This window comes from Corvus moneduloides, chromosome 7 (genome assembly GCF_009650955.1).
Source record: "Corvus moneduloides isolate bCorMon1 chromosome 7, bCorMon1.pri, whole genome shotgun sequence".
NCBI classification, from domain to species: domain Eukaryota; kingdom Metazoa; phylum Chordata; class Aves; order Passeriformes; family Corvidae; genus Corvus; species Corvus moneduloides.
Window position 1 is genome coordinate 24,562,391 of NC_045482.1, and position 72,089 is coordinate 24,634,479.

Below are 72,089 nucleotides of genomic sequence, written 5' to 3' on the forward strand. Positions count from 1 at the left end.
ATAACTTTGCTCACAATGTGGTTTCCTCTAAGATTTTCAAGTCAGAAGTTCTGTGAGTCATCTTGGATTTTCCTGCCCTGACTAAAGCTAACTGTAACCAATGAAAATATAGTCAAATAATACATTTGCATAAAGGTAAGAAGTCTTCTCCTAGTGAGCAAATATGAAGGCACCAGTAAATTCCATTCCATGACTATGCTAATCAGAACAGCTTTTTCCAAATTACTTTATGGCTTGAAAGTCCACGGAAAACACGGCCCTGAGCCATTGGTAAGAGAAGGTAAGCAATAAACTTAGTAGTAGTGGGATGTGTATCAGTTTCTATGTGATTTTATTTATTTCTTAGAAAAATAATGAGACTAAAGGCAAGACTCCCAATAAGAGTTCCACCAGAGAGATACCTTTCTAGCTTATTCCAGCTGAGAAGTGATGCTCTCTTTGAGTATTGACATATATTCGCTTCTCTGCTTTGATTTGCCTCCAAAAATAGTCCTGAGTTAATCCTTTCTGTATTTGTGGATTTGAAATAATCTTTCTATTTGTGCCAAGAATTTACAAGAAACATAAACTTCTCCATAGATTGTACAGTGCTTAAGGTCAGTGAAACAGTTGTCAGGATGCTGGCTTGATTTTACTGAATGGAGAACTAGTGCTCCAGCAGTTGGTGCTTGAGGACCTGAATTGCCACTGCCAGAGAGAGGTGGGGAAGGAGGATGTTTGCCTCTTCTGTGTGATTCACCATATGATGCTCTCAGGTACTAAAGTGAAATCCTGACAATAACACATCTGTCCAGGAAATGGATCAGAAAAGGCCCATTTTACTGCTGTCAGTGAAATTTGTTAAATCCCCATTTGCCTACACTCTGACCTTGTAAATATGCTTAGGAAGTTGGGGAATTATATTCTTGAAGGGATTACAGTGTTTTAACAATATTGAAGTAAGCACCTCTGTCTATAACCTCCTAAGGAGTTTGAAAGGTTTCATTCAGTGGTACTTATTGAGTGCTACACAGACAATTGAACTGGCCTCAGAGAGGCAAAACATCTTAATTTGTTCCATTGATACCCACATGGGATAGGGAGAAACACAAGGAAAACCTGGATGCTCCAACTGTTTTTGGGGAGGAGAAGTGAGGTTTCCAGAAGTTCTCCTTGAGAAGTGACAATGATTAAATTTGCTGCCCCTAAGAACTGCACTAATGGAGGGCCTAAAGCTGGTATCAGATCTAATAATTTCTGGTTTAAGTAGTCAGATTAGTCAGCATGGATTTACCATGCACAAACCAGGTTCAACCAACCTAATTGCCCTTTGTGATGAAATGACTGTGTGGACAAGGGGAGAGTAGTGGATGTAATATTAATTTATTAAGGCTTTGGAGACAGTCTGACACAGAATTCATGTTATGAAGCTCATGAAATATGGGCTAGTTGTTCAAGGATAAAAAAAAACTATCTGGAGTGCTGAATTCAAAGAATAACATTCAATAACTTGGTGTCCACCACTTTTGGCTGGTAAATAAAGGAGCATCCCTGGAATCTGTACTGTGGTCAATCTTTTCATCTGCATGATAATACAGAGTGTATCCCCACCATATTTGCTGATGGTACTGAATTAGGGGGAAGGGTTAAAGTTTCATATCAGAGAACTTTCAGGTAAGAGGGAGAAATCTGAGGGCTGAACTGACAGAAACCTTACAAGACTCAGGAAGGAGAAGTACCTATAAAGGAGAGTAACCCCACACATTGACACTATCTGGGAAGCAACCGGCTGAGCTGCAGCCTTCCCAAAAAGGGCTTTGGGGGTTAGGGTGTGTACTAGGTTGAAGATGTGCCAGCAGTGCACTGTCACTGCAAATAAGGCAAATTGCCTGCTAAGCTGCATTAGAAGGAAAGTGGCCAGAAGCTTGAAGGAGTCCAGGGATATCTGTGCATTGCTACAAGGCTGTAGTAAGGCTACAGCTGTTTGCTCTTCACCATTCTCTGCCTCAGGCCACCTTATATGCTCAGTCATCTATCACCTGATACCAATACCCCTTTGTCCATCTAGGGACTTAAGGCAGAAAGATCAAAGCTCCCTTGGGAACCACTCTGTAGGTTCCAGTTACACCAATGGTTGAAGTGGAGACATATTTACACCTTAATTTGCTTCTGGGAGTTCCCTCCTCTTCCTCTCTCACTCCCCCCACCACGCCTCAAAGCTTGCAGTCAACCTCAGTTGAATATCAAAAGACATCAGAAATGTGAGACAGCTGTCCAGATGCTCAGAGAAATGACCTGAAAAGAAGGAGTCGGGTGATGCATCCCAGGAAATGGATCCTGTCCTAAGAGGAAAATTCATTCATCATTCAGATAACTTCTGCCACAGAAAAGCCATCTGGATAAACAAGGACAGGGTTACATAACCATTGTGCAGAACCCCATTCCTTCCTGGCCAGTTGTAAAAAGGCAGATGTGTAACACAGGGTTTCGTCTGTAGGCAGAGAGAGAAGAACAGGAGACCATGAGGGAAGGCTGGGATTTCTGAGGCCAGCAGCAAAGAGAGAGTTTTTTGCTTCCTTCATCAGATCCTTTGAATCCTTCACAAGACTTGTAACTGGAAGTCGATCAGTGGAGGACTCAGACCAGCACAGTAATGTTACCAGGAGACAGAAAACAAAGAGAAAAGGGGAAATGGGATTCTCAGAAGTCCATTTGTACACTTCCACTTCCTCCAGCTTCTTCACTGCTAAACAAGCCAACATGAGGTACCACTGCAGGACCCACCTCCTAACTACAGCTCAACCTTGCTGCTGCCCAGCTAAGAGCTGCTTTTGACCTGCTGGAATTATTGGCTGACCACCTAGCATTACCTCTCCTCACACAGCAGCCCTGTGTCCCAACATCTTTCCTGGCTACCCCCTACCCTGCACCCCAGCCCTCCAGCAGGAGCTTCTTCATGTCCTGTCTCTACCATCGGGAAGGAATTGGTCTGAGGTGTTTGTTGGCTCAAGGAAGCAAAGGAAGAATTTGATGGAAGAGTGAGAAACTGAAGTTCTGTAGACATAATTGGAGCATTGTGATGATTTTCTACAAAGCCAGCATAGAGGAGGAATAAATTCTCACTAAAGATTCACAGGCTGATCACAGTCTTCATTTTCTGCAGCATTCCCATTTACAACGCCAAGTAATAGTAGAAACATTAACCAAAGAAAGCCAAATGTTACCTGTCTCCAGCGGAGGAGCAGACCTCTGGAGAAAAGTCATGTTCAGTGCTGATTTCTCAGTTTGGAAAGGGTCAACACTGACATCTGACTGACAGCCTCAAAAAGTGTATGAAACGTATACACCCCGAAAGTCAAGTAAGGCCCAAATACTGTACAAATATCACTCCCCGTCACTCAAGAGGGAAGGTTGTAGGACAGGCTGAGAAGTCATAGCAAGCCATAAGAATTCACAGATTGGCCCTCATAAATAGTGGAATACTGTCTGGGAGAGAGGCTGTTATGAGAACAGGCTTGGAAGCTGGCTAGAATATGGCAAATCTATCGAGCAGCTGAGATAACAAGAACACACGCAGGAGAGTTAAGGGCAGAAGGAAATGGGTGTACAGTGTGTGTCATAAATTACAAAAAGAGAGTAAGCAGGGTGTGCATGGGAGACTGAATGCCATGAGCAAAGGTCAAAACCAGACACTAAAATGAAGAGGTACATGTGTGATGCAGCAGAAGCTGTAACTTAACCGGCTTATGGGAAAACCCACAAAGAGATGGGAAAGGAAATATTTTTTTATTTACTTTTTTTCCCCCCTTGCCAAATACTGCGGGTCATTAGCTGGGACAAGCTCTGTGGATAACAGAAAGGACTCTCCTGAGACCGAGTTCTTACATCCCTGCTCTGAGTCTGCCAGATAAAGCTGAGGCATCTCTGACAGCCACAGCATCTACAGAAATCAGCATTCCCTGTAGGACAGGCCTGGGCTGCCTGACTACAGTGCCTGCTTCTGTGAGGGTAGGTGGTTATAAAAATGAAGGCAGCAGGGTGCAAGTGAGATGAGATACTGGGGCTGGCCTAAGTGATCCATATATTCCCCTCCAGCATAAAGGGAGATGCTCTAAGTTATCCCACACTCTTCATTTCCTCCCACTTTCCTCTGGAGAGCTGAGCATTTCTGGAAAGAGATTTGAAGTCCTGCTCTTGGCTCCTCTATGTTCACACTGCAAAAGCTGGGGGTCTTGACTCAGGGATGTCATTCCTGTGTCAGCACCATCCCTGTGGGTTCCTCATGCTCTGCCAAGTGGAAGAGCTGTGCTGTATTTAGAGCAGTATCTTACACCACAGAAGATGTAGGCTACGGTCTTTATTTTTACTATTCAAATCCTCTGTGTCCTGTGACATGGTTCCTCATCAATAAACAGTGAAAAATATCACTTGTTCTGGAGAAGATGTACAGCAAGTACTATGGATGCTCCAATTGAACTGTGGAAACCACGGAGTCCTTCAGCTGTGAAATGTTGCCATGTTAATACACAAAATGTATTCACACAGTGTTACTTGCACAAGGCATGTGAGAATCAGCCTTTCTATAGTTGGGTAAACCTCAGGATTCTGGTGTTCCCTGACTGAAGGGATTTAAAAGTGTATGTCCACATTTCAAAAAGAAAACCCAGAGTTATGTTCCCAGCCTTCCTGGCAGAAGAAAGAAAGTTGTGGACAATGACTGTATATGACCACTCCTCAGACTGGAAAGCAAATAAAAAGGAGCTTCAAATCTCTTTTTTTTTTTTTCCCCCTTAAACACTTTGTTCTGCAATTTTATGTTTTGATGGCTTTTGTGCTCTATGGGTTTTGTGCTTTTCCAAAGCTTTTCCCTGAAGCATGATCTCTGTTTCAGAACTGCAAACAAGGGAAAAAACCCAGCATGTTTTCAGCAGGCAATGTGATGAATGTAGCTGCTGGATGAATCTAGCCCACTCCCCTCCTTACTGCCACCCTGCTCGATGTATTTAAAATCTCCAAAGATCTTCCTTTAAGATACCAGGGCTTCCCATTGTGCTGGCTTTTACTGGATTTCAGGTGCCATTCAGTCAGCCCCCTCAGCTGCTTAAATTCTTGAAATGCTAGGATCATATTTCACCTGATCTGGCACTGAACCATGTTCGCTATCTCACCCCAAAATTAATTAAACCATAAATTTTCGGAATAAACATGCAGCATCCACTATCACTGAAACAGTCTGGGCTTTGTTGAGCAAACTGCTGCAAGAACAAAGCCTCCTCTTTCTCTTTCTTCCCACCCTGCACTTCTCTTCTCTTGATGTGTATCAGCAAATACAGTAAATACAGCACTCTCCCTCCCTCTTACAGAGAGATAATTCTTGTTCTGCCGTTGTCACCATTTCATAGACTCAGGAGAAACTGCAACAGCTCACAGGGTGAGATCTTACAGGAGAGCAATAACTCTACTAAGAAGAGGAGCTGTTCTCCAAAATTAATCCATGTATTCTCTTCAGGCAGCCCTTGAAAATGCTACTTTAACTTGCCCCTTACCTCAGTTTCCCATTGTCCAGTGAGTTTCTCTGTCTGACACTGGTGCTGGGCAGTTAAAATTCATTAATGAAGCAGAGATTATTAACTAATTCACCCAAGGAGATTATTTAGGTATGCACAAAATTGTTAGTGGTAATCTTGTAGCTGTCTCAGAACAAATAGTCTCTACCTCTGAATCCTCTCTAGCCTGTAACTGTGAAGCTTAACTACTATAATAATTTTTGAAGCTAACACTTGCCATTACAAAACACATACTATTCAAAACTACTGATCAGAAAGTAACTAAAACAGGGATTTCCATTTCCTATTCTGAACTTTTAACTAATCTGGAGGCTGCAGAATCTCTCTCAGATCTGAAGAAAGCCTTATCCCTGAAACTTGTTTATTTTCTGGATAGCCTGATCATTTCACATACAGTTTAGGACTAAGAACTCTGCCACTTCACCAGCATGACTCAGAGAAGACCTTTACCCTTATCCTCAGATCTAATCCTGTCAGAGCCCATGAAGAATGCTGGATGGCTGCTTGGGTGGGAGACTTAGGGAGCATTGCTTGGTTGCTACAGGGAATGTAACCAAAGGTGGCATTTTTATTCCTTGAATCAACTGTCAGCCAACACCCTTGCCTGGTATTCAAGGCTGTTGTGGGTTGCTAGATATAAATCTGAGCTCCTGACCAGCTCTGGTCTTTAGAAATTCTCTGGTAATTTGATTGCAGCTCTGGTGCAAATGCCAGTGTCCTGGCTCTATTCCAGCTCTGCTGATTTACACTCTTCTGACAAACTCTCGGTTCTGTTCCAGTAGGATGCTGTGCTCTTCTTCAGTTCTTCAGCTTCTGTCTAGAGCAGATAAACATTGTTTCTCCCTAGCCAAAATAAAATGAGTCTTACATTCATTCTAGGGTGTTTTTGATGAATGGTGCCACAGAAAGGTGAATGTGGTGTTTCTTCCTGCTGGGTCTTCACTTCTTTCATGCCAGGCAAAATCTGATCTCCTGTGCTACAGAATCTTGACTGTGGACTGAGATCTCCAGGGTATGGAGCCTCAGGTGTACACTTGCTGCTGCCAGGATTCTCCAGTCAGCCAAAGGGCTCAAGTGCAGAGCCAGGTGTCAAGATCAAAGTGGCATCTGATGCACTGCGATACCATTATCATCTGCAGGCTTGGTTTTGCTCAGTTCTGAGGTTTGCACACAGAGTTTCCCAGCCCTCGTAGCAAATGAGGAATGTGATGTCTCTTTGAAAAACACAGGATAAACCTCATCTCTAAAGAAGCTTTCTTTCTGTTTCTGTTGTTAAGCTGGGACCCAAAAAATAAGACCAGAGGGAAGGGAACACAGAAGAGTTTTCACACATTATTTCTTGAAATTTTGGAATTAGTGATTAATGCAAAGTCTGGGTTTTCCTTGAAGGATCCTACAGTCTGTTGTCTACTGCCTTTTTTTCACCTGTTGCCATGGACAGACTGGTGAATAACTGAGCACTGTGAAACAAGAGAGCAGACCCTTGGTTCCTAAGGCATCAATCAGCCCTAGTTCAGACAAGAGCATTTCCCTTCACTTCAGTTTTTCCTCCCTGCAGCATCTCCTGCCAGGATGTCCCGCTGCCTGCTGGAATTAATGTGGCTTAAATATCCCTCAGGATTCTCCTTGAGGTCAGGAACTCAGCCTCTGGATCCTCTTCAGTTCTCTTTTCTAGCCCCTGAAACTGGATGTTGCCAAGTGAATTTTGCTTGCCCATCCCATTCTTCATATTTTCCAAAGTCACCTCTCACTGGCGAGGAAAGACTTGGAGAGGAGAGACAGAGGGGAAGAGTCCAGGCCTGGATTGCCTCTTTCCCTCTGTAATTTCAGGCTCCCCCTCTCACCCCCGGGAAAATTTTCTCAGTGCACTGTGCTGTGCTACATCCCAAGCTGTTGGCACTTCCCAGGCCAGTGTGTTGAGCTGTCCTCAAGTTTTTCTTGCCCTTCATAAACAATGATTTTTTATTTATTTATTTCAAGATTTTTATTTTTTTTTTTTTTTAGGGAGGAGCACTGAAAACCAAGGAACTGTTCCTCTGAATTTTTTTTTTGTCCTTTTAAAATTTTTTTTCTCAACCGAACCTACTTTGCCCTTACTGCTTTCTGTCCTAGTCTCATCCCAAACTCAGAACTATTTCCCAAGGAGACACACCCCAGACTAAACTGTATTGCATTTCCCTGCTTTCCACTGCCCATCAATTTGTCTATATATCTCACAAACTTTCTCAGGAAAATGGCCCTCAAGAGAATAACTTTTGACTTACGTTTTTCCTCACTGAAATCCACTCCAGCTCTTGCAGATCTGGCACTGTCTGGGGGTTCTTTTCCATCCTCATTCACGAGGCTTTTTATTGCTTCCTTCCTTTCCTCATCATATTGTGCCCAGTGAGTTTTAAAGGCAGATCAACATCTCATTGTTTGTCAGAAAAACACTTGGCTTGTACTTGACATATTCCATATTTGTGCTGTTAACCAGGTTATTCCTGGTCTGACTGAAGCCTTCTTTGGGGTCCTCCAACTCATGTTTGCTTTGCCTTGTGCATTGTTTTACCAGGCTGAAAATATGAGACATTCAGGACATCTCGTCCTTACGTATCCACTCTACCACCCACTGTGGCCCTTTCCATATGAGCACCTTAACCTTCTCCAGTGGTGTCCAGCAAACCTGAAAGTCTCAGATTTCAGCAAAAACCTATATAGGAAAAAGTTCAGCATTAGATGAACCCTCCAGGCTAATTAGTCTCCTGTTGAGATACGTGCAGGACAACTGGATGGGGTAGGTAATGAGTGTATCCTGCAAGAGCCTGTGGCTTGGACCAGTTCTCTTCATGGGGCTGTCTTGTGTGCCTGAACACTCCTTTTGGAGGCTTCTGTCCAGCTACTGGCCAGGCTTCCTCCCAGGAAGTGTTGCTCTTTCTTCTCTCACTCATGGAGAACTCTGTAATCATGCATCACCCCTTTCCCAAACTTATACCACAGAACTGTGTATCATTGACCAGATGTGGTCTTAATATGACTCCTCTACCCTCAAACTGCTGAAATACTTAGGCTGGCACTGAGAAATTTGACAGGTTGTTCCTAACATTGTAGGATGAACAGCTGATCTTAAGACAGCCAGTTTCTTCAAGCAAGAAATTAAAGTGTTACTACATTTTGCATTTCCCTAGAGACACAGGAGAAATGATAGAGTTTCGCTGCTGATTCATAAGCAGATGAATACAGTTTTGGGTGTTATGTTTATTTTCCCAAAGTGTTTTTTTTCTTTCCCAGACTCTCCCAGGTCCCAAGGTCGGAGCTGATGTGTGCACTCTGAGTGCATCCTGTTTGTCATAGAATCATTTAATTGCTATTTAAGAGAACTTATGCAACTGACCTTTAACATAACAGAATCTCCCTGTTGCACTTAATTCCTTATGCTGACATAAGAAAAGAAAGGAAAAAACCTTCTTTTGGCTAATGTGAAAGTCTTTCCATGGGGAAGATTAAAAAGGCAGGTGGGGTGAAGGAGCTGATGAAGTTCAGAGTGGTTGGTAGGTACCCAAAGACTTGGTTTGCATGTTGCTTGTTTCCAGGGAAAACTATAGTACTAATTGTTCTGCAGTGAGGGGGAGGAATTTTTATGAAATGGAGGAAATAAATGAAGTTATGAGCAAATGTATTTTATTTCTAGATCACTGCAGAACAGTTCCGTAAATGCCCTTCTGCAGTCTCAGAACTCAGACTGTTTTCTGTCTGTATTCCTTTTAACCCAATTTTAATGAATAACGACGTGGCGATGTCTGACTGACAGCCTGGCAGGGGATTGGCTACAGTGCCAACCTGGACCCAGAGTTATAGGATGTTGCAACCCCTTCCTGCCTGGTCAGCCACAGTTTTCAAAAGTAAAGAATAGTCGAAAAGGAATAACAAATACAATATAATAAACAATGGATTAGATGACGAGGAGAGTTCTAAATACCTGACACTCATGCTCTTCTTAGTGAATTGACTCTGAAATTCATCACATTTTTCTGTGAGGCAAATGGCAATATACAAAATCTTATATGGAATCAAATCATAGCTCAACATTTTCAGCAGTGATCTGGTAAGATTCCAATTTACTGCACCTTTTCTGTGTCGCAGGCACAGGAGCTGCTGAAGTCCCTTTGCTGAGGACTTTGTGTTTTCATGTCTATCCTCTGAAGTATTAAGATATCAGCTGCAAACAGAAGCCAGAGCTAATGGGTGGGGTGAAGAGCAAAAAGGGGTAGATGGAGTTCAGCTATTCTTCATACGTGTCCAAGGCAGGGAGATAACTCACTGGGCAGAGAAAAAAAACAAACCAGCAAACAAACCTGAAAACAACCCCAGCTTTCCTTCCTTCCGTGCATCTACTGAATAATATGAAGTACAACACACTGATAGCAGTGTCCCTTGCCATGACCTGGATCCCCTAGAAGTATTTAGGCTACTTTTCCCTAAAACTGGCCTCCCCTCAGACATTTTTGTTTTCCAGCACAGAGGCGTTACCTCTGTATAGGTAAGTGCATATAGGGGAAAGAAGCATGCCTCTTATTAATTAAAAATCCAGCAGACTTTCTGCTGAGAGTGTTGAAGACAGGAATTTATGCAGAGATATTTAGTTCATTTGTGATGTGGCTTCTCACCCCCTAAGAGCAGGAGCCATGGTCCATTTATCATCAGTCCCAAACAAACAATGTGTATTTTTAGCTTCTTCTTTCAGGGAAGATAAAAAATAGTTTGAGCTAGCATGACATGACTTAGGTGGGGACACTTTTATGTTTTTTAATTTGTTTAGATAATTGGGTCACAGGAAAGCACTCCTGTGAGAACCATTCTCATTCCCAGAGATCCAGGGAGGTGAAGGGGTGGGAGAGAGTTGAGATTATTGCTAAAATAAAACATCCTGTGCAAAAGAGCCATTGTCTACGAAGCACTAACCTTAAGGTAGTTTAGAAAGATGACAAAAAAGTTCAGCTTTAACTCTGCCCTTTTCATCATGTGTTTGTATCTTAAAATAAATATCTATAGAGTCTGGCTTCGTCCTAATATATATACATCAGTATAGTGTACCCCAGACTTGCTACATCTAGAGTTCACATAGCAATTCCCCACTGTGCATTTGTGCACTGTCCAAATGGTCAACATTTTACCACTACTATTTAGATTTCATTTTTATTGTATTTATTTTTACTTTTTCCAAATTTCAACTTTTTATTTGGTTCTCATGGACAGTTTGATATAATCCCTTTTAATCTGTAATCTAATTACATGTACTGTATTTCCATGCACAGTTTGTGCTTTTTGAGCTAGGAGCTTTAGACTCTTGCAGCCAAGGAGAAATTAATAAAAAAAGCTCACCAAATGTTTTGCAATTACACATGATTTAATTAGGAATCGATTCACTTATTGAGAAAAAACCCCTCTCCTAGTGTTTTTTGAACCTGGTGGTGGGAGCTCTCTGCGTGTGACAGCAACCTCAAATAATTAGCCTGGTGCCAAGTGAAGGCTGTTAAACCTCCATCACCCCAAACATCTGACTGGGTGTACAGAGAGGATGCTTTAGCAGTGATTTCTGCCCTGACACATTGCAAAAACAGCTTCTGAAAATCAGTGTGGGGGCAAATGTGTTTGAGTTTGAGCAACATTCCCCAACAGCCTGTCCAGAACAGGCACTTCTGCAGTGTGGTCCCTCTGCCCTGCTCCACACACTGCAGTGTTACAGGATCAGGGACACGATCTGGTTACCAACTCTGTTTGTGGCAGCACATGCGAATGTTTATGGATTTGTATTGTTCTCCTGCTTTGGAAAAATGCCATTTAAGAAATGCCACCTCCCACTTCCCCCTCCTTTTATGCATATAATATGAGAGGTTTTAGTGAAATGCCCATCCAGATCCTGGAGAGCCATCACATCTAACCAGGCAGCACATGGAGGCTCTGGTGTCAGAGCTCAGCTTCAGAGGGTTCCTCTCCTTCCACTGCTTGTGTCATGGGCATGAGACAAACAGCTCCATTTGCTGTTTCTCTCACTTCTGTTCAAGGTTATCCTTCCCAGCTTCTTTCCTCTTCGCCTCCTCATCCACATTCTGTAGCCACACATCTGGCTTTGAGCATGGACCCACTTCTTGGATCTGATCCCTAGCAGCTGTCTGCTGCCAGCGCTTTCCCACAGAGGGAATAGGGATGGGATCCAAAAGGCAAGGGGAAATGGAGGACAAGCTGGGAACATCCACAGCAGGTGGAGGTTAAGACAACTGAATCTCTACAGGAGCAATGTCCTTTTTCTTTCTTTCCATTCAGCTCCATGAGCGTCTGACTCTTCAGTATGTCTTTCCTATCCACTTCTTTATTATTTCTGAAAATGTAGACTGCCTCCTCTGCCTCCTTTACTTCTGAATAAGCTCTTTCTGGATATAGACTTATGTAGCAGGTTGTGTTACCAACATGGATCACTGGGGGCACATCCCAATAGACACAGCAAAAAAAGTGCATAAGGGGAAAATGACACATCCTGCTCAAACCATTAGGATTGAGACATTTTTTTCATTTGTGTGGTAGCTGATGCCAACAAGATGCAGCTTGAGAATTCAGTCCATGCAGCTGCTCCTCCATGCCTAAGCAGGATTTTTTCAGGGGTTATGATGTGCAAACAGCAGTGAATGAAGGACGAAAAAGAGGGAACACAGAAACTGGAAATGTGCTTTCTGTGTTATGTAGTAACAACATAGTCACCTTTAGTCTCCAGGGCTGTTGGAAGAAACTTCCCAATGTCATTAAGGAACTTGGATTGCCTTCAAAAGCATCCTATGCCAACAGCTTCCTTTGGAGCTGGAGTAAGAGGGAAAGGCAAGAGAAAACGAGATTTGACCAAAACCCACCCGAAAACTTGGGAGCCGTTCTGATGCCTTCCACAGCTTTGGATCTGGTCTTCTTTTTTGTCTTTTTGTGGGCTTGGTCTCATGATAAATCCCAGAGCCAGAGAGTTCTAACAGAGACAGATTACCATCTTCTTTTCAGAAGCCTAAGACTGGGATATACGGATATGCTTATTTTGCAGATGCCAACAGCTAACATATTCATTGTGTTCAACACACACAGTGCTCTGAAGCTGCTGCTAAAAGAGGACAGACATTTTATCTGGCTTATTATCAGCCTACATGCACTGGACAAGGATCCTAGGCTTTTAGTTCACCCTTGCTCTTGGTTTTATTTCAGCACATTGTCCTATTAATGATCGAGCACTATTTGAGCTACATTTTATTAAGTTGCCTGAAGGCCCTCTGGCATCAGCAAAGTAAATATACTTGTGGTGATATTATTATTATTAGATTCATGCTAATAAAAGGTTAACAACCCAGCAGCAGGTCTTTAATCAGTCTATGCTGTGTAGCCAAACCCAAAGCTTTTTATTGGGATTTTTTTTCCTCTAGCCACATAGGGTCCTGTCCATGTGAGAGGAGGAAAAAAAATCATCAGTTGAGTGATTAATTTACATGGCTTTCTTTCCTTGATGAATTTTACTCCTTTTCTCTGCTACATAATTGGTCTGGAATTTCCTTCCCCTTACTCAGAATTTCACAGAATGAACCGCTAACATCCAGTAATAAACCCTTCACTGCATCAGTAACTTGCAGCAACCCATTGAAGTAAGATCCCAGTTCTTGGTTAGTGCAAGCTGAAGGAGATGGTCTGATGGATCAAAGTAAAACCAGGGCCAGCCAGAAACCAACATCATGTTGAAAACACGTGTGGGTAGCGACAAAGGAAATTCCCCAGGGTAATTAATGAATCTACTCAACGCTTTGTTTGTCTGTAAAAACACAACAAATGCTTCCCTACTTCATCAGGGCATTGTGAGGATAACTTCCAGTAAAATATAGGCAGCCAAGCACTCCTAGGAGGGTGGTGACACATGAACTCCTTTGTAGAACAGCTCCATCCACTCCCTATTTCTCACCACCTCCTCTGTGCCTCGATGGATTCAAATGTAACCATTTCCTTTGCAAATGAACCTCAAAAGTGTAACTCTGAAATGGAGCCATAAAGAGAAACTTCAGCACCTACAGCATTCATACAGTCATGTTCCCCCTTTCAGTCTTGTCCAGCTGGGTCTGCAGCTCTTGTTCTGGTACAGTCACAACACCTCCAGGGCATGTTTGCCTCCTTTTGGGATCCATCACACCTCACCTTTGCTGTGGTTTTGCTCAGGACCCTCTATAGCAATAGTAAAGACATCCACTTTTCCTAGCTATTCTTTTGCTCCGGGAAACACATTCTTGGCTGATCCTGCATTTCAGACACCCTTGCAGACACACACAACCTACCTTTTATAAATCCAATCCCCTGGGTTTGTTTTCCTCTCACACTGTCTCAATTTTCTTCTTTCTTCTGTCTTTTCTTTTTTTTTTTAATTTTCTTTTTCAATTATTATTATTACTTTGTTTGCATGGCTATTTGCTGGGGAAATGCTGCTCACTTAAGGAGAATTAATTTTAATTCACACTGATTTTCAGTCTCACACCTTGATTTTGTAACTTCTATTAAAAAATTTTCATTCTGTGCTTTTGAGCAGCTCAGTGCTCCCTACAACTGTCCTGAGCTTGAAACTAAGCTTGAATATCTCTCTGCAACTTATTGCTGTCTTAAACCTGAGGGTTGTGCTGACATTGTTGTCAACTCCACAGGTTGTCTTTTTTTCCTAGCAGTCCCAAGGTACAGTGGTGGCACAGCTTTGGGCAGGTATCTCCTCTGGCTCCCTATGGACTCTCTTCACCCTCCTATCTCTGCCCTGAAATAATTCCTCAGTGACATCTCGGTAAATTCAAGCCAGGAGTGGTGTGTTGAGGATTCGCACTCCTGTCTTCTATCTGGGTTCAGTGGATGCTCTCCGAAGAGGCCTGAAACCTCCACAGTGTGGATCTGACTGGTTCAAGACTTCAACTCAGACGTTAAAGCACTTTTTTTGTGCAGGGTTTTGCTACAAAACACAGTGTACTGTAGAGGATGGTGTGCTTGCAGTGGTGTGAATGCAGCACAGAGTAGAACTTCAGGTGAACCATATCCCTGAGATCTGAGGAGCCTGTGTAACAGGCCTCTTGAAGGACACTTTCAAGGGCACAGTGATTGTGTTTATACTCAGGTGTAGGAGAGATCCTGAGGTCAAATATGCAGTCTGTCCACATTACTTGTCTGTGGGAAGACCTTGGATCTAATCTCGGTGCAATCTAGCAGATACTCCTGGTACAGCAGTGTGAACACCCTCAGCTTATCCCCTAAAGAAATCTGGAGGTGCAGCCAAATTATCTGGCAAGAAACTAGGTAGTAATAACAGTCACTCCTAAAGACAGCCAGTCACTGCTGCTGCAGAACCCAGGGGGAATTGCATTCTTACTGTGCAGCTGATCTAATTCCTGCCCCAGAACTGAACAACATAAAGTCCTTCCTCTCCCTAGGTCAGACCATGCTGACTTCCATGCACCCTGACAGGCCATGAGCCCTGGAAAGCTGCATTAGCACCCACAAGTACAAACCCACAAAATTACAGCAGGCATGCAGGAGCTGGAATAGATGAATGGATCTTAAGTTTGGTCTCTTCAGAAAGAACCCCAGAAAGTATGGCTCCTGGGAAAGGGCATAAGGAATATAATCGGAGTGCTGAAGGGAATAACTGGATTATTACTCAATTTCCAGTCAATTTGCTGTCTGTGATCCTTTCCTTTCCTTTCCTTTCCTTTCCTTTCCTTTCCTTTCCTTTCCTTTCCTTTCCTTTCCTTTCCTTTCCTTTCCTTTCCTTTCCTTTCCTTTCCTTTCCTTTCCTTTCCTTTCCTTTCCTTTCCTTTCCTTTCCTTTCCTTTCCTTTCCTTTCCTTTCCTTTCCTTTCCTTTCCTTTCCTTTCCTTTCCTTTCCTTTCCTTTCCTTTCCTTTCCTCTTTCCTTTCCTCTTTCCTTTCCTCTTTCCTTTCCTCTTTCCTTTCCTCTTTCCTTTCCTCTTTCCTTTCCTCTTTCCTTTCCTCTTTCCTTTCCTCTTTCCTTTCCTCTTTCCTTTCCTCTTTCCTTTCCTCTTTCCTTTCCTCTTTCCTTTCCTCTTTCCTTTCCTCTTTCCTTTCCTCTTTCCTTTCCTCTTTCCTTTCCTCTTTCCTTTCCTCTTTCCTTTCCTCTTTCCTTTCCTCTTTCCTTTCCTCTTTCCTTTCCTCTTTCCTTTCCTCTTTCCTTTCCTCTTTCCTTTCCTCTTTCCTTTCCTCTTTCCTTTCCTCTTTCCTTTCTTTCCTCTTTCCTTTCCTTTCCTCTTTCCTTTCCTTCTCATTATCCTTAAAGGAGTAGAAAAGAAGCTCACCTTATTTTTTTAAAATGTGTATTAGTGAATAGGTGAGTCTGGGTGAACAATTAATATGATGTTGAAGAAGAAAGGTCTCCCATTTACTCTCCCTGCCTCAGCCCCCATCTTCCCATCTTCTTATTTTTTGACCTAGGACTTTCCTGAGATGTCTTTTCACAGCCTCTCCCCTATTCTGTCAGAAACCCAGAGATATTCTAGAATTGCAGCTTTTAATTGATTTTTTTTTTAAGATTACATTTTAAAAGTATTTTATTTCTATTTCTTAAGAATATTTAGGCATTCGAAAGCCAGGAAAAAAAAATTCTCTAATTGCTCTGTTCCCTCTCATAGGCTAGAAAAACTCACTCAGTAATCCCCACTTTTATACATGTAATTTTGTGGTTGAACCAGCATGCAAATTTTAAGACAACTCCCTGCCTTGACTTCACCAAGTGTTTAGTGAATCTCTTGCAGTGGTTAATTATCTTCATGCTAAAATTCAGACTTGCTGCTCATTTTCAAGTTTACCTTCTGACTTCACCTTGCAACCACTGGATCTCCTGCCTTTGCTGACTAGCTTAGAAAAGTCTCCCCCCACAAACACATTCTCCCACTGTGTGTTTTAAGGTTGCTGTAGGATCTGGAGTGCATTAGGCATGTTCCAAAGATACCAGACAGGGCTGTGCCTCACATAATGTTCTTGCAACCCAGAGGAGAAGGGAAGGAAAATGAATAAAAATGGAAATGTATAAAAAAAGTGATGTATAATAAGTCTTTCCTGCAGATCTTCTCCTAGCTGTGTTCTGCCTTGCCAGGTAGGGCTTAGGACGAAGGAGAGAACATCTCAGAATCAAAATCTGAGGCCAGACCTCATTAGCACTTTGCCTCACCTCCAGTAAGTGAAGGGTTAAGCTCAGTTCTATGTCTCTGCTACACATTAAAATCAATCTGTCTACCCAATTTAGAAACTGAATTTATTCCCTGGAGCTGAGGTAACTTGGAAGACTGAATCAGGTCTCAAGGTAAGCCTGGAGTGCCTAAATGCTTTGTAAAATAGGAGTAGAACTTTGAATAAGGCATTGGTAAAATACTGCCTCTTGGCCACTGCTGCCTCCCTCTGCAGCTCTGGGTTGATGTAACAAAGGGAAGTAGGAGTATTCAAGTGAGGGTGGAAGACAGAGGGAAATTTTATGACCTTGTCTGCTTCTTCTGCACCAGAAAGTTATCACAGACTGAGCAGCACCTTTCTTTCCACATGTGAGTTCCTTGTTACACTTTGGCTTGGCTGCCATTGCTCCATCCCAACTAAAAATTAGCAACATGCTCCTTTTTGGGGTGGTAGGCCAGAACAAGTCCCTTGGAGAAAATATATATATATGTACTGTTAAGTGTCTGAAAAAGACCCAGGACAATCAGTTCACCTAAAATGTGTATGTACATATAGGTCCTTTCTTCCCAAACAACTCATCTTTTAGCTGGCATTAGTAAATCAGCAGATGGGCTGTCAGACATGGAAGGAAATGGCAGCTGAATGCAGGCTGCGCTGTACACGGATGACATTGGGTCCAGTTAGCTGGGAACAACTGGCAACTCAGGTCACAGGAGAAGATGAACAAAGAAGGGATATTACAGATGAGGCAAGACATGCATTGGCAAAGCTGCTTGGTTTCCTGCAGTGGGACTGAACAGCGGTGAAACTGTCCATGGATGTGACAGGCAGCTTCAGGCAGGGAGACAAGAACGTGGTCATTGCACACTGGAAGGAGTCTGCTTTCATCACTTCCCAGTGCCAGGTGCTGTCCTTGCTGTACGGAGGCACAGCTCCACATCCAACAGTGCGGCTCAGAGAAAGCTCAGAGAAGTGACTTTCCCCAGCCGCCCCAGTCTCTCCTGGATCAGGGGCACCACCTTGTTGTGGTGGTGGGCCTGAGTTTGTTTTGACTCCAGCCTGCTGTTGCTAGCATGACCTGGAGCCTTACTGACCATTTCCTATTGAACTCAAAGTTTCCCAGCTAAGCCGGACAGCAGGTAAACAGGGGGAAGAAATTTTTAACAGAGAGCCTTGTCAAGGCTGTGCTGGATCATCCAGTGAGCACTGGAGAACTTGGCAGGAGAAGAGTCACAGAGTTGGATCAGGGCTATTAGTTTTTTGCTAACTGCTCCTGACATTTCTCTTCTCACACAGATGCACAGCATTTAGAGGTTTTTCCAGAGGTTCCTCTACGCAGGTTCATGTCTCACTCTTTTACTCTTCATTGACACAAGCCTTGAAAGGGAAAAAAAATTAACTTAGTTGCACTAGGGTGGAGGGGGAGAGAAAAGAAAATAATATTAAAAACATAACTGCAACTGACAGGATCTAGAGGACATGTGGAATAGGGAAGGGTGTGCTCGAGCAAATGCTAGGATGTCATTTGGCCAGACATTTATACCTCCAAGGTCACCCAAGAGTTTTGACTGAATAATAAATTTTTTTGTATCTTATCCTGAAACCTGGGAGAAATTGCAGGGGTGGAGGAGTAATAGAGAGGGAGGGAAAAGGGGGGTTGTGGGAAAGCAACTCAGTCCTTACTCCTCTAAACCCTGTGGAGCCTGATAACACAAATATTTGCAGATCCTGGCAGTAGTCTATGTAACACAGAGTTTGCGACCATCTTAAGACTGATCCCACATTTATTTTTCTTTAATTGCTGGATGTTGCAGCCTGTTGTCCCAGGTCCTGCAGTGGCAAGAAATAAGAAGCTGGAATCATGAGTGTTGAACTCTATATTTCCAAAAGTTTTGCTGCTGACTTCTCAGCTTGAAAGAGAAGATGGTCTAGGGAAGAAGAAGGAACTGTAAGGGGAAAACTTCCCACTAAGGACATTGTTCTTTACCAGTGGGATTATGAGAAACTGTTCAGTAGGGGACTGGAATTCTGATACTGGTATCTTAAAGGGAAAGTATTAAGTCTACATTCTTCCAAAATATTCTTTCCCCTAAAAATTAAAACACCACCCCCTCCAAAAAATACCTTCTAACACTGTATGTGAGGAGAAAGTGGTATCAGGGCACACTTGTGTGCTGCCACCACCTCTCTGCCTCATAAAGACAGGCAGAGATAATTCCTAAGATATATATTAGAGTAATTCATCTTCCCTTTGACAGGATAAATACCCCAGATTCAGAAGCTTTTTTAAACTCTCTGGTCCTACAGTATCTCCTGCAAAGTGTCGTACACACTTCGCTTCTCTAATCAAGGAGGAAAAAGCTGTTTGATTAAACTTGGTTTGCTGAATCCAAGTTGAAAACCCAAAACGAATCATGCTAACTGATAGCAACCAAACAAAAGCCTACATGGAGCTCAGAGGTTAAACCCAGGCTGCAGCATTGAGTAGTACTGCAGTGGCTTTATCGTTTCTGCAGATCTGTCCCGTGTCAGCTGCCTCCTGTAACACTCCAGGTCACACTTCCCACAAAAAAAAAAAGTGGATCTACTATTCAGTGGTCCTGTAGTACAAACTGCAATAAGGACATGTGGTGCCACAGAAAGCTTGGGTAAAAAACTTGCTAACTCTACTCTGTGCCTTTAGTGTTGTACAATGGCTTTTAATGCAGAAAATAGTATTTGTGTTTGTAAGGAAAAAGAGGAAGAGATAGATAAGGGGCTTTGGATGTCAAATATCCTTACTGTAAATGAAAGCAATTCAGTAAATGAAAGCAAACAGTAAACAGTTTACTTTTGTGGAAAAGAGGGCAGAAATGAGTGAGGGCTTTTTCCTCTCTTAATGGAATGGGTGCTTTCTCTATAAATACATTACAAAAATGCATTATACATTAATGTATAATGTATTTAGTCTCTAAAATATATTATTATTTACAAATTTATCTTTCGATAGACTTAATTTACATTTCTTTCTGAGATCACATGAATCATGCAATCAAGACCAGGAACTATCATCGAGAAGTTCCCCAAAAGACAATACCTTTGTTTTTATCACCACCACATTATAAACAGATAGATCACATCAGCAAAGGGAGTTACACTGAGGTCTGTGTCAGTAGATTCTGATGATTAGCACAGGCCAGTTGCTAACTGCAAGATCTGCTGCTGTCCACGTGTAAGACACTGACTGAGGTGTAATATCTCACCTGAGACTGAAATCTGAACCAAAGGACTTAAATCAAACTCCAGTGGAAGGCTTTGTAGGTGTGATCCAAATCTCTTCAAGTCTGTAGAGAGTTTCCAAAGCTGAATGGAGTCATACAGCAGAATTGTTTGTGTAGGTTCAGGGTATAATGACAGCGAAGAGTTTTGCTCAATTGAAAAACCTTAATGTTGCCTCTGCTAATAAGAAGAGCTAGTGCAGGCTCCCAGATGAGGCCTAATGACCTTGAGAGAGACCCTAATGCCTTCAGATTGTCCCATTTTTCCTGGGAAATGGATACAGAGCTGGGCAGTGTCTTAAATTCTTTGTGGCTCCTTGGAAAATGGCCATAATGCCACCTTGACTCCAAAGAGAAGACTTCTGAACTGAAAAGAAATTGTACATTACTCTAGTGGTCACTCCTTGAGTTAGAGAAATGGAGGCACTGACCAGCTTTCTGTTACATTTGTGTAAACTCTAGATGCTCAGCTGTTGTCTGAGTAAAAATCAGGTTGCTACTCACCACAGCCAGGTGTTAGTACAAAACTTGAGGTGCCTGAGCCCTCAATGAGTTCCAGAGGCTGTAGACCCAGCTGTAGTAGTGATCAACAGCTATACAGGACCAGGTAGTAGAGGGATTGAATAAGAGTAAGAATAAATATTGCCTGCTGCTCCTACTCAAACTGGTCATCAGAAACAACAATTACTCAGAGGAACATGAGAATCACCCCACAGATTTCAAACAAGCTTGTGGTTTGATCTTTTTACATGCAAACACTACCAACTATGGCAAACCTTCTGGAAATAATAACAGCTTCAAGAGAAATTCTGTTCTCTGTGGTGTGTAGGACCAGCTTTTCTCCTGGTCTTCCACAGCAAACAGGGACATAAAATGGCATATTCAAATCAGAAGGCAGTGGGGAATTTTAAAAAGCAGGATAGTAACATGAGTAATACAGCTCCAAGTCTGAGTTAGCATCAGTGACCACTTCCTTAGAAGGTGGTTGCCCTCCCCAGAGAGTCTAAAGAAGCCTGAATCTTCAGAAGTAATCATACCTTTAATACATATATTACAAATGCTTTGCAAGAGACCACCTTCCTTGGGTGCTGCTGGGTAATTATTTGCTCTTAATGATGGTTCTTGTGAAAGAGAATAGAAGAAGTGAGAAATTCCTTTCTTTTGTGCTCTTGGTCAGCCCATCAACTTTGGACTTCTACTGACTCCTTGTCCTGCTGGAAAAACTGAGACTCATTTAAACCATGTCCAGTTCAATAGCATCAGAATTAGATGGTGGGTTTGGAAGAGGAGTTGTCATTTCCCGCACCCATACAAAGACAGGCACCATCTGAAGGTGTCCTTTAAAGGCTCCTACAAAATAGTATTGCTGTTAGTTTGAACTCCAGGCCACTACAGAGTACTCCCCTAGCTTTCTCTCTCCGCTTCATTCTGGAGTCTGGTTCATCTACCACATGCAGTTTCTGCACAGCTTGAACTCGCTCGCTAGAGGTCAAACACTGATGCTTTTATTTCTGCCTCACCCCTCCTGACTGAAGAAAGAATAAATATTTGCTTAAAATTAAGCCCATTTTGGTCTGGAACTTCAGCAACAAAACAGTTTGGACGCTCTGCAAAAGAGGAAAGCATCCAGCATGCTTTGCCTTCCCCCTCCCCATCACCCTGGGATTCCAAAAAGACTCAAAGTATTTTGCACAATATTTGAAAATAAATATTGCTCATCTTTGAGCTGATAGTTTGGAGCCCAGACGGGCTCAGGATTTATAACGGAAAGAGTGATGCGAGCTTAACACTATGTGATCCGTGTGTTGCTACCATCCAACAACCAGCTCCCATCCAGTCTCCTTCTTGCATGAAAAGTCATTTTCTTCCAAAATATCCCAAGGTTCCAAGACACTGTTCTGATTAACTCCTTCCTGAAGGGCTTGGACCCCAACTGTTGTCAATCATTCTACCAGGAAGGACCAGTCAGTAACAGATAATATTTTATTATCAATTTCTTTAGATTCCTTCTCCTCATAAAGATCTTGCCTTTTTTCCTAGTGCAAATACATTTTCTTGAGATCTAGCTAAGACTGGAAAAAGGATCCAGGGAGACAAATTACAGTGTACCATTATTAATTTGGAGGTGGAGGAAGACAGAGAAAGTCATCTATCACTCCCAGAGCTTTCTAAAGAGAGCCATCATGATTTGCCCACAGGCCTAATAATCTTCATCATTTTGAAAGGGAAACATCCCACAAGGAAAAGTCAGGGAAGCTGGAGCTATTGAACAAGCTGATCTATAAAGATAATTTGTTCCATGTTTCTTCAGTCTTGACTTGCTCAATGGTTTGACTCATGAGAGCAGAATAATGCCAAGGTGTTATGGACTGGAAGTGCAGCTCCCTGCAGATAGGGATTTGGCTAGAGCTGAAGCAATTACCTAAGAGAAGCATCCTGAAACTGAACACAAAGCTTCCCACAGCACCCTGCTTCAGTGATCAGATCCATCTGAGACTCTCCCTGCCCCTGGCCCGTGGCCTCACAAAAGACCATGTGAGTACACGTGAACCACATGAGGAGAGAGAGAACAGGGTGAGAAATGCCCCAGTGCACGACCCTCCTTGCTCTCCTCTCTACTCTATCCCATTCCACCTTGAGTTGAGTCAGTGGTTTTCCCACAGCAAAGCTGACCATGAAGGCTGGGGAGGATAAAGGGAAGAAGGGGAAAGCCAAGCCCAGTTCCAGGGAGCAGGTGGAGCCTGGTGTCGCGCGCAGCCAGGCACGTGACTGTGCCGATGTATGCATTACCCTTCATAAATAGCTACGAGCAGATGTTCAGCCAGCAAGTGGCTGTGCTGGTTGAAGCCATTACAGCTTGCAGATGCTTGGCACAGCCCTCCAGCCAAAGATTACCTCTCCCGCAGCTCTGCTGGCAGTCAGCTCTGCTGCAAGCAAAAGTCATCTGGATTAGCTCACACCACCTGGATCAGCTGCTTGAGCGGTGCCGGCTGACTCTGCACTGGGGCAGATGAGGGAGGGCTCACATCATCCTTTTGGTTGGTAGTAACCAGGGGCCCGACATGGTCCAGGTCACAGAGGGTGTCTTGCCTTGATCTGACCCACGTGCACTTGGAAAGGCATGTCCATTTCTTGTATGCTCAGAAAGAAGACTGTGTGATAAAAAGCTAGAACATGTGGCCAGGAGCTTTTGTTCAGCCATCAACTTTCTGATGATTTCAGAGCTCCTTTAACATTATCTCTTCCCTCTCGTTTTTTAGTCTGGCTGGTAATTCTTGTGCAGGAATTGCCCTTTTTTATGACTTGTGCAGCTTCTAACACAACGGGAGACCACCTGTACATCTAAATCTAACCAGCTGAAAGAAAGGTGAGCAGGCACTTTTGCAGGGAGGTAATTTGGAATTAACCTTTATCTTGTGCATGCAGAACATGTCACAGCTGGGCCAAACCTTATTCAGCACCTTTAACTGCTTCCATGGTACACCACAGAAGAGTAGCTTGGTCATAACCCCCCATTTCTTTTCTGTGTCTTACACATCCAGCATTACACTCACATGCAGGTAAAGGAACAGCAGACCAATGATGTGAACATATGCTGTGCTGGCACATGTACGGTAAGATACACAGATGTGGGGAAACATATGCTGATTTAAACAAACCTTGCAAAGTGCCAGAGCAGAGGGAGAAACCCCCCAAAAAATTAAACAGACAAGTTAGGAAAACTGCAAGTTGGAAGGTATCTTGTGTTTTCTCCCCCTTTTTATTTTTTGGCCTTTTGAGCCTACAGTGAAGCTGGTATCATTTACCCTCTGGCTGGACTCAGATAACAACAATATAACTCCTGATTCCCAGCCTCAGAAGTACCATTTTTGCTTTTTTAAAACCTGGAATCCAAATTTAATTAGCACAAAAATTAAAATGAAAATAAACCTGGAGACAACTGAACTCTGGGTCACAAAAGCAGAAAGCTGATTGACAGCTGAGGAGGATGAGGAGTTAAATGATGCAATTAGCTTCCTGCTGATTCCTCCATTCACTTATGGGGGGGTTGATTTATAAAAAATCATGTATGATATCAGTATGGATGCTCAGGCCAAAGCAAAATATAAACTTGCAGACACATAGGAGAGAGATCCTGATGAATTCCCTGGGAGAGATCTTGGGAGCCGTAGCCAAGCCTCACAAAGCAGTGAGCTCCTGACATGCATCCAAGAGACTCAAGTATATTGACTTGCCCTGTGCTGTATTTCCAAGCTGGAGCTCTTCTGTGGGATATCAGTTCCTACCTCAAAGCCTTGAGAAAACCTCAAGTGACTCAAACTGTCCTTGAAGATGAATATATGCATAGAATAATAGCTCCACTTTGACACATGAAACAGCATTTTGTCAATGCATGTGACAGAGGAAGGATTGGGATGCTAATAAAAGAGGGAAAGAAATGGCTTTTAATAGATCCCATGAGCCAGCACATGTTGGCTCACTTACATGGGCTCTCTCCCCGTGGAGGACTCTGCATAGTCACACTTCTGCTTGACCCACAGACTGAAGGAACAGGAAATACCATTGTGTCACATACAGACAGGTGGGTTTTCTTGCCATGAGCACTGTCCACTGGCTCACAGAGGCTTCCCTGCTGTCACAGCTGCATGAAGCATGAGGCTGCCTGGGGCACCCTTGTGTGCACACAGGATCCCTCCTGCTCAGTGTGTCTTCCACACACAGGATACTCCACCAGAAAGAAAACAACTGCACAGATATTCTGCTGCAAGTTTGTGATCTAAGATTATCCTTGCTTCTGAAAGCTCTTCCATTGCTGGAAATCTAATAAATAAAGAGAAACCCAGGATTACTCTGAAGCCACCTCCTATAGGACATCAAAACAGCATTTCAAGTCTCCTTGTGAAACCTTTCTGTTCAGCCTTGAGAAGGGAGAAAGACTGGGATTAGGAGTCCATTGAAGTTTGATTTTAATCACAGGAAGAAACAAAGCAATTAGCAGCAGAGCACCTTTCCCAATGGCCTTTCCAGAGACCTGCATCCATTGTACTACTTAAGCATGAGCCCCTTGGAGGAGAAAAGGTGTCCAGCTTATGGACACATATTCTCTATTTTGAACCACCCAGGAGTAGAGCTGCTTGTGTAAAAGTCCTCCAACTTCTTTTCAATTTGATTGAAACAAAATTGCAAAGACCTCGTCATTTAATTAGTTTACTAATCCAGCTCCTTGTACTGAAACGAGTAAGGGAACATGCAATGGGAGATGCTGTTAGCAGGAGAGGTGTGACAAGTTCAAGGGTAAATGATTTCTCCCATCAGCACAGCTGCTGGCAGGGGGCACATCTGTCTGCACCATTAATCTCTGTTGGGATTGTCAGTGGGGTGCTGTGGGGAGGAAGCAGCTCACTCTGAAAGCCAGCAGATTATCTAGTGTGGCTTCTAGCACTATACAAGTCATAGTTGTTAGCCTGAAATGTTCTCATAGAGCATATTTACCTTTCATTCTGAAGAAGAGAACACAAAGGCATTTGGGGACTTCTGGTTGAATTGGGGACAAGCTTTCAAGATAGTCTTAACTTCATGGAGTCTCAGATTTTGGCCCTGGAGGGGCATTTGCCCTCCAGGAACTGGATTTAAAGTAGATTTCAGCACATATAAAGCACTGTCCCCCCCACCTCAACCCTCCTGGTGACAACTGCAGGAGAGAGGATCCTGTCTGTGCCATGGCACGTACCATTGACGTGACTGTCCCAGCCCAGCTTGCCAGCTCAGAAGGAGAGCTGAGTTTGTGGTGAAGATGGGCATCTGCTGACTCTCTGCACGAATGCTGGAGGCCGGCCCTGGGGGATCCGCCAGTGCCTTCCTCTGCAGTTGCTCTTCTAAGAATGAAATGAAGCTGTTGGAGCTATCAGCCCAATTCCTTTCATGAGCAATAAATTCACAGTGAAAGCAGCAGAAACAAAGCTCTTCTAAATCTGTTCTACTTTTCAGCCTAAAAGAAAAAAGAAAGAAGAAGGTTTAGTTTAAGAAGGATTTCTTCTGGACCTTCTCTGTAACGGTAGAAAAATGCTCTGAAATCATGCTTCCTAGAGATGCAGAGCTTGGAGCCCACAGAAAGGCTGCAGACCCCAAAGAATAGCCAATTAAACGATCAAAGGAGCTGTTAATAGCAGTCATTCATGTTGTTTTTAGCTGGAAGATCCTCACAGTACAAGACCTTCAGGTGTTTGCCTCAAATCACCCTCCTTGCCTCTATATGGGAGAGGAGACTGAAGTACTGAACACATGCTGGAACTGTACACAGCTGGGTTGTGGGGTTTTTCACAAACAGTAAATCGGTTGCACCAGATCTGGAGCAGAGCACTGGTTTCTTGACATAACTCACAGCTTGTCCCCTCGTCTGATGTGAGTGCAGAAGTCCAGCTGCAATCGTGCAGTGCTGTGCCCCGGTCACTTCTGTTCCAAAGGAACAATGGGGTTTTACACCGTCAGGCACATGAATTCAGCCACACTACTTTGAGACCAGGCAGCCTGTGCCCCTGGTACTGCATGTTGCTCTGTGAACTTATTGCCTTAATTAGGACTTGCTCAGAGATCTCTGGCTTGCCTTTCGTTGCTGGGTGGAGACATGCCGTGAGCAAGGGCTTTTTTTGGGTTTGAATTTTTCTCCTCTTTCGTTCCAGCAAAATTACAACAATGCCTGTTTCATGTTGTTCCATGGGGCTTCCCTTTGTAAAGAAAACTCATCAGCCTTGCTAATATAATCACTCAGTGATGCCATGTCAAAATGTGATTAAATGAATAACCACAGTCTTTTCAACACATCTCTCTGTACAAACAGATGTTTAGAAAGAATGCAATATGTTGCAGGGAAAAAAAAGTCAGCAATCAATAATGTTTAAGCAGTTAGGGCCTGGAGTGTCATGCTACGGGTTACGGGTATGGCCACTGCAGCCAATGGGGAGAAATGGAGATAAAATTTCTTCCTGAAAATTCCAAGTTGTCAACATCATTAACTCTCAGATCCTGGCCAATTTCCATCTCACTGCACCTCCCCACCCCTCCTACAGTAGTGACGTCCCTTTCAGTTTGTGGGTTATTTTATGGGTTTTCCAACGAAGGCACTGATTGTTAGAAATGTCCAAGAGAAGCTTGTCAGAGGTGAACTATTTTACTGCAGTCACGATTCATGTTCCTCTTAGGAGAAATCCACAGAACCATGGCTGGAAATCATGGACCTGTAGTTGCTGTAGAAGCACCAGGCTTCAGAGCTTCTGTGGAGCCTCAGTGTTGGTGGCAAAATAGCCACCATGGTCCGCTCCATGGGAAGGAATGGAGTATTTCATGCAGGAATTTCACCTTTTGGGTATAAAGGATTTAAGTCACAAGCCCAATAGAAAAAAAAGGAAATTAACTACGGTTCAGTCCATCTAATGCAGCCTCTTCTGTGGCCTTGGTGTCAGAAATATACGAGCATTTCAGAATGTTTGTAGGATATTTCTCCTCTTAGTGCTCATTGCTGTTAATTGTCCATTTTACAGAGGACAGTTAAAGTACAGCTCTCATTTCGCTGTTTCTTCCTACCCTAATTTTAGATGTCTACAAGGGACATAGGAAGTTCAAGATACCAGAGTTATCCAAGCTACTAGGTATCCAAACTTTTTGCAAGGAGTGGAGAGAAGTCACTATTAGAAGGTGATTCCCCTGTCTAGCCATAAGTGTTTATCATTTCCCCGGGCATTCCCTCATTGGCCCTGTCATGATTTTTTACGTCTTCTTATTAATGCATCTTCCTGTTCAAGAAGCTGGTATTTGCTAAATGAGATGTAGGATTCCTCTGCTACAGCACTTGCTGCTCCCTCATATAAAAACAAATGGATACTGTGTTAAGGACATAAGTATCCTTTGGGATGCCTGACATTCTAGACATATAAAATAATGGTGAGGATGATTACTAATGAACCCGAGGAAGTTCTAGGAAAGAAAGTTACGACAAAAGGATGTTTGTTTATTCCCAGCTGAGCTTCCACAGGGTCAAAGTATCACACCCACGAATCCCTGGTGTGTTCACATGTCTCTGCGTTAGTGTAGAAAAAAGATAAGGTGGTGCCAGTATTTCCATTATGCTGCTTCATTTGCAGCTTTGAAAGTCAGCCATAAATAAAAGCACCCTGGAAGACATTTTGGCAGATGGCATCCTGACTCGTGAGTGACTCCGGTTGGTTTTGATTTCCATTTATATTTTCTGACATTTTTTTCTTAAAAAGAAGACAAGATAATTGCTTCAGATAAACACAAAACCCAAAACACTATGACACAAAAGCATTACCATGGGCTACAAGACCTCTTAGCAGGAGAGAAAAATAATGATGTGCAAATATCTGAAGATCATCCAAGAAGAAAGATCAGTCATTCAGGGAGGTCCAGGGTGGAGAGGGGGCTAACGCAAGACACAGAGAATTAAGAGCAGTGAGTTGAGGCTTAGCAAAGGAAAGATTAGCTTGAGGAAAACTTTCCTAAAAGTGGACTAGTCTCCCAAGGCAGGAGATGGAAACCTGATTGTTTGAGTCATGCAGCCCTGGACTGGCCCTGTGTCTGAAGGACTCTTGTGGTGAACTATTCTACATGGGCAGGGAGAAGCCTGCGTACCTTGGAGATTTCTGTTCCCCGCTTGGATGACTCACTTCAAAGTGCAGGATGAATTTTAAGCTGGTGGGTTAAACTGAGCAATGCTGGCCAGGATACATGTCTCTGCTAGGAGAGTAAGACTTCATTGCTTAGATAGTGCTTAAGTTTCACCTGCTCAAAAAGCATACCAGAAATCATCAGTTAAGCCATCTTTACCCATCAGCACAAAAGAAGCACAGAAAATATTATCTTCCCTCCTTACAATCCTGGCAGCTGATGAATGTTTATGGTGTAGAAGAGATTGTTTGTTTGATGACATAAAATACACAGGAATGGAGGAGAGAAGGATGGTTCAGTGCCTGGGAAGACTGGGGGTGCAACTTTTAACAGTCCTATACAGCACTGTAAGCATTTCAAAAAGCTTCTCCATTCAGGAAACTGAGTCACACCTACAGCTCTCCCTTTCTCTGTCCTTGCAGTTGCCTTAAGTGTTGTTCAGGAGAGGAATATTCTCTAGCTCAGGTGAATCCTATCTTCTCAGTGACCCTTAAATTGGTAGCTCACAGAGCTGCTCTTGTCTGTTTAATCCAAGCCTGATTCTACTCCTGGACTGAGACATTTTCTAGGTGCAAAGCAGAGTCTCCTTTTCTTTGAAGGCTCTGCTATAACTCAGCCAGTATGAAAATGGATCCCAGTACAGAACCTTTACTTTCACCTTTCTTTTTCATTAACAGCTTTTTGGAGGGCATCTCTCCAGCTGCTGTCTTCCTCCTCTGCTGCTGGTAACTGAAGGAAACAATTGCTCATGCTTGCACTGAGTGGACACTCTTATTAATTCCAGCTCTAAACACAGAAATTGCACATTCTTTAGGAAAATGGGACTGATTCCGATTGCACATCCCAGTTACACTTCCATACCAGTATGACACTTCGGGGTCTGAATGAGATCAGTGTCCACATACACTGGAACACGCCTCTGCTTTACTCCAGAGCTTAGAACACTGGTATGGCACTAAACACTTTATTAGGCCAGTGGGCATCTCCAGAGAAGCAGCCATAGGTAGGGAAGGCAGGTGAGTCAGGGCAGGGCTGTTGTTGTAGGGCAGGCCAGAAGGCTGGGGTCTCAAACACCCTATTCTTGAACAGAAACCAAAGTGGAAATTTGGGATATTCCACATGGAGGACTGAGTTCAAGGGTGACATGGCTCAGAGAGGTTTATACAGACCTTCTCTGAAATCTGACACAAACTTGGCCTCTTCGTTTCCATGAGGAGAGCATCTGCACGCCTTTTTGCAAATCTCCCAGCAACAATGATATAAATAAAACCCTAGACTACAGGGCTGTCCTGACAACTTGTCCTGCCCTTTCTTACCAGGGAGGTTTATTCCATGTAATACTACAACCTACATGAAATTTTTGTGTGTCCTTTTTTTCTTTTTTTTCTTTTTTTTTTATCTTGGAAAGGAATAAGGAAAAGCTCTACCAAGGTAATGATTAATGCAAGGAATCACATCCTCACATATTGAACAAATAAATATAACCTAATATAAATAGAAAAAAACTCTTGGAATTTGTCAGTCCGTGGTCTTATTATCTTGAGCTCCAAAGCCAAAATTGCAGGCTATGGTTTACAGATGCTTTTCCCTCTTGCCCTCTCCTCCTCCTCTTCCTTTTCCTTTTTCTGCTTGTTTTTTTTTTCTTTTTTTTTTTGCTTCTTTTTCCCCCCCAAGGCAGCTCAAAGGAGCTTGTGACTCCCCTGCTTGGAATTGCTCCTCTGACAGAAACTTTGCTTCCCTTTTCAAATGAGTTTGGCAAACGTTAGTGAAAAGGTTGCTAGTAAATATTCTTTGAAAACATTTATGGGTTTCTGAGGGTGCATGAAAACTGTTCAGGCTGTAGTTCACAGAACTTCTACCCCACCAGAGGCCTGGGAAATTCTTCACCATGTTTTTTGTCCCAACTACTCCTCCGTTCACAGGATGCTTGAGATATTACTTTCTCTTGAGAAGTCCTACACACAAAAAGAGAAAGGAAAAAGGAGGGCAAAAATAATTTAAAAGGGATGCATGTTTTTATCCCTTTTTTAAATCTGGTTATCTGATCTTAGAGGAAAATACAACCAGTCTTCCTAGATATTTAGGTCCTCAGCTCTTAGGGTCAGGGAGATGAGACATTTTGTTTGGGATCCTTGATAAATGGTTTTAAGGAGACCTGTCTACATGGTATACTTTATTTTGGTTTGGTTATTTGTAGCCCCAAATCAGACCCTTAATTTGTTTGAAGTATCTTTTCTCTAATTTTCAAATGGCACCAATCTTTCTTGGGTGAATTTGGGATTACTCAGAATCTTCACTGTGACTTTAAGTCTGAAGAAACAGGGGATAAGTGGGGTTATTTGTCAGTCCACAGCCGTTCCCTGGGCCAGGCCTTCAGATTTGGATCAGTGCTGTAGAAGCAGAAGTCTCTGTGGTAGCCATCAGTAGTGAAGAAACTGAATTTTCGACTCCTAGCTTTCTAGTCTTTCTCTTTTACTCCACAGGTACTAGGAAGGGAGAAGCTGGTGAACCTGCTCCTGCTTTAGGAATTCATGAAGCTGAATTGGTGTGGCAAAAATCTGTGTTTTTCATCATCAGAAAATTTTCCTCTACATAATATTCATTCTCCCAGAATTACTCATTAAAGAAAAAAAAAATAAATTCCCCACAAACAACTGATTGTTCAGCAAAAGAAATATTAACCAAAAGCTCTTCTATATCAGATGTTTTCATTGCATTCCTCTCCCCTTTTTTCTCCTTCGTGAGTTGCACTTTGGTAAGAAAGACCTTTGGTTGTCAGTCCCTCCAGGATCTCACATGAAATGAGCATGATAGGTGTCAGCTCCCTCCTCAGCTCCTTCCTTTCTGGGCCAATTGTCAGGGTCACAGAAAGCTCCCAGGGCACTTGGCAATCTCCTGTTAGAGATCTCATCTGGGAAGACATGAGAACCACTGGCCAAAGCTGCAAAAAAATTTGAGCCCGTTTCAAGGTTCGAAGGGGAAGCAAAACAAAAAAAAACCCTGAGCTAATTCCCAACGTTTCTGCTGACTCAGCATCCAGACAACTGGAAATTTCTCCTTGACTTGGAGCAATGTGTCCAAACATAAAGCCTGGACCTGGCCACACTTCTGTGTTTAAAAAAGTTTGTAACCAGACCTCCACTCTAAAGTTGGCCCCAAGCCAGTACTCACAAAGTGGAATGAAACCTCTCTTTGATTACTTAATACACCCCAGAAACTAGAGCAGAGCTGATCATAGTCATGGATTTGGATGGGAATATTAGGGGAGAAAGAGTACACCCCACACTGGGCAATAATGCCAAGGGGCAGCAAATAACACTGCGGGGTCATAATTACCCACATTAAGGGAAAACCCAAAGTCCCTGCTTCAGCCAGGGACTAATCCTTCTGTTCCTCACAAATCAACCAGGGTCTCCAAGAAAGACACAGGTCCCCCCAGATTCTGGTGTGAATGCTGGGGATTCAGCAGAACTGTACTCAGACTTCGAGCTCCAGGAGATTTCCATGTCAGTAGATTTACTAATTCAGTCCTTTTTCTACACTTCCCTCAGAGCCCTCTCCCATAAGTATTTCATCAGCTGGAGATGGCCACATAATCAATTTACCATTCCCAGGCTTGGCTGACTTTGATAAAGAGGATTTAGGGGGTTAATTTGAGCCCTCATATTTCTGAGGGGACGCTATACTTAGGAAACTTTCTGCAGTGCGCTTCAGCACGGATTAGTTGTTCTACTTCCCATAAAACCTTATGTCTGCCAGCTTGCCTAGGATTAGAAATAAAATGGAGTGTGTAGATCCCATTGCCACAAATAGAGCTTCTGCACTAGGGCTGCTTTGCTTGGGATATGAGCCAAAGTTATAAATATTGAGGGCCTGATTTTTCAGTCCATCACAGTTGCAGTATATATATAAGTGCGTGTGTATGTGTGTACATATATATACATACATAGATATGTGCTTATGTGTGTGACACTTCGCACCCATGGCCACTCTGAACGCACACAAGCAAACTTTTCACACTGTCCTTGAAAACTTCATATGACAGGACAGAGTCATGCTACTATTAGTGATGTTTTGGAGCACAAATTAAATTAGAATTTTTGTCCTCAGCGAGACAGGTTTGTTGTTTTTAACTCTCAAAGGACACATATCTCTGTGGTAGCTTTGTGTGACATTCAAAAGATCACCCAGAGACCTGCACCAAAAGGGAGGCTCTTCTATTTTACGGTTTCAAAGGATACTTCTAACACTGCATAACTGTGCTGCCTGCTTTCCTGAGGGGCGGCTGCTCCTTGGGGACACAGAAGGAAAATGTCAGTCAGACTAGTCAGTTTGTTATGTGAAGCCTATTGCCTCTTCCTCTGGCTTGTTTGTAGACCCCCTGATTAAATCTTGCAAGAGGCACGGCTGTTCCTGGCACTAACTGCCAACCTCCTCTTTAAATGAGCAACATTAATTCTCTGTGTTGGTTATGTTGCCACTCATGAAAGATGGTGAATAGGCTGTTTGCCAACAAAGGTCCACAGGCAATGAACGCTGCTGGTGCAAACACTCAGCAGCATTATCTTGAAGAAGTGAGAGAAAAGAACCATCAGGGCCTTGCAGTGCTGCTGTTCATGGGCTGACTATGATCTGGCTACCTGGGCTGGAAAATGGTCTTGAGGGACTCAGTGTGGAAGGCAGGAAAGGGAGGACCAGCAGAGAGAAGTTCAAAATCTCCATTTCTGACAGTCTCCAAGCCTGGTGGCTACCTCTAATGGTTGCAGGAGCTGCACAGACATGTGTGTGCTGCTGAGAAGCAGAATTACATCCCCATCTCTCTGAATTCCCACTGTCCTGAACCAGATCATGATGAAAAAGCATCTTCGCCCTCCTGCTTTTCCAGGCTTGAAAGAAAGGAAATGGAGACAACACATGTGAAAGAGCACCCAAAGAGGAAACCTCAAGAGCTGCTCTAGTCACAGGCAGAAGCAGAAAATACTCTGCTTGTCCAGTTCAATCTCACCTTCTCTTGCAGACTATGGTAGTTCAAAAACCCTGCTACTGCAGAATCCCAGGCATAGGTGGAAGGGCACTAAGATTTTTTTTTCCTTTATAAATCCATGGTGGTGACACCTAAAAATCCCAGCCCAATCTCAGAAGGTCCCTATGAGGGTATCCTGTAGATAGGTCAAAGGAAAAACAGCTATGGCAATAAAAGTTTTTTAATTTGAGAGAATATCCTATGCATCTGTATTAAATCTGCCCACTTCTTGCTGTGTGGGTCATCCTCATGCCAAGTTTTCCTTGTAATTCAGGAGCAAAAAATACACTCCAGGCTTGGTGCCATGCAGTGAAAACACATGTCTTGTCTGTACATAATTGTACAGAAACTGGAGCCTTTTATTTTTCATGAGAACAGGCCCATGACAATCAAATCCTGTCTTTCTGAGACACTTATCTGGCATCTTGTCACATAGTTTCTGTGGATTTCATCTGTCTGATTTAACTATCCCCAAACTCCTGCAAGGTTGGGAGTTACTGTTGGCTTTTTGCACTGATGAATTCTTCCCTATATATATATTTATTAATTTCCTTCAAAAATACTTATTAATTTCAACTAACATTACTCATGTTGAATTTCTTATGTTAAGAACTAAATCGGTCTGACATCTCAAAAATTATTCATGTTTTTGTTTTGAAACTTTACATAGATATATCTATATTTAACTTTTTAAAATAAAGAGAATACTTTTCTTCCCACCTTTTTGAGCCATGAAAATTAAACAAAAGGCTTTTTTTTTTGACTAGTTGGAGCATTCATATTTACCTCCCAATAAAATAAACAGGTTTTTGTTGTTGATGTTTTACTGGAAATGTTTCAGATGAACCCCAGTCTACATATTTTTACTGTATCTTGGCTTTTAAATCAAAACATTTTTTCATCCTGTTATCACCTATTATATCAGCTAAGCTTGTGGCATAGGTGATTTAAATTCTTTACTGAAGGTCACACAGGGCACTGGTGACAGAGAGCTGCATGGAGCTGCATGGAGCTCATGCAGGAAAGTGCGTGAACTGGGACTTACCTTTGTTTCAAAACTTTCTCCAAAGATCTTTTCATTCTGCAAAGCAAATGAAATTCATTTCAGAACTCACCCAATGAAACTGGACTGTCAGAATTGGTGCCAAGGATTTTTCATATTTTGAGATATTCTTTTTTTTTTTTTTGCTTTTCTGGGAAATTGTCTTTCACACATGCTTTCCCTCTCTCTCCCCTCCCCCACATATTTTCTGTTTCTGCTTTTTTTCAGTGTATATCTGGAAGATTTCTCATTTGAAAAGCATGTTTTCTCTTCTGTTAGGGATGGGTGGCGGTCTGGCAGGCTTGGCCTTGCCATCTGCCCCGTCACTGAAGACTCTTGTGCTGCCAGCTTAAGCCACGGAGATGACCTTCTGCCACCCTCTCCTTCCTTTAGTGTGAGATTTGGGGGCTGTTACTGCACATAAAGCAGACAGGCCTGGCTGCAGGTCTGTCAAGACTGGATTCATGGTGGGGAAACCCATTGAAGTCAGGAACCTAAGGGCTCTCCATGAGCCTAAATAACTTGCAGTGACTGGGCCCAGCGCAGCTGCTGATGGCAGGAGACCCTGCCATCTACATTGTAGCTGCTCCGCTCAGTGTCCTGAGCAACAAACCCCCTGCTGAATTTTCCCACCCTGTGGAGGGAAATTAAATTCTTTGTCAGGGCTGGGAAATCCCCAGAATGGCCTTAAACCATGTTCTTCAGAACGCCGTTGACACTTTTCAGTGCGCTCTGTTCATGCCCATGCGTGCACATGCACAGAGCACTTTGCTGCTCAGTCCTCCCAGGGGGGAGCTGTGAGAGTTTATTTTACAGTAACTCTCATACTGGTGGTTAAAAAATGGCTCTCACAGACCCTCTCAGGCTTCAGATCATCCTTCTGAGCTAATGCCAGCACCCTCCAAAAGCAGCAAGAGATATTAATTTCCTTGGTCAAAAACCTTCCCTGTTGTATCATCTTCCACCCAGTTTACTCTCTGCAGCTCCCAGCTGGACATACCAAGTTAGCTGGGAGGACCAGGAAGATAACTGACCTCCTCTCCCAGATATTTAAGGGAAGATTTGCATGCTTTGGCCAGAAAGCGATGATTCCCAAGTGGTCTGCCCTCTTGACATAATGGGCCACTTCCACCAGGTACTCCTGGGGTCTGGATGGCAGAGGGATTTGGGAAAATTCACAGATGACCCCGGTTCCTCGGAAGTATGGAGCTGGGTTGCAAGGGGACCTGATGTTGATCCCCTCAGGTGGGCTCCCTGGCTTTGCTTCCAGCTCTCAGGAAGGGCTGAAGGCTGCTCTGCTGCTCTGCTCCTCTGTCAAACACTGCATACAGCCACAGCATGGGTCTTGCTTGCAAGCCCTGCTGCTTCCTCCCCATTCGTCTCCTGGTGGGACACCATGGAGGCTGTGCCATTGGAGTGTGCTGGCAGGGCACAGCAGGGGATTGCAGCACATCTATGGCCATAGCCCCTCCTGAGCGTCCTGGGAAGGTGCAAGCACAAGACATGAGTGCTGACTGCAGTCAGTGCTGTCTGCCTGCTCAGTCCCTGAGCTGGTGTGAGGGAGGTGTCTGAGGGGAACTAAATCACCTAGCTGGGCTAACAAACAGGTGGGATCCATGTGGCCCTTCAAGCCACACAACAGTGCTTTGAAGTTTTCTGAAGAAATTCAGGAACCAGGACCCTGTGCACCACTGGTTTTGACTATCAAAAGTATTTCAGATGCTCTGACAGGTTCGATAAGAAGCTCAGGCTTCCCAAAATACCATTGCCCCTAAATTCTGGCCTTCTGTAATTTGGTACAGGCTTTCCCTGCACCAGTCATTTCGCAGAACTCCACTGTCTTTTTTCTGGTTGTGTGCCCTGAAAAAAAGATTTGGGGAGGCAGTTGTAAATGGGATTGATCTGAGGAGAGGCAGTGGAGTGGGGAGAGGGTTGGTGCTTTAGCAGATACATGAGACGAAGCTTCCCCTGATGAAAGGCAGGCTGGGAAGCAATGCCGTATGCATCCTAAAGGCAAATGAAAGTGCTTTCCCAGCTGTGCTCACCTGGATGTTGCCTAAAGATCCAGTTGAGGCAGGAGCCAAAGTTTAATGAGAAGAGTACACGGGCTGCCAGCTGGGTCAGGAACTGTTCCCATGGTCACACGGAGTTTATGGGACAAAGCAAGAGACATACATTTGCTGCAAATGTCTGAGAACAGGAAACAAGCTGAACTGGGAAGGAGAGCAGGGAGAAAGAAATGGCAGGAAAGAGGCTTGGCTTCAGGTTGAGGTACCACAACCTCCAAAAGCAAGGTGGTGAACTTAGGCTTGTGTTGGTCTGAATAGGTAGGACCATGTTTCCCTCTCCAGATTGGAGTTGGGAGAAAAGATATGTGATGGTGCCCATGAGGCTGATGTTGGGGGTATTTAGGCTTCAAACTCTCTGTGGGGGCAGGTGGAAGCAGTTAGTACCCTGCCCAAGCCTGAAAGAGGCTCTTCCATAACACACCAAGCGCTGGGGTGAAATGCTGCTGTTCCTGCGATGGGGATCCAGGAGCTCAGAGTAGAGGGCAATGTGTTGTTTTGTCCAAAGGCATGCAGGAGGTAGACCTCCAATGAGAATTGCCTATTTTTCTGAATGCCCCCCAACCCCCACCAAAAAGCCACATTTTAACAGGAAGGTTGTGCTGTCCAACCCTGAGCCTTCTCCTTCCTGATTCACTGAAGATGCTTGTACTGATCTGTCTTGGCTTTTTCACTTCCCTCTGGAGTCCTGCCCTCCATGGGGATTTCTCCTGTGTCCGCAGTAAAGTTTCAAGGACTCACTTGCCCTCTGGCCCAAAGGTTTGGACACCTGCCTGCAGTACCAAGAGGCACTAGCCGGGATTTCCCCAGCAACCCACAGCTGTCAGGTGCCCAGACTGCCCATAAGGGAGGAGTGCCCCAATTCCTCAGGCTCCCTTCAAACCCTCCATGAAGAAGCCAAAGGCTGCCCAGACCAGGTGTTCTGCTGGTTCCAGAACCACCAAATGCAACTCCCTGTTGCCTGAGGGAATGCAGAAGCCGTTGCTGCTGCTGGCAGCCAGCTGAAAAGTGCTGATGTCCCCAGCCTGTCTGCAGATGTGCCTTCCTCTCACTCCCGGACCTTTCCAGACTGGTTGAGTTTGTTGGGTTTTTGGTGTGGTTTATACAGATTATTTGGGAAAGTTTCTCACACCAATTTACCCCTCCAGTTCCCATACAAAAAAAAAGAAAAAAAAAAAAAATCCTGGCATGACACTTGCCAGAAAATTTTAGCTAAAGTAAAAGCCAGTAGCTGGTGCTTTTTTTTTTTAAGTGGTTGTTTTAATTTAAAAAAGATAAATAAATTCAAAGGCACCAGTCCAGGCACTGGTTTTAATTTCTGGGAGGAGAAAAAAGCATCTGAAATCACTACCAGTGTTTTTTCTTTCCTGAGACTTGTAACTTAAAAGTGACCAAAAATTATTGCATTTTTTGACAATGAGCAGCACAATATCCTCCAGGTGTTCAGAACAAGAACCTTTCAGGACCATCCTCAACTAAGATCCCTGCTTGCAGATGGGATTTTCGTGCTAAGAAATATCTAATGAGTAGATTACACCTTCTCATCACTGCCAGCCACTGCCACCTAGTTATTTTAATATGAGCTTTACACTGAAAGTAGGTAGAAATGAGTTCTGGACAAAGAGATAGAAATCCTCTCTAGAGTCAATATTTGAGCTTTGAAGGAGAAGAGACTCATAAAGAAACTCTTTGGGTCCATCTCTAATATTAAATAGCAGAAACTGCTGACACATATGGAAGACTTTACACCCCATTTGGCCCAGAATGTTTTCTTTTTCTGTTTAATTGTAATTTTTCTGTTTCGCCATTTTAAAGTTGTTTGCAGCTGATACATCTCTGCCAGTAAGTGAGTGCAGACTGAGTCACTGTTTTATATAGATCTGTCCATAAAGTCATGGAACTGACTTCTGAAGTTTCTTGCCAAAGAGAAGGAAAGTTCAGGGAAGGGTAGGAGGAGCTGACAAAGGAAAGGGAAGAAGACTCCACAATCTTCCCGACCCCTTTGCTGAAACTTTGTGTTGACAACCTGATTTTTAGAAGATTGACTGGATGGTTGATTGTGTGAAGGTGCTGTGAGGACTGCTCCTGATAGGGCTGTAACAAATGGAGCTTTATAATGGCCACGCTCTGTGAAGTATCAGAATGAAAGCTTCAGTCAGTTTTGCCAGTTTGGGATAGAGAGGATTGGATTCTGTAGGTGTACAGCCAAGTGTCTGTCCTTTGCCTGCTTGTTGTACTCCAGCTGCAGACACAGCCAATGAAGAAGCTGCGCCATGTCTAATGACGAGCAAGTATCTAGCTGCTCTTTAAATCAGGGCTCTCAGAAATTGAGGGATTTCCTAGAATTTCACAGCAAGGAATGAAGCAGATGTATTTCTGGGCCTTGTAGCTCTGGCCACCTGCAACTCTTGGGCTTTGCCACTTGTTGGCTTGCAGAGGAGGGCAGGCCACTAAGGAACACAGTGTTTTGCTCAAGTTTGGCCCCAAAGCGGGATGTATCCAGCTCCTGCAGTAAAATATAGGTCCATTTCAGGAGGAGGCTTGTTCAATTGCAATACAGCGTATTTTGGCTGGCCGGGCTGAAGCCCATGGAGGTAAAAAGCAAGGCAGAAATGCCAGTAATTCTGACTTTGCCAGAGATGCACTGTGGCCCCAAGAGTCTAAGTCTGCCCCTGACCAGACAGTTTTGATGAGGACACATCTTTCCAGGAGTTGCAGTACCTTCCAGAAGTATTTTTTCCTGAGCTTTGCAAGGTGTGTTTATGTCATCGAGTTTTAGCAAGCTGGTAGGGCATGCGGGCAGGACTCCCTCTTTCCCCTCTTTCCTGAATTATTCTGTAAATTTGGGTGGGGGTGTGGTAGTAGGACTCAATTAACTCAGAACATGATCTCATCTTCTCTGGTAACACAGCTTCCAATTTGTTGAAGACTGAAGCGCTCTTTCAAATTGAATGCTTTTAAGAGAAAGAGCAATAGAGCTGCTGGGGAAATCCCCTGCAGACTGGGTCTCTGCTGAGATTCTAATCTAGGTAAAAAGGGCAGGTACAATTTGGTGAGCTGCAGAGTTTTCTTTTCTATGCTGCCTGGCTGCTGTGAGGAGGCAGGGAGTGTTCTCTGCTGCCCAGCAATGCTGCTCCAGGGCGTCAAAGGCCATAGACCCTGCTATCTGCCCACCACTGGAAGGGTCTGGTCCCAGCTGGAAGGTGGCGCTCACCAGCTGCCTTAGGTGGGTATCAGTGTGTGGCGTGTGCTCTGAGGACTGGGAAAGGTGTGGGCTTGTATGCTGCTGGCCCTTGATGGTCTTCAGGAGGATGCAGGTAGGGATGCACACAGCTGAGCTGCCCTGAAAGCCACAACCCTCAGTGACAGACATGACACATGCTGTGGGCCTTTTCCTGTCTTCCTGTGTCCCCCACTGCTGCTTGTTTGCAAAGTCCTTCACAAGACAGAGGAGGTGGCAATAGATCCAAAACTAAACCCATCTCCCTGTCCTGAAAAGAGAGGGAAGCTTTGCTTGTGTGTTACCAAAGTAACCAAGAAAGCAACCTCCTGACACTGCCGTGTGAGTCCTCAGCTGGTTTTACAGCCTTTTGGCAAGGTCCTTCCAACCGAATGATATTACCAGAGCCGGTGAGCAGGAGCCACTCTAATGAGGAAAACTCCTGCTTTCTGCAACTGCTAATGTAATAAGTGGCAATTTTATGGCTAAATCAGAAGACAAAAAACAAGGGGAGAGAGGGAGAAGAAGAAAAACTCTCTATTTTAAAATGCAGCCAAAATCTGCAGGAATCTACTGCTGCCAATTATTTTAACAGCTCCAACCTGTTTCCCCAGCAGAAGGAAAAAAATAAAAATACCCCCTCCAGCCCCTCCTCCCCTGTCCTTTGGGGAGAGAGGGGTTTGGATTAGCTCTTCAGAATGAAAACAAACACATCGAGGCTTTTATAGAGCCAAGCTGTTCCTGCGTCTTGAGAGCAGAGCGAGAAAAGATCTAACAGGTGCTGCATGATTTTATATGGCAGCGTCACGAGAGGTGCTGGTTCTCACTTGTGAAAGGAGGCTTTCTTTGCCCTTCGGCTGGTGCCCTCCTCTATCCCCAGAGCCAGTGGCTTTGGTTTAAGAGCCTATGGCGGTTATTGAAGCTCCAACCAGCTCCAGAAGTCTAAGCTTGTGTCTGTCACGTTCCTTCCCCCCTGCCAAATGTGGGCCTTGAGGTGAGGGACTCCTTTGATGGCTGGTGGGACTCCTGCTCCACCCCATGCCTCACCATGGGTGCTCCTTGGGGAATGTTGGTACACCAGGGTCAGGGCTAAAAAATTCCTTTCCCAAAAAACCCAATCCTTGTCAACCACCCAAGCTCAGATCCTGCAGTGCAGCCTTTCTCCAAGTCCTGGGAGCAAGCTGCTTTCCGTCTTATTACATAGGGATAGCCATGCATCCTGCAGTAACAAACAGCTCTTAAACTCCCATGAACCCTGAGAAACTTTGGGACAAGAGTCTTCCTCCACAGTAGATGGGGAAGATCCTGGATAGACAGGGACCAACCAACAGCAAAGTGGAAAAGTTTTGAAAATCCAATGACATATAAATGTAAGCACTGACGACATTTCCAGAGAGTCCCCAAGTGAACCCTGCAGGCCTTGGCCCTGCCTTGTGATTTGCTAAGCAAGGAGCTACAGCAGCCTCCGCATCCTTTGGAGGGGAGATGTAGCGTGTGATCACATCCGCATGACAGACAGTTACCAGGCAGAGGTGACGCAATGGGGATGGAGGAGTTCGGCTCACGACTATTTTAGAGGGTCTGCTGGGATAAACACTTGAACTGAGCCACAATTGGGACTGACCTTTTATTGTCTTGCTTCTCTTCCCATAAAAATAACCTCCAAATTAGCCCCAGCTGTTAGCAGGTTTCATCATTAAAATTTTGTTTGGTATAATATGAGAGGAAGGAAATCAGCCACTTAAAGAAGAAGATTGCATTTTTTTCCTCTTTTCTCCCTCTCCTTCAACCCCCACCCCCACATACACTGTGATGTCTAGACCTGAGTCTCTCCATTGGAGCTGGTGAACTACTGTCAGATAAGACAGCAGACAGACACCATTCCACAAACTTCTAAATTTCTTTTAGGAAGCATTCCCTTCCCCCTTGACACGCATTTGCATGCAGACAAGAAGAGGAACAAATGTACTGAGGAAAAATTCGAGCTATAAACAAACCTTCAAAGTTTTAGCTGCATTTTTACTCGTCTGGAAATGTGGCAATACCACGCAAGGCAGGCTGTTGTTGTACACTTAGATCCACTAAGCAGACTAATGGAGAGCAGATCATCATCTGCATCATATGCAAGCCACTCTGCTATGCACCCAGATGGATATAGAAAGCCTTTAGCTTTCCAGCAGCCCCAGTCTCCACTTTGGCCACACCATACTCGGGAGGATAGAAAAGCTGTCAGCAAAGACAGGAACGTGCCTCTCTGATTAGGCTGGAAATCTGCAATGTTCAGCTTTTCCCTTGTGCCTTTTGACACCAGGAAGGGAAGATGGGGAGGCGTGGACTATCTGCTGCTGCAACTTCGTCCCCTGCCAAAAAAATGGGGCATTTTGAGGACTGTCTCAAGGATTTCAAGAGGAAACAGGAGGTGCAATGGGCTGATAGGGACACCCAAGCCTCAGAGCAACTCAGCTGGAGATTACATGCCACCACCCCAAGGAGTGTCACCCCTCCTGTCAAAGGGAAGTTTTGTTGGATAGTTGCTCCTCTAATCTGTCCTGGCATGCAAGAAATAAGCTGTTTTACTTGCTATGCCTCACAGTCCAATGAATTTCTGGACAGGAAAGTTTTGAAAGTGAGTAGGAAAGGAGCAAGCTGAACCCATGTTTTCCGCAAGGCAGATTGGTACTCTGACATCCAGGAGGAAAGGGAATTCAGTGAGGGGCAGGAGCTGTTGAGGGCATTAACTGTCCCTTGACAGTGTTTAAAACTTCCCAGCTTCATTCCACATTGCAGTGAAACCTTGTTTCTGAAACCTCAGCACTTCTTTGTGAAATGACATTCTTGGTCTGCAGCCAGCCCAGAAAGACAGTCTCTGAGGTTATCAGTTCAGCTTCAGCCCAGGAATAATCAGGGAGAGGAAAAAAAACCAAAACACGTTACTGCTTGACAGCTGTATTTGACTCTGCGTAGAACTGGTTGGTGGGCTAAGGCCACCTGGAGCAAAGTAAAGTGTTTTTCTGGTTGTTTTTTTAAAATTCCCAACTGATAGTAGTTGGCAGAATTCAAAGCTTGAGAAGAGCTCAAAAGAACCTGTATCACCCCAGAAAAATTGATTTTAAGTATACATCTATTCCCAGGAACAGGCCACATGCCACCCCCAATACATCCCATTGATATTGAATGGAAATATCTGGCTGTTAATGCAGTAGGCAAAGAAATAATTTTTTAGAGGACTGTGAGAGGCATTTGGGTCACTGAAGTTTGGTTTCCTGCTATTCCTAGTCACTACTGTATATCATCACTTTCACAGCTGGATCTTAGTTGCAGCAGCTATAGGTTCTCAAATATCACAGCAATGCTCCCATGGGAGTACCAAGACAACAAAACCCTGAGGAAGGCCATGTTCATTTGGGGTGTTTTCCTAACCCTACATACAGCTATTTGGAGGAAGTTAACGAATTTTCCCCAACTTTCCAGTTTCAACTTTACTAGCTCCTAGTCCTAATTTGAATCAAGGTTCTTTAAAAGGTAAAAACGAAGACATATTTCACTTCTCATCCTCACTTTTCTCTGAGTTTCATGTGAGATCAGCCATCTCTACCAGGACATGCTTTCGGCAGTATGACCCATTGCATATGTGTAAAGAGAGAGCCTAAAATCAGGTCAGAGATAAGGTAGCATTTCCCCATTATATCTCCTCAGCAATCACGTGTTTAGGAACCTTTTGAGCTGGAGACTGGATTTAGGCAGTTGTATTACTTACCAATGGAAGAATTGTTCTCCTGAAAAATATCTGGGTTTTAATCCACTTCTGCCTTTGATTTCTAAAGTAACCTGTGGCTATGGGTCCTACAACGTTCATTTTAAGTATCTGTTTCCAGAAATCCAGAAGTCTGGAGAAAACGCAGTTAAAAATAAGTTTCTTTGGTGGTGCCCAGTGCTTATAAACAATTATGTATTTGCACCTTCAGTGGTCTAACTCATCCCCTAATCGCAAGATCTTAGATGAACCCAAGCTATGGACAGGAATCCAGAAAGAGAATTAATGCTCAGTTCTAGGATCCAGGACTTAGCAAATTTTTGCATCCCATAAAGAGCAGAAGCAGCTACAAAACTGAGTTTCAGATGTGAACTTGCCAGCTTTCTGAGACCTATGCCCCTGGGATTTGAGTAGATCTCAAAGCCCTCTTCAGGTTTTCAGTGCTTTTCTCCCATTCTGTTCCTACCTGCTTCTGTAACTTTTGCACTCCAGCACAATATAATAATGAATATAATAGTAAGAAGAGAATGGTTTATAAACCCATATACATTTATATTTTCCCTTAAAAAGAAAAAAAAAAATAGAACTCAGTCACCTGCTGAACTCCAAAGCACATTTTTGTGAAATGAGTCAGAAATCTCCAAGTCTTAGCTGGCTGCTAGATCTACAGGGAGATCTGGGAGAACTAAGGTAGTATTTGGTCGCTTTAAATTCACCATGAGAATTATTCTTTCTTAGACTATCCTTTTCCTTCTTCTGTTGATGTTCCCTGATCCTGATATACAGTCTATGCCACTGAGCCTGATGAAAATAGGTCAATAGGTTGCAACTCTGGAAAATATCTATGCTCCGAACTGTCATCTTTTGCATTTTTCACTGGTTCTTTTAACCTTTTCTGGCGTCTGGGTGGGATGTGAGCGAGCCATGGAGAAGACGGCAGCCCCATCCAGCAGTTCATGTCAGACAGCTTGAAGTGACAAGCTGATATTGAAAATCCGGATATGGAAGACCTTAATATGGGGAGATTTATGGAGTTGCTTCTGAAACAAAGTAAGAAACACGTCCCTCTCACCCACCTCCTCTTTTCAACATTTTCCTTCTCACATGGTCTGAAGGACTAATCAAGCCAGGAGACAAGATCTTGGGAGGCAAAATAATTGGGAGAGACTTGGCCCCTGCAGCACTCTCAGCACTTGCCAGGATGTCTTCGCTGGCTCTTCCTAAATCTGGGAATGATCCATTTCATGGGGCAGCTTTAAGATATTTTTTGCTTCCATGGGAAGTACCTGATTTTTTCTCACCTATGCCTCCAATGAAAAACAAAACAACTAATGAAGTGTAATTAATGAAAGACAAAGAAGTATGAGGCAGATGTAGAAAATTGTGGGAATTGAAGGCTTTCAACATAAATCATGTGGGACTAACATTCCTGACTTTCCAAGCCATGTACTAAAACATTCACACATGCAGGAGCCTCAGTGCATGCACAACTTATGCCAGAAGGATGGAGATTGGGGAGCATCAATGATGGTGACACTGGGGAGCCATGGTCAGAAATCCACAGGGATGCATCATTCCTTGGAGGAACAAGGCCATGGACCCAGAGAGATGAGGTGTTGTAAGCCAGGACCAGCAGCACATTGCCTTTATTGGTTGGAGGATCCTATTACCCAACAGGACCTGCACAAGCCACACCATGGGAATGTTTTCCACACAGGAGCTGCTCAGATATGTGTGTCCTGGTAAGAAAAAGTTTCCCCTCCTCTTTTCTTCCCCAACATACACATTCTATGAAGTCTTGAGTAGGCGGAGTTTAACTTCCATCTTCCATTTACGTACCAGGAGTCATCCTCTTCAATTTCTCCGGTAGCTTCTTTCCTTCGAAAAAACCAAATACCTATCAAAAAGGCAAAGCATTTGGTTTCTATCTTTTTAGGTCTCCAGCTGCAAAAAAAGGTACCTCAGCCTCTAACTTTCTGCTTTTTCTTTTTTTTTTTTTCAGAGCTCTGGTATGTAATACTTTTGCTTTGGTGTAGAGCACCTCTAATTCTCTAAGGACTCTAAAGTTGAAGGAGACAAGCAGGCATTTCAGTCATAGTATTTTGCATTTCTGCTCTCATATTCTGCTCTTATATTTTGCAGTTCCTTTTGGGAGTGGGATTATTGACATTTTAGTCATTCAAAATCAAACTTATTCAGGCTGAAATTGTCTCCTATATTTACAAAAAGAAAGAAAGCATTTACATCCTGCTATTAAAGAGAAAGACTGCTCACATATGCATGTCAGAATGCTTTATAATCTGAGCATTTAGTATTTTTTCCTGAAATATGATGGTTTTGTCTTAGCCAACAACATCCCTACCTCAAAGTTTTCTTCCTTCAGAAGCCTTGAGTACTTTCAGCCTTGTCTGGTTTTACCCTTGCAGTCTGAATCAAACCCTTTCCATGGATTACCCATAGTGATTAAGGTTAAATTTCAGCTGATTTACGCCCCAGGATGTGCCACTGAATAATCCTGAGCTCTTTTAAAGCGCAGTCATCACCTCCATGCAGTACAAATGGGATTTGAGGCTTGCAGGCCCTTTGTAAATGTTTTTGGTTTGCAACAAAGACATCTGGAACAACTGCAGGAAAACAAACTATTCTGAAGTACAATCCTACCTGTCAGGTTTAACTGTGCAGTAAGTCCATAAACTTCTATTTCTTCTACGTGTTTATCTTCTTTCTCCATCCCCCCACTAGGTTTGTGCTAGTCAGAATTAACCCCACCTGTCTGCAGGGGATGAATGAATTTCCAGCACATTCATTCAGCTCTCCACACTTTCCACTTTAAAAGATCTTGAGACTTAGTGACAGAACAGTCAATAACACTATTAAAAGGTATAAAATATCTGTAAAACATCTCCCTCCTAGAAGTTAACCAGGTGAGTTCTCCTCATCTTACTCTGAGGCCACATTGTGATACCACATTAACCTGGGAAAGTCAGTGTCTTCATGCGCTTGAAACTGAATTTCTGACCTGTCTGGGCTCAGGTATACTCCTGGAGATATTTTTCTATATTGACATCCTGGGCTGGGGCTAATAGTCAGCACAACTGGGAAATGTGTTCACTCTTTAGCTTCAGGATTCTGGTGGTCACAGTGAGCGAAGTTGTCAGAACTTTTTGACATTTTAATGCATTTTCTTGCACATTAACGCCTTTGGGTGGGAAAATTATAGGCAGCTCCCTGTGCCTGCTGTTGGAAGCAAGATCCTTTCCTGGATGGGTCTTTGATTTTTCATCAGTCCTGATGCTGTGATCTCAGAGTATGCAGTGGTGGCAGGTGAGGTCAAAGGAGGCTATGGACACTGAGTGAGCAGTGGGATACTTGGATGGGTCTGCCATGTGGGACAGCAGCCTCCTCTTTTCTTCCCCATCCCACCAAGAGAGTGATACTTTCCTAGTGTCACTTTTCCAATGGCTCCAGTTGCTGCAGGCACAAGGACAGAGGAGAGGTAATTCTGGGTGCTGAGGAATAAAAAGATAAATAAGCACTGGACAACAGAGCCTCTTTTAAGAGGAGACCTATAGATGACAGGGAAACTTGAGTATGGCAAGAGATACTGGAATACACTGGTGTATCTCTTTTAATTTCTTTATACAACTTACACAAGGACAGGATCATGGCACAAACTTGGGGGAGAGGGAAGGAACAAGCAGGCGAGACTCAGTCCATATTTGTGGCTGAGAGGCAGAAGTGGACCCCAGGCTCTTGGTCATGACAACCCCCCTCTGCCTTCCCTTGAATCATTGCCTTGATTAGCATGATGCCTTGCCCCCGGGCAACCATGTGGCATTGAGTCTATGGAGGAAAATCTATGAGTGTTGAGAATAATTGGTTCTTTGATAGTAGATTGCTCAAAGGTCAAAGTGTACTGGGGAGAGCAAGACAGCTGAAAAGTCACATTCCCTACAGGCGCTGTGGCACTGACCTCTTGTGCCTGCAAAAACTGGAAATCACAGATAATCTGGTGCAATGCCATGGCTTCTTGTGCTGGGGGACTGCGAGATCTCAGTGCAAACACTGTGGTTTCTCAGCTGACAACACTGGAGCTCTTTGTAGCACCAGGTCAGGTTGTGTACAGGGGTAGTTAGAGAAGGTTTTCATGTTATGTGATCTGTCTTGCTGCATTATTCTAACAAATTAGACACTACAAAGCCACTCTAATGTCTGTCTGTCTGTCTGTCTATCTGTCTGCACCACCATGAGGACATTTCTCTCTTCCCCTGAACTCTAGCAGCTCTGATTTACTTGGTATCCATGAAGGATCTCGCTGTTTATGTTTGTGGGCTCTGTGGAAACGCTGTGGTTTGGTGCCCCTTGTTCATGTCCCCATCAGCCATGACAGAATTTCTTTAAAAGCTGAAGACCTTTTTAAACTGCTGAGCCCAATCATCTCACCATGGAGCTTCATCAAAGATGAGAGAATTTGCATCTATAATTTCTCTCTTTTTGTAGTACCTTCCATCCTGAGAAAGACTCAAGTTTTCAAGATAGGACCTCTTTTCTGGAGAGTCTTACAGGAGAAGTCACAGAAACAGAACAGTGAGATTTCAGATTCTTGCCCAGAAGACCCTGAATTTACTTGAAAAGTGGGCAGCAGAGGTGAGCAGAATCCATCCAGAATGAGGTGGTACAACATATAGTACCTGACATAATGTAGCCAGTATTTAATAACAAGTACCCGAGGTCCTTTTTATTCAGAGGACCTGTTGGCAAAAGCCTTTCTGCAGGCTGTAGGTAGATTCTGCTTTACTTTGATACATCTCAGGAAGCTCCTCCTTTCTACGTTGGGTAGGTTATTTATCTTCTCAGTGTGTTTGCCCCGTTTGTGCTGTGGTGACGGTGAAGTGGAAGATGGATGGTGAAGATGCATTTCTTCTGCATCAAAATGAGCAGGGGAATTCATGTTCAGGCACTGCAATCCTACAAAACAATGGCTAAAATGTAGCCAGGTTTTCTAGTGTGAAAGAGAACCTTTTCAGTACTCCTCCTCTTGTGCAGACCTGTTATGTCCCAAAGCCTCCATGCAGATTATCATAGCGCTTTCCTTCACAGACAGGCTTAGAGATCGTGAATTTACAACACTGTTTCACAATGCTTACCCATTGGCTCTGGATCACTAGCCTCAGATTTAAGATGCTAACCTGCAGTGCCAGCCAGATAGGATCTCAAAGCACAGGGGGAGATTGAGGAATGTTTTGACAATTCCTAACCTATCGCATCCTACCTAATCCTATCCTACCCTATCCTGTGCTCATTCCTTTATCATGCTGTCTCCGACATGAATTAATATTTAGGTATATTAGAGAACAGATAACATTCATGGCAAACTGGCTTAAAGCCAAGGTCTCCAGTGAGAACGTGTCCTTATTTCCTTCACCCTTTCCTTGACTCTCCTCTTTCCCTTCTGGAGTACTAACCCATTTCTTCTCTTCTTGAGATGTTGCAGGTTGGTTTTTATAGTGTTTTAACTGAAGCTGAAATTTTCCAAATAATTGTATAGGGAAAAGACTGAGGTTTGAGAGAGAAACAGTTTTCACTGAAAGAGAAACCCGTGGCCTGGCAGCACCAAGCAGTGGGGCTCAGGCTTTCACTCCCCTTCTCCCAGTCACCACGGGGTGCTTTGAGGAGGTATCAAGGTTACAACTTCCTGGCAGTAGTTATTTCTCCAGAAAAATAAAAGAATCTCTAGAGGAAAGCAAAGGCATGCTGGCTGTTTGGCTGCTTCCTCAGTGCCATATAGCATCCCCAGGGATGTTGCCTTGCAAGATTTTCTTCCCAAGGCCATAAGTTGGTTGATGGCTGAATGAGAAGCTTGGACATGAAGTGCCATTTCTTCCTGCTGCAGTGATCTCTGTTCAGGTCTGCTGGCCACTGGTGTGTTACAGTCAAGACCATGTAAAACCTCTCCCAGTGTAGTGTGAAATTTGCTCCAAAAGAGCAGAAACATCTGGTTAGTACCAGGAAGTGGTTGCTGGCTGGGTTTGGCAACAAGGGACCGCGTAGTTAATACACTCTTACCTCATCAGTAGGTGTCACTGCAGCAAAAGACAGGGTCCAGTGGAAAGTTTCAGAGGGGAATAGAGAAGGGTACTTCAGCCAACCAACCAGATGCAGTCAGTTCAGTGCTTCCTGACTACAGCCAGAGAACGGCTATGGATCTGGGTTTATGAATTGCTTGTAATAAGGCTATAGGAAATGAGAGATTAAGGAAATGAGTCATTAAGTGATTACAAAGACATGTGGAGCACACACAGTTGTGGCCGCCAGTAACAGAGCGTTGAGCAACCGTAAATTTCTTCTACGGGGGTTTTGGGAATGTTCCTGCTGAACTTGTATGCAGTAGTGAGTTACGGTTCGGTGGATGTAGTTGAAATGAACCAGTAGCAAGTTTCAGTCACTCTCTAGCACAAAACCCACAAAAGAGTTTTCTGAGGCTCAAAAATCACCCTTTTGATGCCAGGCCTGGTGACTTGTCCCAGGAGAAATATTTCAACAGGTAAGAAACAGTCACCCTCTAACACAGTAGGATTTAGGTCTGGACTTAAGTATGAATGAGGGAGCTTTATCCAAGGCTCAGTTCGAACCTCTTTTTTGGGGCCAAATTCTGAAAGCTGACAATGCAGCCCTATGCTAGAAACAGCTTCTGACTCAGTTTCCATATCACTGTCAACAGAACCACCAGCAGCTGCTCTCCCTCTGTCAAGGTGTTTCTCTGATGTGCTGGGAATGGCATTCAGCAATGCTGTTGCACATGGAAGTGCAGATAACCAGGTCTTGGGTCTGCAGAATGTGGGGTGGAGAGGGCAGCAGTGAGGCTACGCTCGTTTGGCTGGTGCACCACTATCTAGTCACAGAAGTCATAAAAATGGACACTCCGTGTGGTTTGGCAGCAAACCCCCAAGTTTTTAATCCTGTTTTCTGGGAAGCACAGTCAAGAAAAAAAGACCTGAAATACAGAGCAGGTCAGCCTTGCTGCCTGCTATCAAACCCAGACTCTCCTGCTCTGCACAACCTTCTTGCAGGTTCTTGCTCCAAAATATGTTATGCAGCAGGTTCAACAATCAGGTTGCCAAGCAGTCAAATACTATGGAAGGAGAAAATGAGGTAGTCAGGTATCTTTGACGCTATCCTAATGGATTTACTAAAGACATACATAAAGCCCTGGTGGCCCAGATGCAGAAGAAAATTAAACAATATGAGATAGGTTCTCTGAGTCCTTTCTGATAATTTTTTTCACAGCATTTTGCCTCTAGAATGTGTTGGGTTTCTACCAGCACCACTGCAAGTGCTAGCTTTCAAACTGGCTCAATGCTCTGCGTCTTGTTTGCTGCAGGTTCCTTCTCCCATATATCTAATTCCCCAACCTACTCTCTAGACAGGAACATAACTACAGATGCAGGGAGGAAAAGGCACATTTTGTCCCCCCCCCACCCCCCCCCCCACGGTCTAGGCTGACATGGAATGAGGCCTCTCAAAACAGGTATCCAGGTTAAAAAAACCCAAAAGTCATATTTTCATTCCCTCTCTCTCAGTTTTATTTTATATTTATATTCAGTCTCCTCAGATCCTTGCTGGTCTTCCATGCAAACAGTATTTTGGGTGTATACTACTTTGCTTCACACAGAAGTTAATCACAGCTGAGCAAAGAGTGGCTGCAGTACTTATAGTCCCAGTTCGGTTTCACCCACTCCCCAGACAAACCACTCGGGCTCTGCATAGAGAATGCAAACATATATCATTTCTTTATTGGTTTTGCTGCCTCGTTTTCCCTTCTCTCATGGAGCTAGCTGTCTTAGGAGGCTGAGACACTTCAGAAATCCCTGTAGTGGGCTGATCAATGGGGGAGGATGGAGCAGAAAATCCACTGTTCATGCTGTTGTAGCAGAAGCAGTAGCGCAAGCACTGGTGTGTACGTAAGAGGCTCCATATATGAGAGTTCCTGACCCTGTGACTTTAAATCTGACTAGATAAGAGAGCCAAAGAGTGGGAGGTGAAACAGAAGCCCAGAGAGCTGAAAAGATTTGTCACAGCAGATCTGGGACTGGTGCCCAAGCCTTCTAAGCACAGCTGGGTGATGATATTATGGTTATTATTAATAATAATAATAGTTAGTGTGCCAAAAGCTGGCGTTAGAGTAGGACTAAAAGAGATCACCAAACTGAGCAGAGTGTGGTGAATATTTTTGGCCAAAGAACATATCAGTGTTGACATCTTTCAAAATCTCTCAGGTATTTTCAAAACAAACTTTACAATTAAAAATAGGCACTGCACTTAAAAGCAAGGAGAAAAGAAGTTTCTAAATTATCTGAGTAACTAATAAGTGTAAAAGCCTTTCAATTTCATTCCAGTGAAACATTTCATTTAGATCCAAAATTAACCTTTTCCTTTCATCCTAAACCTCAAAAGGTTATCGTGTTGGTTGAGCCTTTTCTTCCTCTCTGATTTTCCATTTTGGTGATCAGACCAAAATACGCAGCACTCACCAAGCTCCACTCATAAATCCTAAGGAAAAAACGTGCCCTATGGACTACATTAAACTTTATTATGTAGACTTTTCAACAATGAAAATCTCTCTCCCAGGCATTTTAACTACATCACCACAGTAACTATCCTACCATGCTACAACTTCTACTACAATATTTCTTTGTTGCACAGATAACTGTGACCAAGCCCTTGCTAACGTAATTCATGAGAGGGAACAGCATGATTGAAACAATACTCACGCTTCAGGGTTGACCTCTAAACCTGTCATAAGTCACAAGTGTCAAAATCAAGCAAGGTTATACAGGGGAGGTTATGAAATTTCATCACTTATCCAGATGTTGGATTTTCTATGCCATAATGACAGGCAACTTACTCAACTGTGTATGTTCTGATGAAAAGAACACATTTACTTTATTTTGATGGTTTTTCATTTTTAGATGATTCTCACCTCTTCTACAGCAGATTATTTTCTGTACTGTCTTTAGAAATGTTTCTTTTTGTTTGGTTTGTTAGTATTTCTCTGTGTGAGACAATGCATCAACACCTTTCATTCTGAGCAAATTCAGCCAAGAACTGTATCGCAGAGATATTTGCTACCTGATGAAATGTAGAGATGAGTGGAAGTATCTGTTTCACAGCACAATGTTTGCAAAAGCTCAGGAAAGGAAAGACAAAAGAAGTGTGCCTGCAGCTGAAAGTGAAAGCAGAAAATTCAAGCAGAAGCAAACTGATCTAACAAGAATGCTACCCAGACACTGGACCTCTTCTCCTCTTGCAGAAAATGTCAAGTGATCTTAAATGATCAGGAATAACTGGAGCTGTGGTTATGTCTGGTCAGAAAAGCTCCCTCATCGCTCTCTGTGGAACCTCCCCACCTGCCACGAGGATACTTTCTGTTCTCACAAACACACTGAGATCCACAGGCAGGACAGCTGAACATCCTGTTCTGTTTGATGTTGTCTGAAGGAAAACAGTCCCCACTAATGACTAAGTCTCCTGTGTTGCTTCATCCTTGCCCTCCAAACACTTGTTGTACTCAGAGTCCTAGATCTGCAGAGACGAGAGGTAGGCATGAATTTTTGGATGTATCCAAACACAGGTTAGAAGAACACACCAACAGAGTTCTCTAAATCCTTGCATTTTCCTGGAGTCACGTAATTACTTCAAGGGTTTCTCAGAAATACCTGGAGTTTCCCAGACAGACTGGCCTTTGAGAAGCTGCATTGTGACTCCATCAGAAGCCCATTAATTCCGCCCTGTATGAAGTCCTGTTGTCCAGAGAGTGATAACATGCTGAAGAGATAAACCTGTTCAGCAGAGCCTTGCCTTCAATTTACACACACAACAGTGTAATGCTGAAAGCCCTCAGAAAAACACGTGAACATTGAAGACAGGATTTTCTTTTTCCTGTTTCTTTTTCTTCCAGGGGAAACAAAATGAACTTTAATAGACTTGGGTGTCAGAGCACAGGAGAAAGCAATAATCCTAAAAACACAGCATCAGCAGGAGACATACACATGGCTCAGAAAACCTAGCAGAGGAATAAAAATCAAGAGCTATATCCAGACTGGCCACGATAGTTGCCCTAACATACAGGAGCAGCTACTTTACTGATACCAGAGCAATCCAGGGTCTAACAGTCCAGCACTGTAACTCACTAAATATGATCCCAAACTCATTGATGACTAAGATGCCTACTAAGTTTGCCATCTGAGAGGGACACTGTGGTATATAAAAGAGGGATGGTTACAGGGTGTTGATAGGTGCCAATAAGATCTCTGAAGATGGACTGTCCTCTGCAGTGCATACCATTCCCATCAGGATGGTGTGGGATCACACTAGGGCAGCAGGGGAAGGGAATCAGAATTCACCAGCTTAATTGGAATAAAGCACCACATGAAGCACTTGATTTCCCATCTCCTGGATGTTTTTCTGGAATAAAATATTCAACAGACATGTAATAAGCTGAAATTAGAAGGCCTGTGTTTGTATAGGAGGTGAAACCTGATATTCAGATGTCCTCTTCTGGCTTTACAAATCTGGATGATGTGTAGAAGATTTCTATGCAGAAGGCTGACACTCTAACAAATACCAGAACAATTCTGTGCTCTACACAAAGAAATGTCACACAATAGTCAATAGATGATGTGCTAGTCCTCATTCTTTATCCCTGGCACTGCGTACAGCACATGGCCCATCTCTGGCCCTGTTGTTCTCGTCCACCCGTCTCTAGCTAAACATTGGTACTTTTCTGAATTTGGCAGCACGGCCAATAATAACGACATTTCAAGATAACTCTAAAACTGTAAATAAAATTAATAAACATGGTTTTGCAACCTCTGAGGGAAGGCTTCAGGTGAAAAACTTTTTTCACTTCCTTTTTCATATCTGTTCCAAGGCTCCGCATGGGCATTCCAGTGATGTTTAACCCTATCTGTACTGAACGGGGGTTGTTGCTACTGATGGTTTTGTTCCCTTGGATTCAAAAAGCAACATCTGAAATTAGGGGTCAATTATACATATGTGAAATAGCCCTTGGTTTGGAAAAGCACCAAGATTATATCATGAGGCCCTCCAGGAACAACAGCACTCTAGGTGCCACCCATAAGCCTGGGGAGTACCTACACTCCTCAAACAGAAACAGCCTCAGCAACACTCAGTAAAGAAAGGATGGTGTGGGTAGGGAAAGCAAGGAAGAAAAGTTACTCCACCTCACCCTTATAAATGGCTGCAGGGACATTGAAAAGGACATTGAAGGGCATGCAGAATGTCCCTATCCAAAGACAAAATCAGATCAACCCAAAAGATATGCTCAAAATTACCTGGTAATGAAGACTCCATGCCCTTCTTACCCTCCTTGCACAAATCTATCCCAAAGTTTCACTGTTCTTACTTTCCCTTTTTCCAATCTTTGGATAATCTATCATGAGCATGGAGAAGAGGTGATCCCACACCACACTGTAGCTCTCCTCCCATTATTGGAAGACCTCTGCACTCCAAAGCAATTCCACAACATCCAGAAATTTGCTTTGAAAGTTACTAACTTTGGTACACCAAAAATAAAAATAAGCAAGTAACCCCATCATGGAAATAAGCAGCTGTGTTTAGAGGCACTCATGCAAGAGGAGACAGGGTGAGTGGCCAGGGGTGTGGAGGAACAAAGAAGCTTCTCTGGCCATTGCCAGTATTAATGAAAGACCAATCCTAGGAGTTTGCTCCAGCAGTTTTAGAAACAATAATAACAGTCCTCCCCCTCCCAACATACTAAATCTGATCCTTGCTAATGTGAATTAATACCAGGTTTCAGTGCAGCCACTGGGGTAATGTGATACTCTGGAGTGCTGTAATCCTAAACAGAGCATTAGGAGAGCAGCTCACGCCACAGCTGTGGCTCCTTGCAGGTGTTTATTCCCCAAGTAGCCCCTTCAGCAGCAAGTTTCTGACTACATGAGAGGCGTGGGGGGAACTCTGCCATGGTCAGACAATAAGTTTCTCTGGAATAAACATGCTGGCCCAGTGCTGGCGGTACCAGGAGGGCTGGGAAGGGGGAAGTCTGAAGTGCTATGGTTCTCTGTTTATTATGTACAAAAGGAGAGAGAAGCAGGTGAATGAATGAAATAGATACCTCTGAGTCACCCCTTCCCCTGGTGACTGGGCACACAGTGCCTGTGCACACATGTGCTCTTTGTTCCTGTGAGTGCTGTTCCTACTGCCCCTGCCCCACCGCTTCCCCTTATCCCCCCCCCCTGCAACCAGCCCTAGCTCACACATTTAATCAACAATCCCAACTATTCATTTTTCAGGGGCACCAAAGGGAAACAGAAGTCTCCCAAGCAAAGTTCTGCCTCCTTTGGGACTGCCCTGCTTTCCCTCTACCCATCCTTCAGCACCCTCCTCCCCCAAGCCTCTCACCATGCCTGTCTGCAGCCACAACTTGATATTGGGTTTCAGCAGGCCTCCAGCTGACCCGGTGGGTTCATCCTATAAAAATACCTCTTGTGCTGTTCATCTCTCTGATTACTTCTGCCTTGTAACAGGTGGGGCTGCCAGCTCAAAGGGGGAGGGAAGGATGGGAGAGCTGCCTTTTAGCTACATGCCCTCCTCCTAAGGAAACAAAAAGCCCCATTTGTTTACTCCCCCAGCTAAGTCCCCAAGGTCTTGGGGTTTTTCAGAAAAGGGCTTTGTGTAAGTCCATTTTTTTTTAAGTTCAATATCACTGGAGTCAACGGAGGGACATGAACAGCACTTGCCTAGCTGAATTTCCAGCACAACCTCTTTCTATTTAAATGCAGGCCTCCATCAAATTCCCAGCTGACTTACGTGATCCTCTCATCACTGCAGGAACAGGTCGGAAATTTAATTAGTCTCAACAAATTCAGTGCTTCTTGATTGTCTCTTGGGCTAAGAACTGCCCTTTCTGACTGTTGACTCGAGCTTTCAGTCTTGGTTGCTCTCAGAGAGTAGAGAAAGAGGATGGAAACAACTACAAAATATCAAAATATTTTGAGTTCCAAATACTTCTGTTTAACTCAGAGTAGCGAGTCAGATTTTAACAGTTTGCAACATGGGTGTGTTTAATATGTAGATCTTAACTCATTGGCTTGCTCCACTTCTGCAGTGGTATAACCCAGGGAGTACTGTTTGAAAGTGCAAAAGAGTTTCCTCTTGCTCTTGATAGCACCTTTACATTTCTTCAGGAATCAGGGAGTCATGGTGCCCGAGATTTGTCTAGGTAAATAAGGAAATGCATAAACAGTTTCTACACAAAACAGGAGGGATTTAAATGCACAAAGCTCATATAAGTTCTCAAAGAAACAAGAATGGAGAAGCTCTAGGGATGGAAAATGGCCACAATTTTTCTGAAGAGCAGTTTGCAGCCAAAGAATTAATTTTAGAGTTACATTGGAGGACAGCTGAAGAAAAAACTAGATATGAAACTAGAGAATTTATTTCTAAGCGCTCTTCCCATCCATCAAAAGAAAAGGCTTTGAAAGTATGCATACAGGGAAAGTGAATGTTTGGGAGGGAGGTATTCATCGTCATCAGCCTGCAAGTCTCTAATCCACATCTAGAGATGGAAAGAGAATCTGTATAACAGGTTATAGACTGAGTTTTCTTTTCTTTTCTTTGCCTTTCACATACTTCTATTTCCTAATGCATTATTCCAGATGAGACTTATCCAGCATAGAAATGCTGAATTCTTAAAATGACCAGGGTACTTGACTGGTGATTTCCTAGCTCCCTAGTAGTCTGCACTATATCTGATGTATGAAATTCAAGAGACCTTGGATGGAGACATTGAGAGGTGGATTTTTTTCTTACTTCATTGCAAAGCTATAATGAGGAATTTTTTAAGGTTGCTACCACCTAACAGGGAAAAGCTATTGACTGGCATTGACTTTGTCACCTATAAGGCACAGCAATCCTCGAAGGTAAGTGACAGAGCAAGACTGAACGGGAATAGCCAGAATGAAGGAGGCCTCCAGAGTAATTTTTTCATAAGAGGACTTTTTCTGTGCCCTCATCAAACAACCTAAGTACTAATATTTCTACTTTTTAGTTAATAATCTTCTCTGACATCCCTTCTGCATTTTGCTGCATTTCACAGTGAAAACCAGCAAATTACTTGACTTCCCTGTTCTCATTTTTCTGTTCAAGCAGTTCTACTTGGGAAATGTGGGCAATAGAAATTAATATATTTTTCAACAAACACAGAGTTGCTGATAAAGTCTGAAATATAATTCTAGGTCGTCTCTGCATATGGATAGTTGCAGAGTCTTTTGGAAGAAGAAACTCCTTTCTTGTCTTATACTCATCCCTGTTTTCATCAGTGCCCTTTAAGTTATTGTTCCTCACCTAAAAAAATCTTCAAATTATAAAAGGACAATGATTTGTCTGTCTTTCACTTCCACAGTGCCTAAGTGAAGCACAAAAGACTAATATATTATACTGTGTGATATTTGTTTCTACTTCACACACAGAAGAACATTATGTTTCTTTATTCTTTTATGTCTCTCTCGCCTGTATTTCTTGGAAAAGGGAATTGGAGTTGCTGCTAAGAATTTAATAGCTGTTGTGTTTAAAATTGACCCATTTTCACAAAATTTCATCAGTCCAAAGTGGTCTAAGCAGTTGAAAATAAATGTATTTTCCCCTTTCCAGTAGTCATCACCTTTTTTTCAGACCTTCATTCTCATTTTTGAGATGAAAGTAGATTGGAAATAATCACTGAGTCAATTTCTGCAAATACTACAGAGATCCCAACATAACCAAATGCAGTGGTGTTTTTCCTTTGCAAATCATTTCAAAAGAGTAAATTGCTGTGTTTGAACTGGAAGTATCATCATTATGAATACTTTGAAACCATAAAGCAGGTGACATGATCTACTGTGTTTGTTCTTGCTGTGCCTGCTTGGCACAATCTTCCTAAAAGCCTCAGGAGCTGCTCTGGGGATGAATTTGTTCTGCAGGGGTCTTCCATTTACTTTGATTTATTGTGATTATTCAAAGTGTATTCTCATTTGGATGGTCAGGGATTTACACACATAACTTCCATTAACACTAAAGGGTGATACCATTATGACAAATGTACAGTTAATCTCTGGCACTGTGGAGATAAAAATATCCCTCAGAGAGTGCTCTGGCTGGGCTGGAAACATTCATTATCTGAGTTGCATTTCACAGCATGAAGCAGCTTTAAAGGCTGCTTTATAATTTTACTGCCCCTACCCTGTATTTCTTAAGGGGAAGGAGAGGAGAGACAAAGGGGACCTACCCACGGGAGAGGTGAAGGAAAATGAGATTGCTTCCTTCAAACCCCAGTGCACAGACAGTGTTTCACATGGATAGCAGAGAGGATCAGATGATTTTTGATCTCCTTCCTGGATCATCATCATCATTGTGGGATTGCCTCAGAACACCAGGGCACTTGCTGCTTTTATTTTATACTGTCACAGCAGCCCTTGGAGAGGGAGCCTCATAATCTTTCCAAGTCATGCCAACAAATAGACACATGAAATAAGAGATGATCCATATTCAGAACACCCTACAGTCTTCTGGTGGGAATCCAAATCTTAAGAGACTGGAAGCATCTTTTCATTGCTCCTCATCTACATACGGTTCAGCAGGGTTTGACATCACTGGTGTTGAGTACTGCAGTGTGTTTGTCCCAAGTAAATGTGGCTACTTCACCACTATCAGGCAAAAGTATGCCCAGCCTTACCCAGCAAATCATGGTCAGGCAGGTATACAGGGTCTGTCTCACAGCTGTCTCACAGCTCTTTTCGCCAAGCCGTAAAATGAGTCCCTGCACAATACAGTTCTTTTCCATGCTTTCCTAACTGAAGAGATGTTACTTCTGGTCTGGAGCCACCCTGCTGCAGAGAACCCATAGCATCCCCAAAATGCCCAAAGGAGTTGGTGAGGTGGACTTGTACTGTTAGACCATCACAAGGAACAAGAAACTCAGGTAGTACAATGCAGAATAGCAAGGTACTTCATCTTCTTACATATTTTTCTTTTTCCCCTCACAATTTCTCTGTCTCTTTTATAGCCTATATAATTCATTGAAGCAAACCAGAAGAAAACAACTTGGATGTGTCTATATTAGAGGCTGGCACTATTTCTTTTCTCAATTGCTTTACTGAAGCCATTTACATCACCAGCACAGGCCCAGAGACACTTTGATTTGGACAGGAATTGCACCTTTGGGTTTATTCTCTCTACGACTTTATTATTACATTGGACATCATGACACATTTTAAGTGGTTCCCTGTCTTCAGCTGTAAGTGAATACTGTGTTTAGATAGACCATTAGGCTCTCTTGCTATGGTAATATGGATTCTGTATTTCAAACACCACAGAAAAGTTTTCCATTCGGGCAGGTGATTCCGAGTTTGTAAATTCAAAATATCGTTCAACAATCTGAACCAGCAAAACTCCTACAAATATTACAAGACCACCAGAAAATGCAGAAGAGAAAATGTTCTGTGTAAACAGCAAGTGCAAGCAGTGAGGAGGCGGAGGAGGCAGGGAATGAATGCAGTTGTCATTTAATTGCTTTTAAAGCTTTTTGTCATCTTTTTCTCATTTCCCCCCGCCCTGCCCAAGACCAGAATATCGTGCATGTAACAGAATCCGTTCCGATTAGAAGGTTTTGTTACAGCTGTAATAAGCTTTCACACAGGAAAAGTCCCCTGAGACCTATATTTCATCTCAACTTTCCCTACCGCATTAAACAGAGGGTTTGATTCTGGAAAGCAGAGATTGAAATTCTCTCCTCCCGCACTCAACACTGGAAAGTAATGAGAATTGACAGTTCCAAGGCTTGCTGTGAAACTAGCATGGTCTGGACAGAAACTGCCTCTGTGATAACAGGTTTGGGAATGTTTCCACTTTCATCTGTTTATTTATTATTCTTATTTATTTTTCTTAGACTTGTGATTTAGGGGAGAGAGAGTGGGATGAGGAAAAAAAGGAAGAAAAAAGGGAGTCAGTAGCTTGGCAGCACACAGCCTAAATCTAAACACCACACACACTATACCCTGGAAAAACCTGGATTCTATACAACAATTTCTGTAACACCATCACTTGGATAAACCAGCAACTTACTTGGAAAGAATCTTTGCTTTCCTAGAATTCATGTAACTAAGAGATAAAATGACCTTGAGAGATGGCAGCTTTCCTTGTAAAATACATTAACTCTATCAGAGCAAGTCTCGCTGATGATCCTCCTTCGTCCCTCCTGGGGTGAATCTGACAGGAAAACAGGTCTGGCAAAATCCTGCCAATGGGTCTTATTGCACGAACATCATCATGTTTCACCTCTGGCCTCAGCTGTAATGGCTTAAAAGGGAGACTAAAAATCTCTAGTTAGCATCATCTGTGGGTGCTAACTTAATGCAAACTTGACTTGACCCATCTTTAGTCCTCCTCATTCAAGTGATGACTTTTACCCACTTTGTTGCCCTTTGAAATGAACTGGAAGCCCAGTTACCATGAGGTCTGTCCCAAAGTGGTAGTCCCTTGGATTGTCCTCTTGAACAATTTCTGTTCCCATGGTCCTGCAACAATGATTTTTAAGAGGAAAATGAGGATTGAGAGTGTCAGGCAGCAGCCAGATAAATCTGCTGTGCAACCGCTTCAGAAACTACCAGTCCTGTGAAGAGCAGAAATGACTGAGCATGGATTCTGAGGCATAATGTTATTTGGCTGGAGTTTCTGGTGTTTAAAAATAACATTTTCCCTGCTGTAATTTTTCCCTTCAGAAGAGTTCTTTTCCCTCTACCCTAGTTGCCTATTTTCCCAATAATAGTAGGAACACAGTACTTTTCACCCTCTGTCAATTTTGGTCAGTGGATAGATTCAATGTTATTAGTGGGTGACTGACAAATGGAGTGAATGGTAACTCCTGCTTGCTTGAAAAAGAGTACGGAGGAAAATACAAAGTGGTCATGGAAGAACCTCACTGGGATCATTTTGAGAGAATAGATAAATGGGGCCACTTGGGAGGGAGAAGCAGCAGGAGCTGAGGTTTGGATACTCTTTACTGGTTACTCTACATCCAGATGTTGTGCCTGTAAGGAAAATGGTTTCATATTTCAGCATATTTCTACAAATAGAGGTTCTGACAGCTTCCACTTTTTTCTCATTTTAGATGATGCTCTAAGACCAGGTGCTGCAAACCTTTTGGAATTAACTCCATGGAGACCCCTTTCCCAAAGCAGAGGTATTCCAGCTGTGATAAGACAACACTGACCTTCACCCTTTAATTTGTCACCCTTTTTGCTCAGAAATGAGGACTTTCATCCCTTCCTTGTACACAGTCCTGAGTTTCAACCAGAGTTGACTGTGTTTCACTGCCAGCTGAGCTGATCTAGAGGGATGAATGCTTCCTTCTGCTTCATCAAGGAAAAGGATCTTAAACCATCAGAGCTTGCTAAGAAAATTCCCACCTTTTCTGTGCATTTCTCAGCTGTCATAGTTCTGCAAAAGGCCATTTAACCAAGCTTCAGGAAGTTCTTTGAAATGACAGCAGGGAAGGGTCTACCTAATGAGTCCTTGTCTCTTGCTGAGCCTGTAGCTGTTTGGGAACAGCTCCCCCAGACCTGCTGCACCTTCATGCATTTCTTTGGAGAGAGGGAGCAGCAGTGTTAAAACCAGAACTGGTGATGGGAAAGCAGCAAAGAGCTGGAGTTGCAGGGAAGGGGGCACTGATGTAGCTCTCCAGTCACTTATTCTGTGTTAGGGGTTTGCATGGCTGGGAAATGCAGAGACAGATGGTCTGTATACCCCTTTCCCCACTGCTCCGGTCCTAGGAGAAAGGTGAAAGAAAGAGGTCTGCAAAGCAGCAAAGTTGTGATTTAGCAAGGCCAGAAACTTGTGCAGCAACTCTGCAAGGGCTCATGCAAACACACACACCTTTGGCTGCTGGAACCTGTTTGGCTGCCAGAGTGGACATGAGCCAGAAGACCAGGTCACCCAAAAAAGCCAAAAAATAATAAAGAACCCCAAAACAACAACAACAAAAAGAAAGAAATAGCACACAGCCCTCCTTCAAAATAACAACAGAATCAGCCCCATGACAGACACATTGAAGCTAAAAGAGCCCCCACCAGGGATGAATTTGCCCTACTGTAATTAATTCCCATTTGGAAGAGTTGCCAGCAGGGATCTTAGATTAAAATCTCTCTCTCTTGCAGTAGGAAGCACCTCCAGGAGCTCAGCATCTCCCCTCCCTTCCCCACAGTGTGAAGTACCATTTCAAGTCCCAGTGTGAGACTTGAACCTGCAGTGACCTCCTGAGCCCTGCAGTGAAGGATGTATGAGCCAATGAGTCATGTTGACTCTGGCTTGAATCTAAATGGGCCTCTTCTCTCATACCAGAGAAACCAAGTTCACACAGCCACCGAAGCTCCCTGTATCGGATAACCCTTAATGCAGGAGTTGGGTGGTGCTTGTTGCTGTCATCCTTGCCAGGAGGGAAGGGGTGAGCAATGGGGTGGGGATGTCAAAACCCAGTTAATCCAGAAGTTACATCCTCTCTGTAATTTAGGGTGCAGGAGAAATTGTCATCCAATTTGAACAGTAGAGACTAAACTAGCCCTCTGGTTAATGAAAATGATGACTTGTCTTTCTCTGTGGGTGGTTCTTACTTTGTAGGGAGAGAACAAGGGATTGTTGTTCAATACCTCTTTTGAGAGGTCACTTTTTACTTGCCTATCCTGTACACAGCCAAGTCCCCTTCCAGAGGTTTTTCGCGACATCATGAAGGTACATTTGGGCCTTCCAAATTGCCTCTTGCTATGGGCTAGATAGCAAAGTTGGTGGCCACCCTTGGCTCACTTTCTCCATGCTCCTTACAGATCTCCAGCTTGAGATCTCCACATCCCCTCTGCAGCCATTGCCTGAGTGAAGCTGATGAAAAGTGTGAGCAGAAAACCAGGCAAGGTCCCACTGAAGTCCTCAGCAGTGAGAGTAGGAGTTTATGACCAAACTGGTGATATTCCTGGAGCATGTCTGGGAGGCAGCAATTTTCAGATGAGATCAAGTGAGCCTCCCAGTCACAGATGTCATGAGAGGGTCCATGACTCACTGAGCAAAAGGAGGGAATGGTTATATCCTGGCAGGATGCCAACTTCACATTATAGAAGTGATTACCCACTACCGAAAAACAGGCTACTCTCAGCTGGAATGAGCAGCTGGTCAGCAGGACACTTAATCACACTTCACTTGAGGTGCTCAGGTGGTTGAGAGTTTAATGCAAGACAACACTCCGCGTCTGGGTAGAGCGTTCTGTATCCAATTGTAAGTACAGGCTGATGAACTCCAGTTACTCATGCTGATATTTGCCAGGACACTGACCATTTGAAACAGAGGTTCTCTGCCTGATTCTCTATCTGCCTGATAACCAGCAGGATATTTGTGCTAGAATATTTTGCTTTTGCCTGCCTGCTTGTCTTTCTTTTGCAGCTGAACAAAGAGAGCATTGTTTTCATGATATCAAAACTGATTTCACATTGATGGGCTTAAGTTACCAGCTATACATCAAGGGAAATATATATCAGCCAGACCAACACCTCCTTTTTCAGCTCCTGCACCCACCCACTTCCTGCCCCCCAGAAATATGTCAGCATCTACTCACAAGCCCTTTTGCAATTCTGAACCCTCCCTGATGCTGTTAGCTATTGACATCCTTAATGGTCTGCAAGGGAATGCAAATTGGTATTGATAGGAAACCTGAGAAAGCAACAGAGAGATTTGCCCGTCATGAAAACACTAGTTTTTCCTTTCCTTATTCGTATTGTGGTTCATTGGGCTGTCATGTAATGGAAATAACATTCATGGCATTAGCTTGTACTTAAATGCTTCCTGTGGTTCTTACATATCTCCATTTCATCATATAGCACCTGAAAGAAAAAAAAAAAGGAAGGAAAAAACTTCATTACCTCCTGTACTCCACTGATGCACGTTTGTCCTGCAGACATGAGTGCGTGGGCTGCACAGCTGTAATTCTGGTTTCTGTGTACTGTGTCTTTAAGTATGAGTAGGCAGCCTGCCTGTAGGGCTGGGATGGTGCAAATCTGGAAAGGCATTTAAGAGAAAGGAGAAGGAGGTACCTTTTGCAATGTCATTCCTGTAGGAAAGCACAAGATAGAACAAATTCAATGGGAAACAAGCCCTTCAAGTGAAACCCAGATTCAGTGTTTATCCAGAGAAAAAAAAATCAGATAAATTTCCCCAGCCAGGGCTGTTCTCTGAGGAAACCTCTGCTCCAAGAGCTGGCTCTGCTGAACAGCCAGTTGGATGACCCTGCCTAAGGCTGGCTGTTTCTGTGGCCAGCAGCCCCATGGTGGAGCAGGGTGGTTGACACCATGCACAGATCCTTCTGACCACTGACAGCCCAACTGGTGGGTCTCCAGCCCACACTGCAGTCACATTCTCCATGCTGACCTGCAGGAAGTGCCAGGCTGGCTGGGGTTGCTTGGCTGCTCCCCCACCAAGCACACACTCCCACCTTGGGCTCTGCAATTTCTTCAGCCCATCAGTGCGAGGCAGTCCCCTGCAGCTGTTCTGAGACAACAGTCTCTAAGGAAGTTAGTCTACAGGGTGAAGAGCAGTTTGAGAACAGAATTAAGTACCCTATACCTTATAGCTCCATCACACTGTTGGCTGCAGCTCAGATTTAAAATGCCTGTGCTTGGGTTTAGGACAGGCTAAACTTGGAATAACTCTTGATGGGATGGACTGTAGCCTAAGGCATCATCTACAATTCCCACTTGTGCAGATGCACGTGGACAAGAGCTTGGGCCCAATTTAAGGCAATGAGCAAGTTCCTTCCCTGGCAGTCATCCTGTGTCCGTGCCCACGCGCATGGGCCCAGGCCCATGCAAACATACCACAGTGCTTCCATAGACACTGTTTTTTAGCAGTTACACTCAGCTCCTCTTACTTTATATGATTTCCAAACTCTCCATACCCATGCTATTATTTTCCTTTTTCCTTTTCTTTCCAAATGGAGAAGAAGGATTTGTCCAGAATCCAGCAGCAAGCCAACACCAGAACTGGGAGAGCAACCCAGCCCTTCTGACTCCAATGCCGCAGGCTTCGTCTGCTAGACAGGAGTGATGGTCATGTTTGAATAATGACATCATCTCTGCTAGACTAGTCAAAGCCCAAAAGTGAGTCATTTTGTTCCATCATCCACTCCATGAGTTTCAATGGGTTGCTGCATATGTCTCCAGATGACTGAAGGAGTTGCCTATAACACAGGATATTTTCTGTTTCAGTTATTGGGGTTTGGAGTAGGTTTATTTTGAAATCACAACTTAAAAAAAAAAGAAAATAATCTATCAGATTGCTTGGGCCAGGACTGCAAAAATATTTCTGCCACTGCTACATGATTTTTTTTGTTGCACGCACACATGGTCATTTCAAAGAAACATTAGCAATAGAGGTAAAGCATAGAGATCATATGCAAACTGGTTAGAAATGGATTGCTGTGGTGCTGTGCTCTACATAAACCAGGAATGACATCAAAAGACTGCCTGGTCATGTTTGTTATATGAGATTTGAGCATATATTTGGAATCAGTATTCGTACAGAGGTCAGTGAGGGACAGAAGACGCTAGCTGGTTTTGATTACTCAAAAAATAATGGCTTATTAATATGATTTAGGCGTATCCACAGGAGAAGACACAGATGTAGTAGATTATTTAGTTGACTCAGTCAAATATTTAGTTGACTCTGTCAAAGAAGTAGCCACAGTGTAAATCTCTCTGCTCCTTTCATCTCACACAGCAGGAATCAGAGTTGTGTATTTGTCAACAGGGGACTGAAGCCATGAGTCAGCATTCAGCAAATGCTTCCAGTCCTCTACAAATGGTTACTTTACCACTTGGCAGTTTTAGATAACCTTCATGGAGGCAGAGAAATGCCAAACAATTTTATCTTGAAGCTTAAGGCTCCAGGAACAGTGGTGGGCATAAGTTTTTGGTGTTCCTTACCTACAATAGCACCATTTTATAGCCTGTCCTCTTCAGATGAACCTGCCATTGGGACAGAATGAGATGGTGCATCCCTGTTATGTTCCTCAGCAGGCTCCTGAGCTGCCCCAAAGTCACCTTAGAATCTCAGCCTCCAGGACATCCATCTCAGCCATGGCAAAGGACTCAAATACAGGTGTGATTTCAGCTATGTTTCTCAAACCTTGTGACTTTGCAGAAGCTGCACCATGTTGGTTCCAAAACTGTTTGAAGGTGAATGGCTCAGAGATCTCACTGCCTTGCAGCTACTACATCACACATTGGAGACTGAGTCTGTTCATTGTGTTTCCACGGCTTTATGACTCTTATTTCTATTTGTCTGTGCACATAAACAGAGATGCACACTTGGACTAGTCCTTCAGCAGTGCTGAATTCCATACATTCAGCTTACGACTTAGGGACAGGTGAGGGTTTTTACACTTGTCTTTCCCAGATGACAATCACCTGTAGGATCTCTAAGACACCTTTCTAAAGAAGTATACTCCACGTGTCTACCTTTGCTTCCCTGATGGGAGGATTCAAAGGCCAGCACATTTCAGAAGTTATAAGAGCTCTGTCCAATACTTGTGCTCATGAATTGCCTCTCTTCAGCCAAATTTCCCAACTGCCTTGTTTATTTATTATAATTCCCCCTGGTTCAACAATGGAGCTGGATCTTGCTGTAGGTCTTGCACAGCTTGAAAAGAAATTTTGAAAGGATTGTTATTTCATGCACTGCAAAGAAAGCAGACCAAGACCTCTGTAGGTGCCTGGAGTCAAATTTTCCTTGTGCCAAGAGAAAGAAGAAAACACATTTAAAATTCTTCGCTGTATGGCACCTGCTCTGAAAGGGGACATTGCTTATAAAAGCAGTCCCAAATTTGCACCAGTGGTTTTTCACGTCCCTGAAAAGACATTTGCTATACTACTACAGTGAGTGATGGACTGGGGAGACAGAAAAGAGAGAAATGACACATTAGTTTTGCTTCTTTTCACACACAGGAATCTTGTGGATAAAACAATTTGTCCCCAGGATAAATCTTGGAAACAGGGAAAGCTCCTAGATAACCTTTTTTGCTAGTCCACCCTCAAATCCGAGGAGACCATCTAAGAACATGGCACTATCAGGCTTGTTGTGAGCCTGAAATGGCAGCCCCTTCTTGCACATCATGACACTGGTCTCTCACATGAGGTTGCACGCTCAAGCTGACCTTTATGGGTGGGACTGTGAAGAGAGGAGGTAATGGGGTTTGGAGTGCTTTACTTCAGAAACTGCCAGGCTAAATCCAGTTCATACCTAGAGGTGCTGAAAGTGATTAGCATCTGAGGGCTGCTCAGCAAATCGCTGGTCTCCAGTTCCCTTCCTTTGAGATGACTGTCCAAAAAACCACCTTTGTTGCTGGCACTAATTCAGATCTTTTCTGTTAGTGTTAGGCTTGGGCTGCATGACCTGTTGTGCCAGTAAAAGCTGCCTTCTGTCAGCACAGCCTGTGTCCACATCCAATGCTGAGGCCTGGAAGGGGGTAAAACTTTTTTCTTTCTCTTAAATACCACCCAAAAAAAACCCCTTTCCTGGCACTATGCCATTGGTGCAGATGGTGGATGCTACATTTTCCCTGCCAGTTCAAACAGTGCCAGAGCAAGTCTCCCATAATCCCATAGGGTCCTAAACATTTTCAAGGTCTGATCACATCTTTAAATATCACTGCTTGGGACAAATGAAAGCCTAATCACAAAGCTCTCATCCATGCAGAGTCTGATCCCAGGTCCTGCTGTGCACTAACATGTTTCTGTGCTTCCTCATCCAGGGAAGCACTTAGCAGGATACAGAGAGAGAGGAGCCTGGGTCCCAAGTAAAATGTTTGATTTGTAGACAGAGTCTTACAGACCTGGCATGACCCAGTGTGAGAGCAGAAATAAAGGCCTTCAAAGAGGCTGGGGCTGATCAGGTGATGGAGCCAGAACTCCAGGCCAGGTCTGTGTAGGTGGAAAGTGGGGACTGCAAATGACCACACTGTGTCAGCCTGGGGAAGAAAGACAAGCCACCTCTCTTTGGCACTCCTGTTAACCTATTGCCAGAGGCATTCACTGACACTGAAATTTAGAAACTATTTGAGAGCTTTCAGAAGCACCTTGAGAAAACTCCTCTGTTGAGTTCACAGAAGGCAACTGTTCTAGCTGCTTGTGGAACCTCAAAGTGCTGCCTGTGCTAGAAGCTGAGGAAAAAATATAGTCATGGGATGGTCCTTCATTACTTCATCCCTCACCTCCAGTGAAAAAATTACAGGTGGACAGGGAAAAACCAGTCTGACAAATCTTCTGGTCTGGGGTTCCCAGATCACTGGGAAACGCTATAAAGGGAAGAGTGGAAATCCACTTCCAGAGATACTGAAAACATGACTGGGCACTGTACAAGAGTAGGAACAAGCATTCATTAGGGTGATACGGCTTAACATAAGCTTTGGGAGTGATAAGTCTTAACATGAGCTTTGGGTTTCATCAGATATTTTTCTCCTTGAAGGGATGATGTCTAAATAAGCAAGGATGAAACTTCTTCACTACCAGATGTCCAAGGCTGACTCTAACACAAAAGGCCAATTTAGCAAACTAGAACTGAGCTCTGCGTTAGATGTCCCAGAAGCACTAGGATGCAGGTATTGACACATTTGGAGAGCACCAGCCTTTCCTCTTAAAACTTTTTCACATTGCAATCCTAAAAGTCTAAAAGCCTTTAGAAAAGAAAAAGTAAAAAAAGTAAAGAAAGAAACATATTTTTAGAATGTAACAATTCTTCCCTCTGCCCATCACATTGGAAGGAGTTTCCTTTTCTAAAACACTTGCCACATGAGAAGATGGGAACTTGTGCATGCACAGTTAGGTTGGCAAATTTCTTGGCAGTGTGTTGTATTTCCAATGGGTTTGCAAATAATACTAGATAGTTCTTCTACTATTTTCACTTTCCCCCAACTCTGAGTGTTTGTTAATTTTATTTTCTCTAATACTGTTACCCCATTTTGTACCTGTAAGTTGTACATAGCGAAACAAAATGAGGAAGAAGAAATGTGGGTGAAATGTTCTGATTTCTGGGTAAAAACCAATTTTTCTCACTTGTGTCATGTTTTCTCTTCTGTCTGGATCTGTCAAGAGCTTCCTCCAAGGTCTCAGCAGGATACCAAACTTGCTCAAACACATGTATGAGGCGAATCCTTTACTGTGTGTGCATATGCATGTATATAACTGAATGCTTGCAAGAGAGGCCACAAAGTGAGCACCATTTCAAAAGCCCCTGTTTGTCTTGGCATCTTTCTGCTCTCCATTTTTGTTAATTAGTTGATGAACTCTTGCTTGTGCCTGATGTCCTTCCAAATGAGAAGAGCCTTCAGCCAACTGTGCACCATTATTCAAACCTTCAGTTATTGCTCTGCAAAAGCCTCTTCAAAGCCCAGCCTGCTGCCCCTGTTTCTGTTTATCAAACAGCTGTGTTGAGGTTGGCTGCGTTCGGTCAAGTTCAAGGAGAGGAGCTGCCAAAATTGTGAGAGAGGGAGCAGGGGAAAGTGAAAATGCCTCTCACCTCACAGGGAGTGAGAAAAGGGAAAATGGCAGACACTGGTCCAGGATGCTATAAATAAGCAGTTTGGCACCACTGCACAAGAAACAGCTTGGCTGGCTCTCTCTTCTCTTCTCCTTCCCCACTGGGTTTATTATGTATTTAACCCTCTGCAGCATTTACTGAGGGAGGAGGCTGTGTCAGCCAGAAGACCTCTCTCAAGGTAACCCTTTGCACACCACATAGATCTCCACCATAAACAGAAAAGAGCAATGGACCTAGTCTGAGTCAAGGCTCCTTGGCCTTCAAGTGTTTACTGATGCAACAAGCTCTCAAGCAGGATCACATCAAGTACAAAATTAAGTAGAGATTGAAAAGTGTGTTTCAGTCCCTTGATTATAATAAACCCATTGAGAGAAGTGAGTGGAGAGGAGGAAAAACTATCAGTTTTTTACCAAAGGGAATGTGTATTGACCGAGATGACACATGAAGGTATTCCTTCAGCTTACTTTCTGCAGGAATTGTGCAAAAACCCCAAGAGTTCTTCTCTAGAAATGTGGACATTAGGAAGGGGCAGTAGCTCAGAGGTATCCAAGTAGGGGAATGGAATTAACAATTAGAAGAATGCTGAGAAAGGGTGCAGGAAAACACTTCAAGCTCTCTGGAGGTTTTGGATATTTTTCCTGTTTTAAGATGCTCCAGTGTTTTCTCCAGTCTGCAGAGTGTTTCTTAGTTTTGACGAAATGCCTCACCTCCTCCACAGTGTAAAGAACTTTAAATCAAAAGAGATCAGTATCATATCCAACAGTCCCTCTGAGCACAGATAAATGTGTTGTGCTTATCTGCTATTGGCACCAAGCTGGCCCAGGCAGAGTGATTAATACCCACCTGAGGCTAAGCCCTGTCCTCCGGTCTTTGCCTCAGCTGTCTGTTGGTGAACAGAACCACAGAATGTGTGAAAGTAAAGAGATACAGCTGGTTTCCAGAGAGCTTCCTAGGCAGAACACACTTCGTGGGAGTCCAGGAGAGAGAAAAATTTCATTGCAGATATTCCTAAAAGGCAAGATTTTCAAGGAGCCCTTCTGGTAAAATCATTTGTTCCTTTTGTATTTTCAAGAAACCTCTTTCACCGTTTCCCCTCAGAACAGTTTTCTTCCATCTCTTCAAGTAACCTGGACATCATCTGGATCCTCACTTCAGGGTCCAAGGCAAGGCTCCAGCAGTGTCTCCCATTTACTGACCTCTCTCCCTCCTTGTCAGCACTTTGGAGGGGTCTTCCCTGGGTCACTTTGTTCCAGGTCTCCCTGATCTTGGCTGCCTCTTAACAAAGTCCTTGGACCATCAGTCGCACACTCTCTGTTACTTGATTTGGCCAGCTCTCTTGTTTTCCATTCCCCTCTGGTATCCTTGTCAGTCTCCCATATAGCACTCTTCCCCACTCAATTCATCTTCCTTCAAAGCCTCTCACAATACCTCTTTTCTAATCTCTTCAAAATCCCTATCCCTGTATTGTTCTGTTTTAAACAAAATGTAAGCAACCATTGGAAATAATCATTTGCTACGTTTACACTTGCCTTGTTCCTAGAATAGGCTGTGTGCAAGTGACTGTATTTATTACCAGCAGAAAAAAAATGGTCCAAAATTTTAGGCACTTCCCTGGGTTCAAGATATATTTTCAGGGAATGCCTATGT

General features: G+C 43.5%; 1 long non-coding RNA gene across 1 annotated transcript; it reads right to left on the reverse strand.

Moving 5' to 3' along the window:
- Positions 1-15,773: 15,773 nt before the first annotated feature.
- On the reverse strand, positions 15,774-56,370 carry LOC116446843. The gene is made up of 4 exons (XR_004241403.1): positions 56,241-56,370; positions 34,760-34,795; positions 25,741-25,998; positions 15,774-18,129 (listed from the first exon to the last, which is right to left on the reverse strand). It is a non-coding gene; the product is annotated as an uncharacterized LOC116446843 (long non-coding RNA).
- Between the last annotated feature and the right edge of the window lie 15,719 nt (positions 56,371-72,089).